We start from the raw sequence: 69306 nt of genomic DNA, 5'->3' as shown, positions 1-69306 counted from the left end.
GAGCAGTGTGGAATCTCAAGCTACATGCTATGGCTGTTGAGAGTCAACTGACGGTCCCCCAGACAGCCAGCACTCACCCAACAGCCACGCCAAGCAAGGTCTCCAATGACCTAGAGATGTGCAGAGGAGCGTCCTTTGATGGATCCTGCACTAAGTCAATCATTGCCTTCATGGAGGCTCGCGCTTGGAGGCTCACATGGCAGTGTGGAGGAGTGACCGTCTTTGTTGCAGGAACGTTGTTTGCAGCAAGCTTTGTTGCAAGAGTGGCCGTCTTAGTTACAAGAACGGTGTTTGTTGCATGGGCATTGTGAGATCCCTTGGCGTTGGCATCTAGAGTTGATAGAGCACGTTTGTTCTGTTGTTGCTTCAGGAGCTCTTGGACGTTTCGTTGAAGGAGATGACTCGGAGGGATAAGGCAGTAAGCTCTACCTTGCTTTAGATAAGGCAGCAAGCTCCATGAGTCACTGGTAGCAGCCATGTTGTAGGCTCTAAAGATCTCTCTCTTCTTCAAAGAAACTCTCTCTTGACAAGGAAATCTCTCTCAAATGGACGAAAATTCTATCACTCAATGGAAGTGAAAGAATGAACACAAGATCGCTCAATCTCTCAATCTCTTTCAAGAATCGCAATGCCTCAACAGGATGCAAGGGAGCTCGGATACCATGGAAAAATATGAAGAGGGGAGAGGAGAAGAGTGGAGATGAGGAGAGAGGGCACAGCTAGAGAGCACACCACAAATGACTAACTGTACACTAGATTTAGTTGAAAATGTAGAACATATGCAAACCCATTTAGGCTTAGGGTTAGGGCATCTAACCCTTTCCTTTATAGCACACTATATGTGTTAGTGCTATGCACATGTAATCACATGATGTTGAGCATGGTCTCTCAACAAGGACGCCGTGCCCACCAAAACGCACAGTTACTGCATGAATCCGCATGTGCCTAAGTAGGTCAAGACTAAACTAGAGCAGCTATTATAAGTGGGATTCATTGCATCGATCAAAGATCTGGAGTGGATTTCTCTAATTGTGATTGTGCCCAAGAAAAACAAGAATCTAGAGTTACAATGCATCCATTTCTAGCTCAAATTTGGATATTGAAATATTTCTTCTTGATGTTCGAATTTGAGCCAAGGAAAGGATACAATACAATGCTCGGTCCTCTAACCATTATGTAGAGGACTACGATGGGAAATCTTGAATCTATATTCGATATTATCACCTATCATGAGGGGATTAGGAGCATACTATTACTGATAGTATGATTAGAATAGTCGATAGCTATGGATTTAATATTCCTAGGAGCGAGACCATTAGAAGGTAATAGGGCTATAATCAATGGTGATTGACTATTACCATCAATAGTATTAAACTAGCAAGGGCAATATTAGCATTATTGATGTAATTGCTAAAGTGTTGGTGGTATTTTATCTTGGTTTCCTTGATGAACTTCTATTGATTTTCACATTTTCACATTATATTTGTGCTATTTTGGATGAAAGTTATGCTTGTTAATTGCATATTCATGCAAACATGAAAACATAATTCAAAACCCTGGTCAAGTCTCTTTATGTAACACATATGGATTTGGCTTATAACCTACAACTGCTCACCAACATCAGTTAGTTGCTTGGATTGTAAAGTAAACTAGGCTATATCCTTTTGGTTTGAGGGCTACACACTCCTAACTACCCCATGATTAAGGTCCTTAGATGATTTGGTTGGTAGTTTCTCTGTGTCATCATCCCATAGAGTATTCAAGGGGGCTAACAATAGGGGATCCATGGAGTGCTATATATAGGCTATAAGGCTAATAAGGGTTCGTGCCATAGCAACGTACAAATGGACAGTTTCGTTGTAGTCGTATACAAGGTGAATTTCATTCAATGGGTCTACCAAAAGGTTGGTGGAGGAATTTTCAAAGATGCATCACAAAAGATGCAAGGGTGGAGCTAGGAACTAGGAGAGAGAGAGAGAGAGAGAGAGAGAGAGAGAGAGTAGATAATAATACATTGAAATGAGGCGAAATACAGGGGACTAAAAATAGTAAGTTGAGCATCAACCAATAGAGGCAATTCCCTTTTAGGAGAAAAGCATCATTAAGCCCGTCCCCTCCTAGGGCAGGCCAAAAATCTCGCCCACCATTTGGCACATGTGCCAATCAAGGAACAAGTTGATGGTATAAGAAATCATGATATTATTTCCAAAACCCACTAGTTCAAAAAACATTTAGTCCTCCTACTTTAAGATGCAGCCACTATTTTTATCCTTCAATCGAATCGCTCAATTAGCAACTTTCCATAATCCTTCTTGGAGGTAACTAGGATCCATAAGGAGTTAGCTCATGCACCATGATATAATGATAGAGGGCCTCAAGGAACGTGAGGCTAGGAGTTACTGTCCCTTGGCTCTTCATAACCGTAGAATTAACAATGATCTTCATGGACAAAGCTCTTGTTGGAATCATCAAACAATAAAGACGGCCAATAAAGGCTCCTAGTAAAAAATGATTACATAATGTTTCTTTTGTAAAGATTCAACTCATGCATATTTTCCCTAAAGGGTTATTTCATCCTTGTTTAATAAATCTATCACAAAGAGAGCCTACAAAGTGAGAGTGCTCTCAATGGAAGTAGAACGGAAGAGGGAGAGAGAGAAGTAGAGAGCCACACAAGTTTTTGGTGGGTGCAGAACACCCTAATCTTCTTTTTCATTCATTTACATATGTGTTTGAGTATTGTACATAACCGGGGTAAAGGCATAGTGACCTTTAACCCCCACAACCTCCCACTTAAAGGACAATGTGCCTTTAAGGGAGAACAACCAGTGAGCATACTATCCAATGCCCATCAATACACGATAATACTCAAACCGCTGACTAGGTAGACTCTTCGTCAGCATATCTGCAGGGTTATCATCTATATGATGAACCTTGACAAGCTTTATGTGCTTGTCCTCAAGTACCTCTCTGATGAAATGGTACCTGACCTCAATGTGTTTGGTCTTTGCATGAAAGACCGGATTCCATGCTAGCTGAATAGCACTCATGGAATCACTATGCAATGTCGGCACACCTGTATGAATCCCCAAATCTCCCACTAGTCGATCAAGCCATATAGCCTCCTTGCAACCCTCTGTGGCTACAACATACTTAGCCTCTGTGGTAGACAAAGCAACACACTTCTGTGCGCGAGACATCCATGACACTGCACCACTTGCAAAGGTGAACACATAACCAGTAGTGGATCTCCTACTATCCACATGCCCTGCATAGTCCGAATTTGTGTACCCAAGTACACGCATGACTCCTCTACCAAAGCAAATGCACATCTCCTTGGTACCCTTCATGTACCTCATGATGCACTTAACTGCCTCCCAATGCCTCTTTCCTGGATTGGCCATATACCGACTAACAACTCCCACTGCAAATGCAATGTTTGGTCTAGTAGCTATCATAGCATACATAAGACTCCCAACTGCTAATGCATAACGAACCTTGGCCATCATGGCCCTCTCCTCATCTGATTTGGAACTATCTGTATGAGTCAGTTTCACATATGGAGGCAATGGAGTACTCACTGGCTTCCCCCCCTCCATATTGAAACGCTGCAATACTTTTGTAACATACTCCTTCTGTGAAAGCCAAAGGAGTTTCCTACTCCGATCACACGTGATGCGCATACCAAGAATATGACTTGCAAGTCCCAAATCCTTCATATCAAAGGCCTCATGCAACTTGGACTTTAATGCATCTAGCTCATAAGTATTCTTGCTAGCCAATAGCATATCATCCACATATAGTGCCAGGAGTATCAGGCTATTATCCTTAGCCCTTTTAGTGTAGAGGCAGTGATCAATTTCACTCCTTCTAAAACCCTGGGATCGAATGAAAGCATCAAACTTCTAATACCATTCTCTAGGCGCTCGCTTAAGACCATAGAGACTCTTCTTCAGCTTGCAAACTAAATGCTCTTTGCCCTTTACTTCAAAGCCTTCGGACTGCACCATGTAAATTTCCTCATGCAGATCCTCATGCAAGAAAGTTGTCTTGACATCCATCTGCATAAGCTCCATATCCTCTGCTGCCACTAGGCCAAGCATGCATCTAAGTGTGGTCATCTTCACAACTGGAGAGAATATCTCATCAAAGTCCACACCCTTCTCTTGCTTGAACCCTTTAGCGACCAAACGGGCCTTTTACCTAGGCACATCATCACCTGTGACCTTCATATTGTAGACCCATTTACATGGCAATGCTTTCTTTCCATGTGGCAAAGAAACCAAGTCCCAAGTCTTATTATTCATAAGTGAACTCATCTCTAATTGCATAGCATACTCCCACTTGCATTGATCCTTGCGCATCATAGCCTCTCTGTAGCAAGAAGGCTCCCCGCAATCAGTAAGCATCACATAGTCTACCCCTAGACTAAACCTATCAGGCGGTCTAGACACTCTAGATGATCTTCTCAAGGGCATTTCAGCTTGCTATCCCACCTGCATATCAGCCACATTTGGCTCATCATTTCCACTAATAGATGATCCGTCATCTACCCTTGATTGTATACCTGTGGGAGTACTTGGTGGTACCATTTCTTGCACATTTGGTGCATGGACAGCTTGCTGTCTATCAACATATGCAGGTGGATTCACATCCTGGAAAGTGATTCTCCTCATTTCCACATCCCTCATGGGTGCCTTATGCATCTTCTTCTCATTGAAGGCTACATCATGGCTGCATATGATCTTCTTTGCTTATGGATCCCAGAGACGATAGCCCATCTCTCCACTTTCACCATAACCTAAAAAGATGCATTTCCTAGACTTAGGATCTAGCTTCTTTCGAAGCTCTTTTGGCACATGTGCATATGCCTCACCCCCAAATATACACAAATGAGAGTAAGAGGGCTTCTTGCCACTCCATGCCTCTTCAGGAATACCACCATCCAAACTCTTACTACGTGATCTATTGATCACATGCACTGCAGTCTTCATTGCCTCAGTCCAAAAACCACTAGAAAGACTTGCATTGGAAAGCATGCATTGCAACCTTTCTTGAATGGTACAGTTCATCTTTTCTGCAACTGGATTTTGCTTTGGAGTACGAGGAGATTTGAGCTCCCTCTTAATCCCACATGTATCATAGAAATGTTGAAAGTCATGAAAGAGATACTCTCCACCATTGTCAGTCCATAGGCATTTAAGCATTCTACCTGACTAATTCTCAACCAAGGCTAGCCATTTTTGAAATACCTGGAACACATCACTCTTCCAAGCTATAGCATAAGCCCATACTTTCCTAGCTGCATGATCAATGAATGTCACATAGTATTCAGCCCCGCCTAATGACCGTGTAGGCATGGGACCACATACGTCTGAATGCACCAAATCAAGCTTTTCAAACTCTTTCTTTCCCCTTCTTTTATGGGCTGATTTAGTCTGCTTCCCATAGAGACAGTGCTCACAAAATTCAAAATCAGAGAATCTCAAATGCGGTACATAACCCAAATGGCATCTGAGTTTCATCCCATTTTGGCTCATATGGCCCAACCGGCAATGCCATAAAGAAGTGCTTGGCTGCTCGGTTATTGCAACAACATGATCAAACATCCCTGATACATGTAAGGGATACAAAGTCCCACACTTGGAACCCTTGGCCAAAAGCATAGAGTCCTTCTGAATTTTCCAACTCCTAGAACCAAAGATGGTCTGAAAACCAGCATCATCTAGTTGACCCGTTGAAATGAGACTCTTGGTCAACTTAGGCACATGTCTCACATTTTTCAAAATAAATGCAGACCCATTTGCAAAAGAAAACTTTATGTCACCTACTCCCACTATGTTACATGCATAGTCATTTCCAAGATGCACACGACCTGTCTTTCCACTTTCATAAGTGGAGAACCATTCCCTATGGGGAGTAACATGGAATGAAGCATCAAAATCCAAAATCCAATCCTGGGAATATGCATCATCTGAAGTGGTAAGCAACTCTACAGATAAACTAGACGTGAAGAGAATGTCATTGTCACTATCATGTGTGACTGCATTGATCTTCTCGATCTTGACTTTTCCTTTGTCCTCCCGTGGGCTCTCTTCCTTTTGATTTGCACCCCAATTTGCATTCTTTTTCTTATCCTTTTGCTCTCTTTTAAGCTTGTAGCAATCCTTTTTCATGTGGCCCTTCTTGCCACAATAGTGACACTCAATCTTCCGTGCCCTGAACTTGCTATGGGACTTCCCTCTTTCTTGAAGCTTCCCCCTAGACTGTGATCTGCCCCTTGCACATTTAAGGCTGCATCCTACTTGTCGCCTTCCATTAACTTCTGTCTAATCTCCTCAGCCAACAAGCTACTAACCACATCATCAAAGTTCAATACTCCACCAAGTGCAGAGTTACTGATAGCAATACGGAAAGTATCCCATGAGGATGTTAATGAGCATAAGAGAAATATTGCCCTCATTTTCACATCAAAATTCCGCTTTTGAGCTTGAAGTTGATTGAAAATGATATTAAATTCATTCAAGTGCAAAGCTATGGATACTCCCTCCTTCATGTGCAACTCAAACAATCTCTTCATGAGATAGACTTTGTTTGAGGCAATCTCTTTCTCATATGTAGCACACAGCTTTTTCCATAAAGCTTCCGTAGTCTTTTCAGTGACTACTGTGAAATAAACTGTCTCCCCAAGATGAAGTCTAATGGTAGACTTTGCCAATGCATCCAACTCATTCCATTCATCTGTGGACATAGCTGCATGCTTAGCTGCAATCCCTTACAAGGGTTTTATCTGCTTCTTTTGAATAAGCACATCCCTTATCTGTTCTTTCCACAAAGAAAAGTTTGTCCCATCAAACCTTTTAATGCTGAAAAACTCCTTTTCAGACATGGAAGAGGATGCCATGATGCAAATAAAGCAAAATCCCAAATGCTAGTGCTTGCAAGAGAGAATCACACCAAATACTAGGTGCACCCAAATGTGTATGCCACAATAGAGTGAAATATCACCAAAACTCAAAGCTCAAAGCATCAAAAGATATAGCTGACTCATGTGCATGTACTATGCATCCATATGAGCAAATATGGACCAAAACAAAATGCAAACTGCAATGGCAATCTGAAATGCCAATAAGTGCCAAATGGCTCAAGTATAAACATCGTCCATGGGCATATGCATCAACAACATCTCATCCAAGAGAGAATAACACTATCAGTGTATCACTTACAATGTGTCAAATGGCTGTCCCTCAGCATAAAATAGCATCCATGTGCAAAGCATCCATTAAAAAATAGCATCCCACAAGGCAATCTGGGCCTATCAGCGCATCCAATAAGGATCACAATGCATCCAAATGGCCTATAAATCATCCACTACAACCCAATGCACACCACGAATGAGCACACATGGCTCAAACTGCAACCAGAGTGATCTGCATGAGGTATGCTCAAGAAATCATGGTCCTACGGCAATAACCGCTACTGAAAATAGAACCTGAGATGCCTCAAAACATGGGCGCCAAATCGGACTCAGCAAGACAATCTGCAAATATCGCTCTTTTGCTGGAACTCCAAAATCCCAACCTATGAGTGAGAAATGGGAATCAACACTTATCCACTGCCATGTGGCATAAATCTAAGGTTTCAAAACCTTAGAATGAAAAATGCATAATAGAGAGACGAAATCAAATACACAGAGATCTATAACTCTGAAAATACTCCACCGAATCACGCAAGACCTGACAGACAGGGGTTTTTAGGGTCCGAAACGCAATGGGACAGACGGTTTTGGAAACCGTGGTCCCAATCACTGGGTCTAACACACAGACTAAAAAAGGTTTTTGGAAATTGAACCGTTTGTAAACTCCACTGGAGTGCAAATGATGAGCAACATAGAAGTTTTAGGACCTCCTAAGTCCACCGAAATTGACAAATCTGCAAATGGTTGCTCCAAACTTAAGTTCCAACACCCGGGCAGAAAAACGTTGAAACTGACACAATGAGTCAGAAATCCAACGAAATGATCCCAAATTCAAGAATGAAGGTGTTTTCAAGCTCCTGAAGTGAAATGGAAACCAAAAGCAGGCAATGGTTGCCTCTACAAGACAGTACGGAGTCTTTGTCGTCGAACGGAACAGGGAAAAGCTTTAAAAAATGATTAAAAAAAAAACACTTAACAGGCTCTCAAAACCACTTCGCAAAGCCAAAGTGACTTTTCCAAAGATTCCTTCAAGGTCTCTGCGCACTCGGGTGCAAGTAAAATCACCCACAAAGCTTCTCCTTCCTCCCACAGAGCTGCTGAGCTTCTAGGCATTCACGCACGCTCAGCTAGATCACCCGGGCTCTGATACCAGTTGATAGTGCTCTCAACGGAAGCAGAACGGAAGAAGGAGAGAGAGAAACAGAGAGCCACACACAAGTTTTTGGTGGGTGCAGAACACCCTAATCTTCTTTTTCATTCATTTATATATGTGTTTGAGTATTGTACATAGGTAGAGGTGATGTGTCTATGTGTGTGTGTGCATTTCATTTAGTTGAATGGGTGTTTTCTTATGTGGGGAAATAGCACTTGTTTGTCTTGTGTGTTTTGGATGGCACCATTTAGTTCTAAGAAAGGGATTGGTGAGGACAACATTGTCTTGGAGAGTGATGTGTGGGGAGGGGGGCACAACTGTTGTGAAAGGGGCAGAATTGTCCTTATATCACTTAAGATAGACTCTTGAACTACTGGAGTTAATGCACCTAATGCTATAATTGGCTAACAACCCACAAACTATTGGTGTTTCTATTGTATGGAAGAGAGTGGCATCTAATTCTAACAGAACTTGTTTCTCGTTTCTCTTGTGCAATTTGGATGCACCATTTAGTTGTAAGAGAGGGATTTGTGAGGACAACATCGTTTGGGAGAGTGATGTGTGGTGGTGGGGGGGTGGAATTGTTGTACTTAGAATAGAAAGGATGTACCGGGTGAACTTTTGTGGGTGGCAATCCCTCACGTAAAATGGGGGGCAACCGAAATAACTCTTTTTTGTGGGTCGCAATACGTCGTGCATAAAATAAGGGGCAATGGGGGGTAATCCACATTTGCAAAAGAAACACCAAATTTCAAAGCATTGCTTTTTCATAGAAAGAAAGCTTCTTCAAACCCTTAGATAGATTCAAGATCAAGGGTAATATAATGGAACAAGTGGTTGAAGGAGGGAGCCTAAAAGGAAAACTTCCCTCAAGAGTAAATATATAGTTTGCGTTGGGATGAGGGGGCATGGGCAATGTGAGAGTGGGGGAGGAATAATAATCATAATAAAAGGACTAAAAATAATAAGAATAATAAAAGAGCTTAAAATAATAAGAATAATAATAGTAATAAACAGGAAAAGAACATAAAGGCGACGTGCAGGGCGGTGAGAGGAGGGTGGGGCCCCGGTCTGGGCTGACGTGGACCGTGATTGCGATGGCCACAGGACAGTGCTAGGGTGGGACCCGCCTGCGCTCGCATGCGCCCCGCAAGCCGCCACGGCACACGGCTCTGCTGGCCCGTCCCTGCTGGCCCCTCCGACAATGATGGCTGGACGGATGACAGCCTCACGAGCTGGCCCCTGCAGCGCTCTGCAGCTTCGCCACGTGTGTTGACCCCGTGGGCCCGCCAGGAGCTGGCGTGGCAAGCCCCCCCGCCCCCTGACGTGGCAAGCCCCCCCGCCCCCTGACGTGGCGTGCCTCCAATTAAAATGAGAAGACCCTCTAATTTTGGCAGGCGTTTGCGGGGGCCCCCTAAACTTAGCGGGGACAAACGGTACTGAGCCCCACTTTGCACGACCTCCAATTTTCTCACTAGTTTACTGGGAGAATCCAAATCGTGGCAAAAAGGGCCAATTTGCGCTCTTGCAATCCGTCCAATCGTTTACGTCGATAGATTCGGTTTGAGGTTTTCCATCACCAAAATCAAACCCACCCACCTGCCCAGATTTGTTAAACTAGAGCCACCATGCACGATTTTCACACACTCTTTCAGGTACTCGGGGTTCCCCGTGAGGTTGAATTGAACCTAAGTATAAAATATCAATGCCATACTCTTTAACACTCGAATGTAAGCACGTACCGTTTGTTGACCTCATATATGAACGTCCCTTCAACTTTACAGCTAGCTGCTAGCAGTACCCATACGTTGCAGTTATGCAGAATGAGCTTATGGGTGGGTATGAAATGTTTATGTAAAGTATCCATAACCTACCCACCCAGAAGTACCCATAAACTAACCACCCATAAGTACCCATGACCTACCCATACGTTCAAGCCTTATACAACAGTAAATAAGTAATTACCCATACACTACCCATAAGTTCAAGCCTTATACAACGTAAACAAGGAAAAGTACCCATACACTACCCATTAGTTCAAGCCTTATACAACAGTAAACAAGGAAAAGTACCCATACACTACCCATAAGCTCATACAACAGTAAATAAGTACCCATAAGCTCATACAACTACCCATAAGCTCATACAACTACCCCATGAACAAAATACCCATAAGCAAACAAGGAAAGCAGGAAATAAGTACTCATCCATAAAATACCCATAAGCAAACAAGGAAAGCAGGAAATAAGTACCCATCCTTAAACGACCCATAACGTCATACAACAGTAAAACAAGAGAAAACAGGACCAGAGAAAAGGAAGCCGCTGAGCACTTCTAAAGTTCTTCTCTGTGTGGCCGAGAGCGCACACAAAGAAATGAGTTTCCACATCCGTACATGAAGTGAAATGAGAAGAATGTTTTGGGCTTGTTGCATCGATCATTCTGTCTCATTTTTTGTGGGCAAGGATTAAAAGTATCTCATAAGGTACGTTTGAGCGGCTACGAGTGTGGTACATGATGACGGTAATGGATTACAGACCGTGCGGTTAATCGAGTGGATTTCAGGAGCGAACATATAATCATACCGGACTTTAAACTTCTACAGATCTTCTTCTGCATTTGAGCTGGGCAATGGGGCATCTCAAATTTCAATTCTCCATTGATGTATCTGCTAACAGTTTTCTGACGTTCTTGAGGCACCTCCATTGATGAATTTACTAACTATCAGTTTTATCTCCATCGATGAATCTACTAATAACAGTTTTGGGATGTCGCAGAGTCATGGATGATGATGGCACAGTGTTCCTTTGATTATTGGAAGGACCGGCACTCGTCCAGCATCCTCTTTAATATTATCAAGACCCACCCATGACCACATGACAAATTCGATGACACCCATCTCGTCTATTATTTCTATTTTTATGCTACCCCCGCACAAGCCGGAATGTAGCCGTTAATCCAGCTCAACTGCACAGTTCTGGTATGCTCACGCCAATGTCCAAATTGAAGCTCAACTACATAATTCCAGCCTCCCCAAAATCGAATTTCTTGGAAGCTTAAACAATTTCTCACGTTAGAACCACTCGAAGATGCTGCTGAAACCTGTGGAATATTGATTGTGAAGAGAGCGAGAGAGATATTGGATGCAGGTCTCGAGTACCAACACGGATGATGCACGAGCCCCGATGTCTTCTCTTTTCCAGCCTTCCGGCAGTGTTTGACAATAGTTGCTGTGTAGAACATACTGTCAATCTAGACATTAGATCCAGTAAAACACTAGCCAAAAGTGATGATGATGATGCTTGACAAGCTCCTTCATACAGGATTGTAGTGGTGGGTTGCATCAGAGATTGTCCTCTTGCTGCTGCTGACCGCTATCAACTTTTCCTCCATCCCATCATCTCCTTTGCTTTCCACTGTTTCGAGGTCTGTCTCCACTGCCGACACTCCCCAACATCCCTTCTCTCTTCATTTTCATCGCGCCGACGTCTCACTGGATACCTCGCCTTAGCTTTGTGGTGTCACAGCACAATCTCCGGCCCCTGACCGAGCTGCAGCTTCCAAGTCCCCTCTACCGCATTGTATTGTACACGAAGATTTTGGATCCTCTCCACTCGTAACACGATTGACCTTGTTCCACATTGCCACCTTGAGATAGAACAATCTTTCCAATATTGTTGATGATCGTGTAGCTGTTTGTCTCAAGAATTCTTATTGGCAAATTGAAGCTTATTGTCCACTTGCCAAATTCGAACGCTCTCGAAAGTTTTCAGGACACTGCTTCTGCAATCCCTCAAAGTTCGGAGTTTCATGTAAATATCTCAAGCATTCTGCGGTTGTCTCATGGTGGCGAAAGCTCCAAAGATAATGCGTTTCCGAAATTGCCAACAACAAACCCGAATTTCTTAGTGCCGGGATGCTTAGATGCAATTCCATCCACAGCCGCACTTGGGCGTTCTTAAGCCATGCGAACTCTAATGAGTGCCTTCAGCTCTGGTGCGAGTTTGATACGTTGACAAATTCAAGCATAAATGATCCGCTGCTTTTATCCAATTTCGAGAAGAATGCTGACAGCTCAACGCTTTCTCGTATTCGTTGGCGTCTTGGTTGGTTGTTACAATGTATATGGACAAGGTATAAATCTTTAATTTGATACGGTGGCAATTCCAAACCTTGTCGCGGATTCTCTTCGGAACGCAAGATTTCAGGAAGAAATAGTATGACTGTTGTGCGCTCTGATAGCAAACAGTTTCTTTGTCGTTGCAGGGACCGCCATTGATCAGCAACCTCAAGCTTGGACGTGTATATGCGAGCCAGGTGGTTTGGCTGGGACTCAGGTTTACACTGGTAACGAAACGCAAGGTTTTACGGAATGCAGTTGCTCATCAGGTAGGACGATTGCTCAGTATGTCTTGGGCGATCTCTCTGCTGTATATATAGTTGTACTTGGTAGGCGACAATGAAAACAAATTCAAAGTCGACTCCCTAGGCTCTCAAGTAGGACCCCGTCTTCAAGCTACCTCTGACTTCTCGGCAATGTCTATCAGAACAAGGCAGAGTAGCGGGATTCATATAAATACATGAGTGTTTGACCAGTAGTTTAGTGCGGATGTACTGAAAACAGCTGTGTAATTATCTTTTAAATTGACTTCAAAGTTTCTTGTTTTTCGGCTGTAAGTGTGCCGCATTGTTTTGTCTGAATCCATAGGATCAACAAATTTGTTAGCCTGAAGTCTTTCTGACAGCTAGGAGCGACCACGAATTAGCTGGTTAGAAGTACAGTTGATACTCCACGTAGAAAGCCCTTTTCGTCTGATGAACGACTCCTTGTGAAATCATCTTTCACGGTGGTTGAAGAGAGGGTGTTTCTAGCACAACAGGTCTCGTCAGTCAGAAGCACAGCTCGGCTAGGGTGGGCTCTTGTTAAAGGTTCATATTCTTATCAAAGAATAGCAACAAGAGCAATATTAGATACTTCAAAAGAAGCCCCGAATCCTTTTGGGCTGCCTAAGTCCCCCGCAAGCTTCTGTTCTAGCACAAACAGTGGGGAAGTTCTCCTGTAGGTGAACCTTCCTGGTCGAACATGATGTGAAAATTGACAGCTTAGTGCTATAAAGATGGGCTGCCCCCATCATTATATCTACAAACAAGAGACTCCAAGATTGAGGGTTTTCTGAGGGCGTAGGTTCTACATACGTTTTGGTCTCTAGCACAAACAATGGGGAGTTCCCCTGTAAATGAATCTTCCTGATCGAACATCGTGTGAAGGAATCAATATTAGTGTTATAACGATGGGCTGCCCAGATCATGCATGCACTCAAACAAGAGCTCTTTGGATTTTAAGATAGGGTTGTCTCAACTCCAGGGAGGGCATGGAATTCACTTGGCAGTCTACTGGCATTCCATGGTTGCAAGCGCGGGTCATGGTTTATGTCCTATTAGGGTCAAACATTCATATGCATGTACAAATGGGGCGTTAGCAGTACAGAAAGAGTTTTCAGTACAGAAAGAGTTTTCTTTGACTTTTTTAGTGACATACTTGGCATTATGTGTTTTTCTAAAAATTAAGAGGAGCTGATTTTTTGACAATTCCCGTATAAATACACTTCAACTCTTGAGATATATAAATAAGATAGTATGCATAAGATCATGAGTTTTCTCTCTAATTTCAAAGCTTCCTCTTCACCTCCACTTGGATTTGAATTGCAACATTCAAGGCCACGTTATGATCTCCTGCCACTGGAGACAATCCTCAATGGTTTGGGAAATAACTTACTCTTGGGACACTGTCATGAACATGTTTAAATACCAAGCACATGCATGATCCTCTTAGATGGGTGACAGTAAGTTATCTCAAGTTGAGGCTATGAAGTACAAGAGATGGGTTTTTCTTATGGCATTGAGCATCGTTGGCATGCACTGAGATCAAGTCTAGACCCTGTATTCCAATTATGCTGGTTTAACAAGTGGTTGTATAGATGTCCCATTGCAAGCGATGCTTATACAACTAATTAGGTAATTGCATGTGAAAAGGTGACGTCTTCTTCATTGATCTGATACATGAAATTGGCTGGTCGTCTTGTACAGATTGCCCTCTTTGCCCAGCTGGCCAAGCTTTGGACCCCTCAAGCAAATATAACAACTGTGCCTGTCTAAGCCCACTGTTTGTGGTTATTAGATTTCTTCAGCTAAGAATTTCAACATACACTCTGAAGATGGAGAAAATATTCATTAATAATCTAGCTTCATCTCTGCAAGTTTCTCCATCGCAGGTATTTTGATGAATATGTATTTTTGTGATGCTATTTTAGTTAACATATGGCCAAGTTTCACAACAGAAGTTTTTAAAGGCAACAAACTTCAGGTGATTCCTGTAGCGAGGCGAAATGGAAGTGTGATTTTGGATATCTATGTCTTCTCCCCAAGCCAATCCCAAGAAGATACTGTAAGAAAACTGCTGCTGCTGAACAACAGCACCCCAAATGGTGGTCTGAGAGACTCTACACTTGGGCCTTGGAACTTGCTTTATGTTCAAAATTTATCAATTAATGCAGGTGACTCCACAAGCTTTTTTTTTTGGTTAGGTCTAACGTACATGCCAATAGTTGAACAGATTTGTTGTATTCCATCAGTGTAATCTTTAATAGGCCAATAATGAACACGAGTAAGAAACATGCGTCCCATCTCTAGTCTTCTTACATGCCTCCACTTCTTGTACTGGTATTTTTGAATGCTCGTTTGACAAAAATGGCCAACTTCAAATCCATCACATGAAGACGATAGATAACGCATACATGCTGTATAACAGTGAGGGAAGAGACTAACATTATTGTTTTATGTACAGGCCGATCTTACACTGTTATACATGCTGTATAACAGTGAGGGAAGAGACGAACATTATTGTTTTATTGGATGCTCGTTTGGGAGAGACTAAAATGATTCGTTTAGACTTCACAAGCAGTTGTAGCTTGAATGAAGAGATTTTGGACTACTTTTTGATTAGCCTTCTCCTTTAGTGCTAGCCTTTGTCATGGCTGAGTGCCCTTCACCTCCGGGAAACTCAGTACAGAGACTTTGTATAAATCGATGCAAAAGTATGTGTGGGTGTGTGGATTTGTATGTGTGAGAGCATATTTTTATACTATGGTCTACACCCACTGTTGGGAGCTGATGACGTCAGTGGGGATGTCATAGTAGCTAGTCCCTGCTGTGCGTGATGGAGTTTATGATTTTCAATCTTTTGAGTGACTATCGTGAGATTGAAACTGCACTATGTAGTGTTTTTAGAGGATGAGTTTGGGAATGTTCCTGGATTCATCTAGGTATATAACATTATTGTTTTATGTACAGGCCAATCTTACACTGAAAACGCTTCAGCAAGGGAATTTGATGGAAAGCTACTATTGCTAGTCGTAATTCTCTGTGCCACAATTGCAGCAGCCTTACTGTTGGCGCCCCTTGTTTATTTTCTTTATAATAAGAGAAAGAGCTTAAGGCACTCTTCTCTCTTCTGGTTTGAACGGGATGATAGCCCCACTGGTCTCAGATCTTTGATAAGTAACCGCTTTCCACCAACTGAGAAATTTCAAGTCTACGACAACACATGTTTTAATGCAAGCACAGGTATGGGATGACATGAGTTTCCTAGTCTCATGTCTATGTTGTACAGAGTGGAGAACATAGTCTAAATTGATGTGTTCTGTTACTTCACATTTGAGATTAGTCAGCTGGTGCGTGCTTTGACCTCTGTTTGATTTGTTTGTATGTTTTATGTTCCAGGTTGTATAGGTAGGCGATCCTTTAAAATTAGCTCCAGAAAGGGGCCTCTTTTGGGTACTATAACAAGGCAGTTCTGTTATGCTGACTTGCAAGAGGCCACGCAGGGATTTTGCAAAACAAATGTCATAGGTGTTGGGGGAAGTAGTAGCGTATATCGAGGCTGCCTTAAAGATGGGAGGGAGGTTGCTATCAAAAGGTTGACTGCGCAATGTGGACCTGGTTTAGATCAGGAATTTCTCTTAGAGGTATGGGTTGTAATCATAGCAACACCTACCTGCTCTTCTTCAGATCTATTTGATTTGTTCTCCTTTGGGTTATTTCCTCAAATGACCGTAGCTTCCCACTGGTCTGGTGACCCCTTCCTTCATCGCTACTCTCTCTTTGGTCCTGTGCTCCATGGGAATGACGTTTTAATTTGGTTGTCGGTTCTTCTGAATTGGTTATCATAAAAATTGATTGTTTTTCATTCACAACAATTGAAATAACATTCGTGACCTTTCAGTAGACGTGATTTCCACCTTTCTACATTTCCAGCCTCTTACATGTCTTGTATAATGCCACTTCTATGGCTAGAAGGTCGTTTTTTGTCGGTTCGGATCTGCTTTTCATCTCCATCATCAAGGAACTTCAACCTTTTGCATCATCTCAATATTCGAGCTCAACTTCATTCGAACCTTAAATACAGAAACATTCACCATGTGCAGTGAGAAACCATGATGCATATTTTTTCTGTAGAGCTTTAATCCCTGACTCTTTATCCATGTAATGCATTTGAACCTTAAATCCTTACAAATACAGAACCTAATCACCATGTACAGTCAGAGACCACCATGGATACTTTTTTTGTCGACTTTTAATGCCTGACTGTTTATCATATAATGAGTGTCCGTATGTAGCATCTTAACCGTAGGTGTAATGTGAAACATAGAGCTTAAGGGAATAAATACCAAGTATGCATATTCACTCTAGATTGTCAGAATACCCTTTCTGGTGCAACAAAGTTACTAGTGCCCTTTCTGGTTCCCTTACCTGTAGTGATTATATCTGCTTGTAATGCCAATCAACTTTTGACATTGATGCATCCGAGCTTCCTTTTTTTAAAGCTCTTGCAGAATCAAGAATGAGAGAGAGAGAGAGAGAGAGAGAGAGAGAGAGTCCATTAAAACTTCAGGGTGCATCTTGCATATCACCTAATGTCATGAATATGGACCCATGTACCTCCTAATCTGTATGCAAAATTGATGGACGATTAATCCCTCGTGTTTCTCGTATTCAATTCTCACATATACTTTTCATGGCACAAAGATTTTAGTAAAACTAACTTGCCATTCCCAAATATAACTAGTAGTTGTATCTAGACCTCCCTTCACTCTCTCATGTGTAGTCAATGGAAAACAAATATGAACCTTGCAGTTTCATATTCAAGAGAGAGAAACCGTTTGTAGATCTGCTTGCCTCATAGACACCGTATGCATTTTTAATGTCCTTGTTGCATGTACATCTCTACATGCTGTTTCCTTTTGTGAGCCCCACCGGTGGGTAGGAGAACCTTACAATCAATGTTTATTTTGCAGAAGTGTCTCTTGCCTAATGTGGCATTTAACATGGCTTTGCCCTAATATATTAGATAAGGGAGTAAATTTGAAAAATCTTAGCTCCAAACAACACAATATGAACTTGAAGTTATGTTTGCAAGACCAAGAGAAGTGCATGTAGAGATCACCACCTCTCTCTCTCTCTCTCTCTCTCTCTCTCTCTCTCAATTTCCTGATTCTACAAGAGCTTTAAAAAAAGGAAGCTAGGATGCATCAGTGTCAAAGTTGATTGACATTCCAAGCCATCTCTCTCTCTCTCTCTCTCTCTCTCTCTCTCTCTCTCTCTCTCTCTCTCTCTCAAATTTCCCAAACTGAACGTCTTCCCCCATGAAATATTATTATTTCCTTCTCATGTTAAAATTTTCCCAATTTGCCAATTGAATGCCTTTCTCCATGAAATATTACGACCTATCTATTGATTTTTGCAATCATGAGTGCATGAATGTGTAGAAGGGAGAGGGCTAATCCATGAATGACAAGTGGCAAATCTGTCAAGGGCATAATCCCATATACGGAATGGGATGCCTAATTCCAAGGTATATTGATAGGGACCTCCAATACTTCAGATCTATCTTTTGGGAAGAGGGAGATGACGTTTATTGTAGCTATGTATTTGCACATTGCACTAACACATGTAATTGACTCTGATTCATTTTCTGCAACCACAACTAAATGGCGTTGTGCCGTTGCCTCCGCTTAGTAGATGTAGCATCTTTTTGCTTGGTGGCCGTAATGCGGGGTCGGTACCGAGACATAGACATCTGGGGTGAAACGGAAACAGATGAAGAGAGGGACGAAAGACATGCCGGATGGTTGGGCTTGTATTGAATCCCGTTTAAAACTCCCCTTTATCCATACTATATTTTCTTCTCTGTGAGAAGAATCATGTTGTGAAATGCCTTCCCATACGTATATATCTGTTGATAGATGTGATGGCTTGTATGCAACTGGGAAATTTACTGAAACGTGTCATCTTTCCAAGCATTTAGCCCAACACAAAGAAGCTAGAATTCTCACCCTCCTCTATCATACATTTGCTAGCTATCACCTTGTACGGGCATCTTCATCGTTCTATAATTAGGTAAATGAGCTTCTTGTATGGCGGAAAATCCATTAGCAATGTCGTCATATGTATCTTAAGGGGGCAGATTCACCATATCTTTCAATCTGGTACTTCGCTTGGCCCACCGTTCACCCTTGTATTGTAGATTGCACATGTATCCCTTTCCTCACGTACTTCCTATGATCTTATGCGCATACTATCCTTTATATTGTTGCACTTTTCTCCCGAGTTAGAATCCATTTACTCCTTGTATTAATTAATAACAAATCCTCACTATTATTTGAGGAGACTCCACAACATAGATGATGAGTGCTTCGTTATCACGTAGAAAATTGATGCATGCTCAGCCATGAATTGACGGGCAAAGTGGTGGAAACTAAGAAGCTCTAATGCCATTTATAGGAAGGTGGTAAGATTACCCCAGAAGGGAGTATACGCAAAGATCATGAACCACCGCCGCCCCCCCCCTCCTCCAGGCTTTTGTCTTAATGCCTTTGTTTGTTAAGGGATAAAAACAAGCAGGCTGGAATCTCTTTTTGAGATACCCATTGAGGATGATTGAGCGATGAGGCATCCTTGAGTTTTAATGCTGGCTCATGTTTTTCTCATTTGCATCATTAATCAGTTTATCTGGGAATAAATCATACGTTGTGTGGAATGCAAGGCCTTTTGGAAATCTCGTTCGTGTTCTTCAAACCTCAGAAACACTTGCTTTCCCGAATTCAGACTCTGACAGCGGATAGTTTCTAGTGGCTTAGGGTTCACTCATGGTGGTCTATATTTGTATTATGCTGATATAGGCATCAAAGTTAAAGTAAATGCTATGCAGGCGTTTGTATAGTTTCTTGTTTGTGGTTCAACTTGTTTATAATGGTAAAGGTTTATCTGGCAGGTGGAGCTTCTTTCCAGACTTCATCATTTCCACTTGGTTCCTCTGGTCGGATACTGTATAGAAACCCATGGAAAAACTATAGAGAGGTTGCTGGTATATGAATATATGCCGAATGGTAACTTACGGGAACATTTAAATCAAACTTTTGGAAAGGAGACTTTGACCTGGATAGCCCGCTTGAGGATCGCATTGGGGGCAGCAAGAGGGCTTGAATATCTTCATGAAGCAGCTGACCCAAGGGTTCTTCATCGAGACTTCAAGTCAAGCAATATACTGCTTGATGCAAAATGGAGGGCAAAGGTCTTTCCTCGAGCATTTTTCTAATTTGTTAAAAAGTTGCTGAATTTGAAATGTTGAGTTTGGGTTAAGCTGGTTTTACTCTACTCCCGCCTATAATGAATATGTTCACAGTGTGATTGTGTGAGAGAAACGTTGGAAAAGAGAGGTTTCAATTTCAAATGTGGGCAGGTGATTGTGGATGTAAAAGCTCAGGAAATTACTGAAATAACAAAAAGAAAGGAGAGCATCTACATAGAAGAAAGGAGAGCATCGATGAGGTACATAGAAGAAATACCAAATAAGATAATAATCTTCACTCATTTCTTTGGTTTGTAGATTTGTTGGCAATACTGTGCTGAAGGCACATGACAGTAAAAGGATTCCCCAAGAAGGTTCCTGCAAAGAATTCAGATTGCCTTACTGATGCATACAATTCTACTGAGAGGAGGCTAGGGTATCAAGTGTTTCACAGTATAGTTGTCTAAACAATACATTATCAATGCAATTATGCAATCCCTCAGTATATTCCTTTCTCTTTCCTTCACTAGCGCTCCTTGCCAATAAAACAATCGTTACTTTCTACAGCCAGCATGCTTACCCAATACACCTCTCACCAATACACCTCTCAGCCCTCTCTCAGCCCCCGACCCTCTCCTAGCCCTCTCTCATCCCCTCAGTCCTTTTTCAGCCCCTTGCCACCTATCAGCCAACTCTCAGCCCCTCACCCACACCCTCTTTGGATGATGGAGCATGGAGATATTTTGTTATTCTGTTTGCCCTTCCTTAACGTTTGTATTGGCTGGTTTTTTCGTTGTCCCTAGACCTGTTTGTCTCCCGTGGACATCAATAGACTTCCTTTCTTTTTCTCCCCCTCCACCTCAATATCAGATCCCTCGTCCTGTAGTAGCCGAGCTTCTCTTCTTGCCCACCCTTCCCTCACCTTTAGTTCGACAAGTTCACTACGTGGGGGATGCCTCTTATGCCTTGCGTTGGGCTCTCTTAGGGTTTTGGCACCTTGGACTTTAGGACTCATCCATCCATGCTTCAAGTCCCTGTGGATAGGTGTTTCAGCCCTTGGTATGGCTTTGTAGGCTAGTGTGTGCTAGTGTGCACATTATGCATTATTAGTTCATTGGCATAAAGTCAACCTTATAACTTAAACATGTGCCCATGGGCTAGGGCTTTAGGGTTAGAGCTCAAAGTGATGTACCATCGCTTCACTAGTACTTCTTACACATTTGAGTGCTGCTGCAATAACCCAACTCGTTTTTCAGCTTCTAAGCTCAATTTCTCAGGTTCATTGCTTCCCAGCAACCTAACAGTGGTGCTTTGCTCCCTTGCCCTTGGGAGCAACTTTTGTCGCAAAGAACCACCTACGAAGCAGCTTGTTCTGGTCAGCCGCCTCCTGCAGGAGGTTGTATCACCAGTCCCCATTGCTTCTTGAGCACAAGTGCTAGGTGACCTGTTCAAGAGCCACACCGTTTCATTTGGAGCTGCCTCGAGTTGCTGTTCCGCTGCTGGACCTGTCCTAGAGCTGAGTGCGTGTCTGCAGCCGGAGCAATCGGGAGGTGTTATCTTGCATTGCGATAGTACCTGCATCTGTTTGGATGCCACACAATTGTATCTGCAGCTGTTTGGAGCAAGGGGATCTGACATTAAGCTGTCTGGAGCTGTGTAGCTGTCTTGGAATTGCACGATTTCATCAGAACTGTTGTCCTGTTACACAAGCTGTTTTGGAGCATGCTGAAGCACCTATTTGCTTCACAATTCCTCTTGGAGCTGACCTGAACAGTCTTCTTGCTGTTTGACTGGGTTTTTGAGCTTGCAGTCTTTTCTTGGTGAAATCTACTCAGGGCAGCTGCTGCTGTTTCAGGAGTCATCATGACCAGCTGATTTGGGTTGATTTTAGTAAGTACCTCATTTGGACAGCTCAGTTTTAGCATTCCCGACAGTGTTTCATGCATAGTTACACTGAAACGCGTTTCAGGGGCTACTTTCCCCTAAAACATTTCAGCAGAAACGTTTTTGGATAGAAATGCCGTTTCTATCCAAATATGTTTCCCCCCTCAGAAATGGCATCTGAAACATTTCTAGGGGGCGTGAAACGTTGCAAATAGTTCAGACTGCCCTATATCCTCAAGCATCGTGATTTGTCGCTGGCATCTCTATCCTCAAGCATCGTAAGTACCTCATTTGGACAGCTCAGTTTTAGCATTCCCAACAGTGTTTCATGCATAGTTACACTGAAATGCGTTTCAGGGGCTATTTTCCCCTAAAACATTTCAGCAGAAATGTTTTTGGATAGAAATGCCGTTTCTATCCAAATATGTTTCCCCCCTCAGAAATGGCATCTGAAACATTTCTAGGGGGCGTGAAACATTTCAAATAGTTCAGACTGCCCTATATCCTCAAGCATCGTGATTTGTCACTGGCATTTCTTTTTGCCGATTTCCACTTTTGGAGGACCTTTGGAGCTTGCCTAGCTGTCCTTGTACTCCCTCCACTCCTTCAGCTTACACACCTTCAAGCTCTCCAGCCCTCCTTCAGCCCATCCACTCCTTCCACCTACAGCCCTCCTTCAGCAACTCTCCTTCAGCCCTCCTTCAAACTTCAGCCTCACTCCTTCAGACTCCTTCAGCCCTCTCTTTCCAGCCCCATCTTCGAGACCTTTGTTTCAGCCCTCTCTTCCACTCTTTCATCCCTCTTTTAGCCCTCTCTTTCAAGTCTCAGCCTCAGCCCTTTAGCCTTCTTTGAAGTTTCAGCCCTCTCAGCAAAGACTTGAGGTTTTCATGTGGCTACTGCAAAACAAACTCTTCTTTCCTCTGTTGCTACTACAATTTCTTGTTCTTGTAGTGCAATGTTCTTGGAGCTATAGGTCCCGGTGCATCTCATTCACCTCTCCCACTTGCACGAAGGCAAAGCATCCTTTACATAGCATGGCACCTACAGAGGAAGGCACACATAGGTGCATCTATGGTCCGTTTTTAAAACTCAAATGGGATTAGTTTCAATGTTGCACGATTTGCTTATTTCAAGGATGTGAAATTACAGCATTTGGATCCACATATACCCCTCCCAATTTTGATGCATTGATGGGAAAGCTTCTAGATGATGAGGTGAAGGCAGTTAATAAATCCATTTAACCTGTGAAGGAGAAATGGCAAAAGTATGGGTGACTTTGGTTGCAGATGCTTGGAAGGATCTGTCGCAGGTCACTCGCTTGAGGACATTTTGGCATATATTGGTGGATCTACCCTCTACACATACTCGCGGAATGTGGAGGACAACAAAGAATAGCCAATGTTTGGTGCAAATGTGGGCAGGTGTAGTGGAATATGTGGGTCCATCCAATGTTGTGCAACTTGTTTCAGATGGTGAAAATACTAACAAGGCTATAGGGGCATTATTGGAGCAAAGGTATTCTCATATTCAATGGAGCTCTTGCATTACACATGGTTTAAATAGTTTGTTGAAGCACATTGAAAATTGCTTTGGGTAAATAATATTATTGACAATGGAAGAGAGGCAATTGGGTTTATCACATGCCATCATTTCTCTCTTTCTTTGTACCGCAAGTTTGCAAGGAAGGAGCTTTTGAAGTATCCAGAGACAAGGTTTGCATACAATTTTTTGATGCTGTGAAGACTCCTTCAAATGAAAACTGCACTTCAATAGGTTGTAGCAAGTCCAGAGTGGGATGCATGGCCCACTTCTAAGCAGGACCTTGGGATGTTGTGCTATGACTTGTGTATAGGCAGCGATAATTTTTGGGCTGATGCATGACACCTCATTCATTTGTGTAAGCCAATTATCAAGGTACTGAAAAAGGTTGATGGAGATATGCCTGCATTGGCAAGGTATATGAGGGGATGGATTGCATGATTGGAAATATGAGGGGATGGGTCACATGATTGAAAATATCAGAGTTGGAGAAAAAATCCCTAAGGTCGTAAGAGTTGGAAGAGTTGCTTGTGAGTGGATCCTTCTACGTGAAGTGTCGGCCACTTCACCTCTCGTAAAAGTAGTATGTTCTGCCGGATCATGCATAGATGTGACTCGAGTGGTTGTCTACTCTCACAAAAGGCTTTAAGTTGTGCATCTTAACTTTTCTTGAGATCCCCAAGCCATTCCCCTTTGGGTCCAAGTGCACTCGAAACAAGGGCTCTTCAAAGCCCCATTTGGATCTGCACTATCACACTTTTTAAAATTATATTGGAATTGAAGAATGCAAGGGGCATGAGATAGGTTTGGATTCACTCTCTTCATGGGTTGTATAGAAATAGGGTTTGTGCTTTGTGTGGCCCTCTAAGACGTGGCCCAAGTCTCATATATAGGGTAGAAATAGCCTAGAACCTTATAGGCTAGGCCGAAGCCTAGTTGTGGGACTTAACCCTTGTGTCAGTCTTACAAAAGCTTGTAGGGATGCAACTAGTACTATTAACTACTCCACATACCAATGGACCGAAAAAGGAAGGGCAAAGTAGAAGTGGTCCTCAATTAGTTACTATATACCTATAATTGCCACACAATTGGTAAGTTTTCATTTTTGCATTAGTTATAATGGTTTTCAACTAGTCTATACCTACATGCATCTGTGTGTGTGCGCATGCACGCATGCCTTCATGTGGCTTTACATATACACACCCACATGTATGTGTATGTGCAAAACATATGTATATATAGACAACATATAAATCATACACATACACACTCTCTCTCATACTACATGCACAAACATCCACATTTATATGTATGCATGTGGGTGCATGTATATATGAATGTACATGCAAGGGCCTCTATGTGTGTGTATGTGTGTGTGTGTGTGTAGAGAGACAGCCTTTTCTTCAACTCTTGCCACATTGTGGTCAACGCTTAAGCATCTACATTACCTTCAGCTCTCAAACGCACCTCCTTGACATTGGTTTTTTTTTTTTTTTTGGCCGAAAAAACAGTGCTGATTATATTACTTCGAAAAAACAAGATACATGAGGTCAGTTTTGCAGCTGACGGGGCTGCGTTCACAAATCGGACGCAGCCCTAAATGGAAACAAAAGGCTCTCTCTCACGGAGGGATCAGGCGGGTGTGAATAAACAGCCAGAGAGGTGGTGAATAGCGCCACTGAAGGCCCTGAGAAGTATGCTCGAAGAAGAGGCCCTGCGTATCCCAATCTCGGAGGAAACGTCTCCGCTTCTCCCGGCCAGCCCGGGAATCTCCCTGTATCTGGTCCCACTGGCCTCTGAGTGTGTGTATAATCTCACTCCAGATGTCGGCCATGACTTGGGCAGTCGAAAGAGAGGTACCACCGAGGATCTGCGCGCAGCGCGAGGTCCAAATGTGCCATCCAACGATGCTGCTAATAATCTCCCAGACTGGTTGCCTCTCCTGAGATCCTGTGTCCGCCTCTGCCAAGTGCGGCGGGATGCCCTCAAGCGGCCCCCAAGTCCCCTGTGTGATAAGGAACATGGGGTCCTGCGGGCCTACCTCGAACAATTGATGATAGCCAGGTGTGGTGCTGCACCAGCAGAACGCGCCCCAGGTGATCAAACCTAGCTCCGGTGCTGCACGAGTAAGGATCCCGAAGGTCCACCTCCACACTTCCTGGGCGCGAGTGCAGCTCCACAGGCAGTGTTTTGGTGACTCCTCGTCCTCATGACAAATCTGACAAAGTCCATCCTGACTAATCTGCCGCAACCAGCTCCCCACTGGAAGACCCTTGTGGGCGAGTAGCCAAAGGAAGTAGGAAATCTTCTGCGGCCGCCAGCTCTCCCACAAGGCCTTCCAGAAGGCCTGCAAAAATAGCCTGGAGATACCCTGAGCATACCACCTGGGCCACTGGGTGGGCGGGCGGCTCCGCATCCTCCCGAGAACTCTCTTGCCCAATGTCGTGCTGTAAGCGAAGAAAGGGGTCGGCCCCTGGCCTGCCACAACCTCGTGCCATCTCCACTCACCTGGGTCCCAATCAAGCTCTGACAGGGCCCGCCCCTCCCAAAGCCAGAGTCGCCATAACTGCAGCTGATCCTGCTCTATACTAGGATCGATCCGCCAAACCTTTCCCACGAGGCCTACGACCCGAACCCTCTGCCACGAGAGAAGGGGGTCGATGAGCACACCCTCTCTCCTGAGTCGGCCGTCCCCCAGAACCGCGAAGAAGAAAACAGAGGTGTCGTCCATCCGGCCTGCAACCACCAGTGGGATGCCACGGGGGGTGAACTGTCCAAGCCAACGGTCATCACCAGGCACGAGGATCTGAATCTCGGGTGGAACCAACCAACCGGCAGGAATCGCTCCGTCTATCTCTGTGCGTCTCGCCTGCTCCACGGACACCTCCGGCTGCGGCTGCTAGAGCAACGGTCTCCAAGTGTCTGTAAGTGTCCCTCCAAACTCGAAGGGACCGGGCTGGCCCCCGCATCCAACCGTCCCACAGGATATGTGACCTCTCCCCCAGCTGAAGGCCCAAGGTATCTCTGACCTGATCGTTCCCGATGAGCGGCTGGCGGTCGATCTCCTCCTGACTGCTAGGAGGGGACTGGAGGAGACTGAGATGGAGTCGCCTCCAAACCGTGAGAAGGCTACGAATGAGCGGGGAGCGGGGGTGAGTAAGCGGTGCAGAGGTGAAGATCCACCAGAGGGACGGTAGCCACTCTCCACCTTGGCGTGAGACGCAAGAACTGATCCCCTGCTGAAGTAACATCTTCCACGTTTGCCCCCCCGGGGTCAAACCGCGGATAACTAACTTGCCCAGCAGGGCCTGACTCTAAAGCTCAGGATCAATGACCCCCAAGCCACCCTCAGCCTGCGGAAGAATGACTGTCTGCCAGGCTACCTTGGCTCTGGTATCTCTGAGACCATCCCCCCCAGACCACAGGAAATTCCGGACCATCCTCCTGAGCTGTGCCACGCTGGATCTCGAGAAGCACCAACAAGAGGCCACATACCAGGCCGTGGCCAGGAGAACCTGGTTGACTACAAGAGCACGACCTGCAAGAGAGAGCTTAGCAGTGCTCCAGAAAGCCAGCTTCCGTCGAATGGAATCTAGCACCGGGAGAAACTGCTGAGCTGGCGTGATGTCCAGGCCGACCTGAAAGCCGAGATATCTAGCTGTCTGCCCCCGCGGGATCCATCTGAAGCCCAAAAATCTCCCCCACTATGAGCAAGCCCCAGGGTTTGTGAGAAAACCAACTGATTTGTTCCAGTTGATTTTCGCACCGGCTGCCGAGCAGAAGACCTCTAAGGCCAGCCTCACCCTCTCCAGCATCATCTCATCATCCTGTACGTACAGCGCTGTGTCATCTGCATACTCCGAGTCCAGGAGCTCCGTGTCCTCCCTGATGGGAAGGCGAACACCTCGGATCCCGGTCGACCTCGCCTGAAGGTAGTATGTCATCGCCTCGGCGAAGAAGAGAAACAGGTAAGGAGCGAGGGGGCAACCCTAACGCACTGATCTCTCCAATCGAAATCGCTCTCCCATCCTGCCGCCGATGATGACCTTGCTGGAAGCTGTCCTGTATAACGCTGAGATACTCTGAATCCATCCTACTGGGAATCCCAGTCTCTCCAAAGTACCCTCCAGGAAGGACCAGTCCTCTTGATCGTAGGCCTTCTCAAAGTCGAGAAGTAGGATGGCTAAGTGCGACCCGCTGTGCTGAGCCGACTCCGTCGCCTCTGAGAAGGTGCAGACATTATCCAGGATACTGCGATCCTGGACAAAGCCTGTCTGAGTGTCATGAATGAGGTCAGGAAGTAGTGGTCGAACTCTGACGCTGATCATCTTGGCAAGGATTTTGTAGGCAGTGGTGAGGAGAGTGATCGGGCGCCACTGATGGATCTCCTGTCGGTCTCCTCCCTTCGGGATGAGGCAAATCAATCCCGAAGAGAGGCTCTCTGGCATATGTCCGCTGCTGAAAATCCTCTGGAGGGCTGCTAGGAGGGGCTGATGGATCTGATCCCAGAAAGAGGTGAAGAAAGCGCGAGAGAGCCCATCCTCGCCAGGGCATTTCTGCCCATCGATGGCCATCAAGGCCTCCTACATCTCGACAGTAGTAAACGGTGCCATCAACGTCGTCTGCATGCTGGGCTTAACAAGGGCTGGCCATCAAGGCTCCCCTGTGCACCGATCGAGGGCTCCCAATAAGTGTGAGAACGTCCAGGGAGGATCTTCCCGCAGCTACGGGAATGAGCCACTGAAAGCTTATGCTCCTGGAGCAGGAGTATATCCAAGCGACCAATCACTGCTGGCTGAAGTTCCTGTCTCAAGATGAGCTTCCTAGGACCACGGGTGCCAGAAGAATGAAACCCGTTCACGTTCCAGGAGACAAGGTGTAAGCTCATGATGAGGACTGGTAGGTTGCGAACAACTGTCTGCTCGCAGCTGAGGTCGATGAAGAGGCTGAAATTTCGGAATGAAGGCGCTGACGCTTTTGTGAGGGTTTGGAGGGGGAGGCGGGGTCATCTTGCCCATTCTTCAAAACTTTTAGCAAAGGCGTGAGGCCTTTGGTGCCATGGACAAACGCTTTCTCGAGCCAACTCGAGATCTCTGAGGTAGTCATCCCGTAGAAGGCGCGAAGTTTCTGAGGAGTCCAGGCTCTGACATCCTGGGGGAGGGGCCACGACAGAGGGGGCCTGAGGATCACAATCAATCTGAAACGCTTGGCGGCGCAACGCCACCGCAGGCGCACGTCACCCTCGGACCACTGAGTCTCGAGAAGCTGTCCACCCGACGGGCCTATCCAGGAGCAAATCTGAGCGTGCGTCTGCTCTCTGAGAGCCTCCCAGACCGAGTCGTCTGTCCAAGTCTCGGTGCCGTCGCTGAGAAAGGTGAAAGCAAAGCTGGGGCCATCCCTCGGGGCCAAGGCTGCGATCTTCCCATCCGCCCCTTTACGGAGCAGGAAGATACTGATGTCGAGGCAGGCTGGGAAGGTCCCGAGGTCGGCCACATCCAAGTAATCCCAGGGACCAGATCTGTAGAAGTCGCGAGGAAGCTCTCTCTCCTGGAGCTGAGGCCCGCCAGAGTCTGCAACTGAGGGGGTCGGGCTAGCAGACAAGGAAGACTGCTTCAGGGGTGGTGCAGTCTCGGGATGCCCTGCCTAGGGTGGGGAAGGGGAAGGAGGCTGAGGGGTAGGCAACTCAAACTCCATGGAAGCGACTAGCGGGGGGGGCGGAGGAGGGGGAGTGGGGGCTGCCCGCGGCTGAGGAACCATCGGTGCAGCTGACACTGCGGAAGAGCTGAGAGGGGCGGGGGAGGAGGGATGGGGCTGGGGCTGGGACTGGGGCTGAAGAGGAAGAGGAGGGGGCTGAAGAGGAAGAGGCGGAGGCTGATGCTGCGGGTCGGGAAGAGGGGGCTGCGGCTGGGGTAGGGGCTGGGGCTGAGTGGAAGGGAGCTGGGGATCCGGAAGAGAGGGGGACCTGAGGCTGCGGAGGGCAGGCTACAGACGAAGAAAAAGCTCTCCCAGGACCCTGGGGCGGCTGCCTGTCAGGTCTCTGAGGCGTTGCTACAGGTTGGGTAACCTCTGCCTCCTTGCCTCTGTCAGAAGTCTTCTTATTCTTTCCTCTTTTCCTTCTGACCTCGGTCCAGCCGCCAGCCACCTCTGGACCAGACTCCGGCTGCCTCTGCTCTTCCTGACGTGGTTGCCCGGAGGGAGGGGGAGGGGGCTGAGGGGGGGGGGCGGGGGGGGCCGAGAGGAGCTGGAGAAGCGTGGACAAGCAGCAGCCAGGTGCCCAAAGCTGTGACACCTCAGGCACTGGCCTGGCTGTCCTGTGACTACCATGCTCTGAGTAATGCTGCCAGCATCTGTCACGATCTCAATCACTGCAGGGAGGGACGCAGGGTCTGCCACAGCCACACGGACTCTGGGAGCTCTTGCCGCAGCAACCGCGTCGACGAAAGTGTCATGCATCACCCAGCCAAAGTGAGAACCCAGGTCCCTGACTATCGGCCGCAACTCAGCAACAAGGCCTGGAAAAACTAGCGTCACTGGGTGGCGAGGTATGTGGAAACGAGCATCAAAGTCCGCTGCGCTGAATCCTCGGTACCAAGGGACTATCATGATGATCTTTCCATCTACAGATGTGGGGGAACCAGCAATCAGGTTGCTCGCAGCTTTCGCAGTGGAGAGTTTAAGCCAGAAGATGCCCCTTCCCATAAGGGCCACCTCCTCGATGTGGCTGTCCTCTAGCATAAGAGTGGATTGGAGCCAGTCCCTGATGGCTGGTCTGGAGGGAGAGTGTCCAATGACTCTGCCATAGACGGAAGTGAGGGCAAAGTCATTGGCAACCTGTTGTACCCGAGACGACTGTTGCTCTGTCAAGATCACGCGGTAGGCATCTGGAGAGGGAGGGTCCGGCTGGGCCTCTGGTTCCGGGTAGGGAGCCGCCATACCGCCAAGACAAACTGCGAGACCTCCGATGAAGAAGAGGCTGCCACCAAAAAAGGGGGGGGGGAGATAGACGAGGGATGGAGCCTGGGTGTGACGGAGGAGGATAAGGCGAGGCGAAGCGAGGTGGGGTGGAGGAAGAGGAGGCGATGGTGGGGGCGGAGGGCGGAGGCGAGAGCGGAGGGCGGAAGTCGAAGGCGAGGGAGAAGGGCGGCGGCGGAGGCGAGGGCGAGGGTGGAGGGCGGAGGGGCGAGGGCGGAGGGGCGAGGGCGGAGGGGCGAGGGGGGAGGGCGGAGGGCGAGAGGCGAGGGCGAAGGGCTGAGGGGCGGGGTGTGGTGGCGAGGGGCAAGGGTCGAGGGGCGAGGCGAGGGTGTGGTGGCGGGGCAAGGCGAGGGGCGAGGGATGTGAGGCGAGGGCGAGGGGCATAAGGCGAGGGCGAGGGGGGGCGAGGGCGAGGAGGTGAGGCGGAGGGGGGTAGGGAGGTAGAGGCTATGGAAGGAGGGAGGAGGGCTCGCAAGAGCTCTGATCTTCAAGGCAGAGATCATTACTCACCTCCTTGACATTGGTTAGGAAGATTAAGTGGTGGTGGTGCAAGTTGAGTAATCCTCAATAATAAGGAATGAATGTGTGTGACGGTTTATTTGTACTTTTGTATTGGCTTTTGGAAGCTAGTAGGCTTGCATATTGCCTACTCAAGTTGTATTTTTCCTTGATGAATGTCCCCTTGTGAATGTGCATGTTCAGTAGGTTGGTTTCTAATTCGCTGTAGAGATTGGAACTGTTATGTTGAAGTAAAGAGTTGCAATTGCTTCATCGTTTTTCCCTACTCTTGAAATGTTCTCTATACTTGGCATCTATATAAAACTATTGTTTGTACCCCAAACGCATACATACTTTCTTGTTTATCGTTTCTTAGCTGCATAGGGGTGGCTTTCAACAATTCTTCTAGAAGCTAAAGAGGGTTTTCAGGCCATCTAAGTATAGCTACTTATGATTGGGCACTGATGACGACATAAGTGCTTGCAAAGTATGTCTTCCTTTTGTTTTTCATAAAAGTTTTTGTTTACCTCTTTTTTCTTCTCTTTCATTTTCTCTTTTAGTTTTTGTGTAGATTTTTGGTCTTTAGAACAAAAAAAAATCTAAATTTGTATGATTGGACTTATTCTAGTCTTACAAGGTTATATATTTTTAGGCCATCTAACTTTCCTTTTTCAAATTGCATTCCATTCTCAATTGTCTTACAACGATCATAATCTTTGTCTTAGCAATCTCTAGTTGTTCTCTGTGTGTGTGTGTGTGTGTGTGTGTGTGTGTGGCGCGCATGCACATGTGCGTGTGTGTGTTTGTCTGTATGTAGGAGTCCACAAGACATGTATAAAGCCACTAATTTTTCATAGCTGAAATTGTGATGCTTTGTAGGTTGCAGACTTTGGAATGGCTACAACTATAAAAGAGCTAGATTGTAATGCATGTCCAAGCTCCCCAGCACAAATGCTAGGAACTTTTGGTTACTTTGCTCCTGAATATGCACTGACGGGAAAAGCTACGACTAAGTCCGATGTTTTCAGTTTTGGTGTTGTCCTTTTGGAGCTTATTACTGGACGCCAACCTGTGGATGAGAGTCTTCCACTTGGACAAGAAAGCTTGGTGGTGTGGGTAAGTATTTTCGTTTAATACTAAAACTAACACTTCCTTGTTTAGTATAATCCTGATTGAAGGTTAAACATGTAATTATTAAAGATTTGCTCTTATGTCAATTTTTGCTACTATTTTTCTAGGTGAGGTGCTTTCATGTCTTTGTCTAGGAAAGAAAGCGTAGTTGTATGATTAAATATCTTTCTCAGTTGTCGAAAAGGGCATGAGGGTAGTGTCGAGTATGGACAACAATATGAACATCATATTTATTTGACAATACTAGGGTCATTCTTCTGGTCACAAAGAAAGTAATTTTAATATTTATATCTATAAGAAGGCATTTGTTAAGCTAGACATGACACATCAGCCATTACAAACACCCATACTACAATAAGTTATCAATTAACGATTGAATAAAGCTAAATCGAAACAAAGGAGATTTAGTGCATGTCTGTACGAACAAGGAGATCCAAGGGATCATTAAAATAAGGAAATGAGAGAAAGTCAGAAAGCTATGAGAATAGAAAAGAAAACTCAATACAACATGAGATTACACTCCCTCATGGGGGAAATGCGGGTGTTTAGCACACCTTCTAGGAACTCCTGGTGATGATATGAGATGTAAACTAGGATACTATCAACATGAACTGGATTGAGCTGTTAGAGGAGCTCCTGTCATGTGGTATTGGGCATGAGTAGTCGAAGCTCTGTGTGGGATTGACTAGGGTCCCATTGGGAGTCTTGTTGTATACGAAATACGTCTAAGATCTATCTTTGGCATCCTCGAGTCGTCTTTGTGGGATGTATTTGTTGGAGATGCGAGACAACTTGCAGTCGCGATGCTGCAATGATGGTGTCACAGATGGGACGTCTGTTTGCACGACTTGGATCTAGCTTCCTACTGACCTAGCATGCTTGAATGTCTCACTCTCAACATCTCGGAGTCATATAAGATATGTTATATTCAAGTTTAGAGTGAACAAAGAGAAATACAAGTCAAGACACCTTAAAAGGAAATTCAAAACACAAACACATTCTTCAAATCTATTTAAATTCGAGCTTTTAATATCCTTTCTCAAGTTCGTACAGGTTTCGAAATGATATTGAATATATACAAGGATAGGGCAAATAAGATATAATATATTCAAGTTTAGATTGAACAAAGACACCTAAAAAGGAAATTCAAAACATAAGCACATTCTTCAAGTTTATTCAAATTCAAGCTTTCAATCTCCTTTCTCAAGTTTCAACTTTAGAGCATTTAATATTTATGGAGTCAAAAATTAAAAGCATATGGAGTCAATAAAAAATGGGGCAAAAACATGTATTTTCATGTGGATGAAACAGAAGTTTCGTTGAGAGCGTTTCATCCTATTTGGAAACATTTCGTTTGTTTCGTTGTTTCAAGGTTTCGATAGGACAAAATGGGTTTTCATGTGACCATGCTCTGATCCAAATCCCAATTGTTGATTCTACATCCTATATTGAAATCTCGCAAGTAAGCCATTGGATTCTCCCCCTCATTGCCATGAACACCAGACCCGAGGACGGAATAACACATGTTTCCCTGTTAGAAACAAAGTAAGAAAAAGGTGTGTCAACAAGCTCTTGTGGTGCTAGGAATGAAAGGACTCAACAGAGGAGAGACTAAAAATCATGGCATCAATCGTTATCAACTCCAAAGAATTTTCCATTGTGTTTGCTCTCCTAATATTGCTTTGGGTTCTAGCTTGATTTCCTAATTCTGCCTTCTTAGCCTTGCGAACCGCAATGTTGGTAGAAGCTCAGCTTCACTCTATTCCAACTTCTTTGAAGTTGCAAGCCGTCATGTATTTAAGTCACATCTTTCAAGACATAAACACAAGGCACCTCTTGGAGCTTCAAAAATATATATAGAGTGACATTATGCAACCTAAGCTTCATGGCATCAATAGTGTCTCAACTCGAAAAAAATCTTTTGCTACACTTATCATGTCTAGTTGTAGACTAGCACATCTTTGGAGGAGATCGAACTCCACAAAGCCAAGTGAGCCTTTCCCTAAAACACCCGCTCAGTACCTACAGACGTCCGTCCCCTTGGATCTACATCAGTTCTCACATTCATCCATCTGATACCACCTCAGCACTTTTGGCATTGGGTAGTTCGTCATGTCAAGTAGTTCTTCGCGTCAGCGATTCACTTGCGGAGTGATTTCAGGACAATTGCACATTATTGACTTTTTTTGGCATTGGTTCTTGCACATAGATCAGCCTTGTAAAGCCTTCTGGCTATTTCTCACACATTGTTGTCAGTACCTTTGCAGAGATTTTAATATTCTACACTAAATGGTTCCATCATGATATTGCTGAGAACACTCATATTATGCAGGTTGGATTATGCTTTGTTTGTTTTGAGAGGAGTATTACAGATTGAGAAGGTTGAGCATAAGCCCAACAGAGGCATTTCAGATTTCTTACATCAGGTGTATGAATGCCTTGTTTAACATGTTTTTGGATGTACCACGATCTAGATTTCAATTGTCTCCCTTGTCCATCATGGACTGTGCAAAACAGTGCTCAATGACTAGGACTATCTCTTTAGTAGTAACATTGGCACCCTATCACGTAGGTTCTTCGTCTCTTCTAATAGTAGTCCTTTCCAGCGGTGCCAGGTTTGTTGCAGTACAATCATTTCTTCTTCTTCTTCTTTTTCTCTCCTCCGGCTTTAGGCTTCTCTCACCCTTTGATCCTAGTCACCTTTGCTCTTACATTTTCCTGGTTTACCCTTCCCCTTGTGTCCCATCTCAAACATGAGTGGCTTGGTGCAGAACAAACCCTCCCTAAAGCTCTTCACTTCAAAGGCATGTTACGTGGAAGCATGGGCATCACGCGAGTGTCCACTGTGTCACCAGCCCCCACTTGTCTCTGATCCTTTTTTTAAAAGCAGAAGTTGCTGATATATATTTTATTGAAGAAGAATTACATTGCTGATCCAGACAAAATCAACCGCTGCTGAGGTGTACAAAGAATCCATGCGTTGTGTTTCATGATTTCAAAAGAAATAACAACAAAAACAAGTCCCATCTTATTTAAAGAAAGAGAGACAGAATCTATTGCTGCATCAAACTGGTTCTTCTTTGACTAGGAGCTGGGATGATTCTTCTGCTGGTCTGTGTTGGCAGGGAATTTTTGGAACTCGACTTCGTGGGCCTCCAACTCATCATGTGCTTCTTTGTAATTTAGTACTTCTTGAGCCAATCTGCATTGTTCCTGTTAAACCAGTTCATGAAAGCAGATTCAGCATGTAATCCATTGGTTGAGCTGTAAACTATTTCTAGAAATCCATATACACCACAGGGCTTGAGCTCTAACATGTATCCATTGGGACAATCAATAAAAAGATGAAAATATTTCTCTGTAACTTGAGTAATGTTGACATTTTCCATCTCCCTTTCCAATACTTTCCCCTCTAGCATTTGTCCAAACTGCCTTGTGTAGTATTAACTTACCTCAATATTTTTCAAAACTGGGCAGCCAACAGGTTCTGATGTCCGTTGTCTGCTAAATACCATCTGGAGTTCAGCATTCTCAATATTTTCTCAGTATCATTTGAAGAGTTAGGAATGGGGAAAAAAATGGGGAGATCCCACCCAACTAAACTCTTCCCTGAAAACTAAGGACAAGCCCCCTTTCCATTTAATTTTTCCAAGCCAAAGATCTATTCTGCCCATGGCTATTTCTGCCCCTTGATTGGTAAGGCTGAATTCTCTCCTTATTTCCAGCCACTTTCCACCTTAACTGTTCTCTATGCCACAATTGCCTCCAGTTTTGTAGTCCCTTTTTGAATAGAAGGATGGCTGTGACAAAGTCCCTGTCACCAAGGGGGATATTTCTGTGTATGGGTAACTCATAAAAGCACCCTTTCTTGAGAAAATGATCTGACTCTTAACTGCTTCAAAGGCAGTCCACAGTGACCGCTAAATTTTGAGCTGCCTTTAGTGCAGCAGGGTTCAGGATTGCAAATGGCTGATAGAATAGGGTAGTTTTCCACTTATGGGCCCCCTAACAGGTCGGACCTGGGAAATATTCCTTAACGATAATGAAGCCCAGTCAAGCTCTAGACCACACCTTGCTAGACGTCAATCACACCTGTTTGGGCCTTGTGCAAAAGGTCCAATTGAGTTTGGAAATTATTTTGTTACCTCCCTACAAAAAGGATCTATACTCGCTAATGAACTTGTCAAGGCTGTACACAATTTCCTCAAGTAAGTTTCTTCCTTTGATGAAGCCTTTCCTAGTCCTGGAGAATCTAGGTTCCGTCCTTTTCGGGATTCTCAGAGCAAGGCAAGGGCTTTGGCATAAATCTTATAACTACACTTCAGCATAGGAGGCTTTTAAGATCTTCCCTTCCTCCGTCTTTTGGAATGAGTTAATTTCTCCATTAATCTGGCTATGGAGTTGCTGTTGATGTAAGCTTTCCTGCCATACTAAAAAAAGACAAGGTCCAACTATATCTGACTTTTTTTTTGTAAAACTCGATTGGCAAACTGTTCTCCCCAAGGGTTTTTGCCATCGGCCATGACCTCAACAGCCTCCTTGGATTCCTTAAGTGTTAGTGGAGTTGTCTCCTCGACTTCTTGACATTTCCTTCTTGCTTCTCTAATCTCATCTTCATAATCTTAGAGAGGAGAGCTTGAAACTTGTTAGTGCTAGAAGATATCCTGTAAAATTTTGCCCTGATGTGATCTTCTGACAATTATCACTCTTGATTAGAAGGGAATTTCCTCATTGACTCTTTTTCTTCAGATAAGTGTGAAGATTCCTTGGCAGGCATGTCTATTCTTCCTACCCACCATGTCTCCGAAGTAAATTTTAGAGTCATTTATCTTGATTTGTTGTTGCTCTAGTTTTAGCCTTGTTTTTCCTGGCATTTTATAGTGAAACTTGAGTGCTTTCTACTGCAAATTGCCAAGCAATAGAAGCAGGTCCAGGAGCTGCAAAAATTGCTTTCCACATCTCAGAAATCTGCTTTTGAACACTCTTTAATTGGTCCAGACCAGGGTCTGCAGTGAACCAAGAGGGTGCTCTCTTTCCTAGGCCAAAGTCACAGACCAAGTAGAGAGGTTTATGGTCTGACAAGTGAGGGAAGAAAGGATTTGAGAAGTGAGACTACTAGATCGACTTAGTAGATCTTGAAAGGGGTAAGCCTTGTCCAGTCTTGCCTCCCTTCTGTGATCTCTTATGTGCCTATTGGTCCAAGTGAAAGTACCAGGTTTGCTAGAACCTACTAGCTGAAGGGTGCCCTTAAGATTTTTCCAGGCATGTAGTTCAATCCCTCTGAAACTTTACCTTTGCCTAGCCATTTGTCCTTTTTATCCTCAATCTTGTTAAATGTCCTAGCACAAATGCATTTCCATTTATCACTATCATGGAATCCCAAGTGATTATAGTGCTTTACATATTAGCAGGGACATACGTTGGCAGAAGTATGGATGGCCTCCTTTCATAGTGCACTGTAGAGGAAACCCACCTTTTGATTATACCCTCCTAAAAGTGTGAAAGCATGCCAATGGCGGTGCCTCCCTTGCCCTCTTCATGCTTAGTATAGTATCAGACTCTCCTTCTGTCTATGGACTTAATCTAGCTTCGATAGTTTGGTTTGTGACATTGTCTTCTTGGAGTGCTAGAAAAGTTGATGAGAGTGAGTCAGCTCGCAGCCTTGAAAGTTCCTCCCCTCTTCATGCTTACTATATAGTATCAAACGCTCCCTGGACTTCTTGGAGTGCTAGAAAAGTTGGTGAGAGCGAGTCTAATCGCAGCCAACTTGAAAGTTCCTCTCCTCTGGAGGGGTATACAATACCACACGTATTGAGTGTGATAAGAGAATTTTGTTACTTAGCTTTCTTCTTTTGTCCGTTATTGGCCTTGGGGGTTCGGGCTTCTCACTTTGGAGGCTGTCTCTTTACCTGGAAAAGCCTCCTCTTATTTTGCATGATAGCTAAAGCCTTACCTTGAACTGCAAAGTCTCTCTCTCTCGCCATTGAATTTCCTCATATTCAACCTCCTCATTTCCCTCATGACCACACTGTTTATTTCCTCTTCGAAGACATTGGACCACCCAAGTTTGACCTCTATATCATCAAATTGCTTTTGATGTTCTTGATTTCATAATCTATCTCTTGGTTTGCTAAAGCTTCATAAGAATTCTTGGAGATGAAACAAATATCCTCTTTCTCTTTGCTAGTGCTATCAACCAAGATAGCCTCTGCTTTGTTTCCCTTTTCATTTTGATCAGGGTTAGAAGCAAGCTGGGATTGGTTAACTTTTCAGGACCACTTGTATCTTGGAACCAAGGGAGGAGAGGGACAACCAATGTGGGGCTTGAATTTTGTGTTTTATTGGGGGTAGGTTTTGACTATGTGGTTAGATAATCCACACAAAAAACATGAATTAGGGAGGCTCTTATAAATCAATTGTTGTTCCTTTAAGAAATCCCCCCTCCTTGTGAGAATAACTAACATGCTAGGTAAATCCTCAACCAAATCTAGTTGAACACAAACCTAGGATTTCACCTCGGGTATATAATTGCTCCTTCTCAACTCCTACCTCGCCTAGCCCACTACAAAGAGTAGCTCTTTGATTACAAAGAGGGGAGCAGTATGGGAACCCTCTGCCTAGCTACAAGGACTAATTGTCCACAGACCCTCTCGAAGCCATGTCTATTCTCTCAAAAAGGAAAACATAATATCCCCTCTAGGAATAGAACATTTGTCATAAGGAGACCCGTTCTAACTGAACCATTCCTTGCCCGTGCTTCAAGGAGAACCTCCGGAGGACATGCACTGGAGAGAAAACCAACTAATGCATGGGAATGAAGCCATTCAATAGACTCACTGTGTAAGTTCTTCGACTATGGATCAAGAGTCGTCGTCTTTGTTGGAGGTTAGTTGCTCTCTTTAGATGCGCAGGATCGACACTCTGAGGCATCTGAATTGTCCTGTGAACCATTCTTTTTTTTGGCTTTTCAAACTTCCTTCATGTGCCGTTGTTGGGCTTTGAGGAAAGGAGCTGAGAAGAACCCTCCTTTAGAAGTGTGATTCGCCCCCGCATAAGAGGGCCGGGCAGGAGCTATGGGTTTATCTGAGGCAGGAGTTTGTCCTCTTGCAGATGCCGGGACCTTGGGTAGTCCACCTTGAGGTTGTGAGGCGTCGTCATGTCCACTTGGGGGACCAAAGAACTATCCACTGAGAGCTTTTTAGAGGGCTGGTGGGGGAGTCCTTGTGAGAAGATGAGAGAGTTGTGAGGGAGAGGAGGGAAAGCGGAACAGTCTCCTAACTCCTCTTCTCAGTGGACTGGAGGTCTCAAAAAATTGATGAGAAGTCATATCACCTTGCCACTTCCATGCATCTGGTAGTCTGCAAATCTATCTCCAAGGTCCTGAGAATGTTTGCCAAGTAGGTGAACGGGAGGGAGAAGATGGGATGTCCCATCTCCAACCTCAACCTCCTCCGTTTGCTTGTTTGCGACTATTTTGAGATGATCATGTACTGACTCCTTCATCGTCACGGTGAACAATAAATGTTGGTCTCATACACATCCTTCAGGTTTGTGACTAGTCGAGGCCTCAAAGGTTGTCTCTGCAAGCTGAATGTCCAGGATCATTATGTGCCGGTTGATCATTCATAGCGCTTCAGTGTCTTTGGCCTCCCACTCCTCCAGGCTGTTTGGATCTACTATGTTAACTACCTTGCCCATAGCATCAAATGTAGCTTTCAGCTTTAGCTCTATTTCCATAGCAATTTTCCACATGCAGCAGATCTGCAGAAGACAGCTGTTCACAATCGTTCTTCTGAATGGATTGGCAGTCATGACACTGGTGGGTGTTGGAGGTTTCTGTCCACTTGCGTGGGCTTCATAAGGATAGTAGGACATTTGTGGACTTGAGGTAGGAGATGGGAACACATGCCCTGTGTATAGGACTATGTATGGCTGCCAAAAGAGCAGCATTTTGGTGGATGGCACTGGTCCATTAGACTAGGTAATGGCCTTGAGTTGGGGCAGATCTGGGGTCTGTCGACCCTGGATCTTGGCTGACCAGTCGACCAGCGTGGCTAGCTGAGTTGGCCCTTACACAGTTGAGGGCTATAGCCTGCCTCTCTTCACTTATAAAAAGAGCCTCTTGACTCGCTGTACTTTTCTCCTGGGTGCTTATACGAAGCTTTGGTAGGGTTTCAGACCTTCTGTTTTCTTTGAGATAGATAACCTTTTGCTTTCTCCAAGATGGATAACCTTTCCTTGGCCGGATTTTTGAAGCACATCTCTGACATGTGAATGAAGGAGCCACTTGCGAAGAAGGAAGGAGACTCTGTTTTCAGTTAAGTGCTCTTGTGGTGCAGTACAATTCAATTCAGTTATGAATTCAATTATTTCTTACTTGATGTGGTTTCACATTTACTTATCCCAATTTATGGTGATGGGCATAAGTTAGATAAGACCAACCATCCTCTATAGAAAGCCAAGATCTGGAGCTATCTTGTCATAAGGGGATAAAAATGGTGTTCAAAATCATGGAGAGAGAGAGAGAGAGAGAGAGAGAGAGAGAGGCGTTCCATTTCTATTTATCTGAACAGTGGTGCCAAAAGTCATTCTGAAATGCATATATTCAAATGGATGCACATGCAGGCCTTACCCTTGCTACGTGACAAATTGAGGCTCCCTAGTGAGTTGGTGGATCCAATATTGCAGCAGGGCTTTCAAATGGAAGATGTACAAAAGATGGCACATTTGGCATGGCTCTGCTTACAAAGTGATCCTGAATCCAGACCCACTATGACCTTAGTGGTGCAAGTCCTTGCCACCTTGATTCCCGAGAACATTATAAGGATGAACTACTTTGGGCCTCTAATGGAAGCTAGAAACCAGGTATTATAAATTTCTATCCTTTGGGGAAAAAAAGCTGGTCCTTTCTATGTACATTGACGTAATATCTACTCTCTCTCTCTCTCTCTCTCCCCCCCCGCGTGCGTGTGTGCGCGCGTGCACGCATATCTTTGTACAAACAACTGAATTTCACCCAAAAAAAGCATGTGCATGTACGTACATAGCTATTTTATTATACATGGGCATATGTGTATGTATGAATCAAAAGGGTAATGCATGCATTAGTGTCCATGTTTACTAGTAACATGCGGATGTCTCTTGTAGGCTCCCCAGCTACTCTCTTGGACTCACGACTACAGCTTTAGTAGAGATGATACTTCTCATTTAAATGTTCCTCCAGACATGTGGAGTATCATCTCTTCCACAAATGTGGATGACCAATGCAGAATGACTTCAGAAATAAGGTGTGGCAGAGAGGATGTCCTTGTAGACTGTGAGCAAGGAGGAACCTTTACAAAAGAGGAACCCATCAAACAATCGAGCTTTCGATCAACTTCTTTGTCAGCTGCAGAATATCTGCAAAAATTTACTGCTATGACGGCTAATGACACTCTCAAAAAGTCTACGGAAGAAATCCTTGATCTTGTGAAACCTCGCCTTGAGTATTTCTGGCAAAACAATGGGCTACTGGTATGATCGAATTTGCCTTTGCCTGTGCACTTAATTGAACGGGAATGCATGAATTACTGTAGTATTTGTTGAAAGTCTCTCTCTTGAGTTTGGTTATAGTACGCTTCCTGTCCTTGAGTTTTCTTGCATCCTGTCGTGCACTGTAGGCAGTGTGGATTTGATCACCTTTTACTTTGGTATTGTAAGATATTCCCATTCAAGCACTTGAGGCGTGATTCCACTCAAGATGCAAGATAGGTAAAGCTCTAGGAAATATTAGATTTGTTCAATATCCGTTCAAGATGCAATTTAAGTAGACTCAAGTGGTCGAGAGGTAGCTAATATACTAAATGTTGGAAAAAGAGATGAACGATGGAGTTATCCTTAAGGTAATTTATGGGTTAGGATTAATTAAAAAGTCAAAAAGAGTGGTAAGTAGACCTTAGGAACTAGGTTGTGACATCCACGATGTTATGTCATGGACAAGGGTTAGAGATTTTTAACATACATCCATCATGGATGAATGGGATGGTTGCCACATGGCACCATTCCCCTTGCCATGTGTCACACAATAGTCACTCACCATCTCGCTCATTCTAGAGCAGCCTATCAAATGCAAGTACTGCATCTAGTGCATGTGTTTGATGCATTCTGATCGGGCACAATGTGTCAATGTGCCACATAGGTTGGGGCTGAATCCTCACCTCCACTCCTCCTCATTTAGGGTTTGCTATTTCTAGGTTTCATTGTGTATTTGCAATTCAGTTGCATTTCAGTTGTATGGTTTCATTCTAGCCAGGATTGGCATTTCAGTTTAAGCAATTCATGTACGTGTGCGTGCATCAATTCGCATTTGCGTGTGAAGGGCGTTGCAGTCTAGCAGGTCTCTCGTTCCTGTTTTCTTTGATGGTATCAAAGAGACCTGCGCATACCCCTAGACGGTAGTCCTCTTCCCACACTAGAGTTTCTTTAAGACTCCTCAGAAAAGGAGAACCAGAAGACGACCCAAGAAGGTGTGTTGTACCAGACAGAAGAAGAAAGAAGCTTGTGTAAAGTGACGCAGGACAAGAAAACATGTGATGTACAGGTCGCAGATCGTGATCTTCACCAACCTGCAAAAGCAAAGAAAAGTGTGAAGGAAGAGGTTAGAGAAATTTGAGTTGTCGATCTGGTGACAGTGCTAGTATCTACGTTAACTAGCACAAAGGGACAAATAGCGAATCAGAGGCAGCACCGAGGGCAAACTAATGGCAGTGACAATTTGTACCTGCACATGAAACAAAGTGAAGCGGGAGATATAAAACAGACCAAACAGGATTTAAAAAAAGCCTTTGATATAAAAGACCTTGGCTACTCTGCATTACTGTTTGGGGATTGAGGTCTGGAGAGACCAAACCAAGTATGTGAATAAAATCCTGAAACGGTTTAGAATGGAGGATTGCAAGATGATCAATCTACCAATGAATTGAGGTGAGAAATTGCTGAAAGATCAACAAGTGCATGGCACCTTATATAGGCTACTTGTAGTTAGCCTGATATATTTGACCACCTCCAGTCCGGACATAGCCTGTCCAATAAGTGCAGTATCCCAATATATGGCTGATCTGAAAGAAATCCATTGAAAGGTAGCCAAAGAGAATACTTTGGGATGTCTAGGGAACCCTGACTCATAGGATTGAGTATAAAAGAAGCAATAATTTAAAACTATTAGGGTTTTAGTTAGTGATTGGGCAACATGCTCGGATGACCGCATGTCTACTTTTGGATATTTCTTCAACATTGGATCTGGCCTGATTTCGTGGAGCAGTAAGAAACAAAGTACTATTGCTTTATCCTTCATGGAAGCCAAATATAGAGCATCACTAACCCAACCTATGAGGCTGACTAGTTGAGGAGGATCTTAAATGACATTAGACTTATTCAAAAAGGTCCAACTGCATTGTTAACCAATAATCAAAGATCTATTAAATTGGCCAAGGATCTTGTATTTCATGCTCGAACAAAGCACATTGAGGTGTATGGGTTAGGATTATTAAAAGATCAAAAGTAGTGGTAGGTAGACCTTAGGTCCCAATCACACTAGGAAGTAAAAGGAAAACTTGAAACTTGAGGTATTTAGTTACTAAAACGCTTTATTGGACCACATAAAATATTTATGGTGGAAACTCTTATCATTGGCCATTACTGTGCCTACATCTTTAAATAAGAAAACCTCTATTGCACATACTGATTTTTTCAATGATTAATCTCCACTTTCATATGACATATCCTTCCACTTAATGAGCTTGTCTCTTCCTTCTTTCACATGCATTAAGGATCATTTCTAGTTTGTGGACTTTAAAATGGCCATACAAACTACAACAGAATTGACAAGAATTTTACTGATCTTGGATACATCAAATCCAATGCATACCATATTCTCTACTACAAAGGTCAAGGGGAGCATTGCACTTTTTGTATTGTGACAGGAAGAAAGGAAAGCTTCATCATCGAACTGTAACAAGACTTATCTATAGAGTTTAATATGAAAGATCTTGCACTCATGCTTTTGGTTTGTTAAACAACACCTTTATGAGCTAGCAGAAATACGAAGTTTCATATATCATGTTGCAAGATTGCAACCACTCCCATGGAGTACAAACTTTCTACAATCGATGACAAAGTAGTACGGTAGCTCATTAGATCTCTTGTATATCTAACTATCACAAGGCTAGACGTTTGTTATGCAGTAAGTTCACAACATTGTGACAACAAATAGAATGTTGCATATATTTAAAACGCTTGGGAAAGACTTCTCAGACATTCCCATTTCCCATAATCATCGTCTATAGGGAAGGCCTACTCTAAGATGATCTTGAGATAACATTCATATTGTGCACGCCACTAACACAAATCTTTATTATCTTGTTCTTTATAGATTTTATATATTTAATTTTTTTGGGGGGGATGAACACAGAAGCTATAATTAAAACTCATAGACTACGTATTGATGAATCGTCCATTTATAGAGCATGATTATCAAGTTGTGTTCCTTTCAGAGTTACCCTTTGTGCTTGCTCCACAATGATGTTAACTTCGGCAATTAGCTACGCTGGGAGGCAAGCTGAATGTCTGCCCTTGTATATGTTTTGGTCATATTGTCAAGACATGGAAATGCTGCGACTGTTTTCAGACTTTTGCATGCACTTTCTTTATTGAACTTTAGTTATCAATCACACGTAAAAAAGTGCATTAGCTACAAACCAACCAAATTGTTTGAATACGTTATATCATCACAAGGAAAGCCTCACAAACTATTAGAAGTTGTATTACTTTTGTTGATCTATGTAGGAAGTAACATTTTGGCAAAAAAATAGATATTTTTTAAAAGTAGGATGATGTTCATCTAAAGAATTGTCTTGTTATCCTCCACGCTGATTCAGGTAGTGCTTACATTGTGTAACTTTCTTTTTTGTTTCAGGTCCAAGTAGAGAGTCCAGCACGATAGCCAATTAGACTTCAAGATGCTCTTCCTAAAGGTGTACCAATGGAAACCTTTCTCTAAATCTTGATTCTTGTAACATAAATTAGTTTTCTCAAAATGTCAATTATCCTAAGCACATAATGTGAAGCCATTATTTATATGTTCTATATAGAATTGACTTTTTAGCATCAGCTATTTCCACTTTGTCATGTGGATAATGGAACAATCAATTGGTGTCCTGCAAATAGCTCATTAAGAATGGTGGTAACTAAACCTTTATTTTTCATGTAAAAACGATTGTCTCACTCATAGAAATACCCTTATTTGGAAATGATTCACTGAGAAGCTGCCGCTAAAGATTTATTAACTGAATACGCTGTTTGAGATTTCATGCATGTCTTTCTAAATAACAACCATTGAGAGACATATATCAGAGCCATATTACTGGCAGAATGGAAATTGATAACTAATTTATTGCACAGCCTCTTCAGTTTAGCAAATTGGCCACAGTTCACTTCAAACTCCACAAAGACCCTTTATATAAACAAGTATTGTGTGGCATACTTGCAGTACATATAGGACGACCAATATGTTTCACAGGCTCTCCATTTTTGCAAAGAGTTAACAGTGTACTTAACAGTGCATATCTTGCTGCATTGGTACCCTGTGAATGAAATTATGGAATCCATGGTATGTGCAGAGCTTAAGAACTAAAATTTTTGCATTGCATGGTCAAGGTGAGTTTAACCAGGTTAAGATTCCAAATGGTAGAATATCGTAACCTGGTTAAGTCACCTTGACCATGCAAAATTGAAGCTCTAGGTACCAAAAAGTTCCCACTATCACAATGTAGCTTATTCAATTGATTTGGGGGGGGGGGGGGGGGGGGGTAAATTCAAGGAAAGTGTGTGCTAGGAAAATGTCTCAGGTTGTTGCTGCAGCACTCGGAGCTCATGTGATGCCCTGTAGACGGGAAATAAATTCAAGGAAAGTGTGTGCTAGGAAAATGTCTCAGGTTGTTGCTGCAGAACTCAGAACTTTTCTGCAGCACTCGGTCATGTGATGCCCTGTAGACGGGAAACTACTATACATCTACAGTGAAACTCATGGACAACTTTCTGTAACATGATGTTATTGTTACACTTAGCTTTCTTTAGAACCACCCGTCTTTGCAAAGCGTGTACTAAGGAAGAATGTACTCGGAGATTTTTGGCTAGCTGCCAGATCCTATGGCTGACAGCCATGCTGCAAATGGCTTTCAGAGATTCTCTTAGCACGTACCCCCCTAAGCCTTGTGCATGGATGAATTGGAATGCTTATGTTCATAATTGTGCGATGGCACAAGTCTCTTTGGAAAGATTGCAGTCAGCCAAAGCTGTAGTCGACTGGCCTTATATTTTAAATATTCTGTCCTGCAACCACCGCAATGGCTACGATGTTTGGGGATGCACAACAAATTCAAGGAGAGAGCAAAGACATCCACGACTTAGCTCCTCTTGCTTTACCTACCTATTGGGTGGAGATTCATAATTTGGCTCTCTGCGGATTGCCTAGGAGCTTCCACTTTCTCCTCCTTGATAGTTTTAGGAGGTAGGCACAAGTGATCTATCCACGGGTTAGGCAATGGAATCTTACACAATCGACATCTTGATGTAGCCTTCATGAAGACTCACGAAGAAATAGAAGTGCATAGGGTGAGAACACACCCGCCATCGAATTGGGAAGCTATCTATGATGTGGCCATCGCATATCGTGCATTGTCCACCCTGTTGCATCTAAAGAGGATAACCTTGGGATCTTATATATGCTGTTGTTAGGATCATTATCTGCATTGCCTCATTGGCAAGTTTTTTTAAAATTGGTTTCTCTCGGCTTGAGGGTGTAGATATTGTCCTTCACCTTCTCCACTCTCTCCTTGCTTTCGGCAAGGGCTCCATCTAAATCTTGCAGTTGTTTCCAAACCGTTTCAAATTTGTCAAGTTGTTCTGAGTAGACATTTTGCAAGAGAGTCGTTGTACCTCCAATTTAAAGTATTGCTCTCTGAATTTTCCATAGCCTTAGCAAGCTCCTATATATTGGCATGGTATTCCAGTTCTAGGGCATAGTACAAGTGCTGCCAATATGTGGATATTCCATCCTGCCTGAAGCTTCTCTTTGCCCGATTTGAATCTTGGCCACTTTGTTTGTTTGAAGATTTCCTGCAGCCCCTTAATACCGCTTTGGTTTTCTCACTTTCCTTCATAGCTGCTCTATCATGCCGTCTATTTTGACGCTCAATGAGTTTTGCATATGGCAAAGTTGTTTGAGAAGGCCTTCCTTTTCCATCTTCTGAATCTTAGAAGTTCCTGCCATGGACTTGAGCTCACTCTCTGCCATGGACTCTCACTCTTGGCGCTCTCCGCCTCCATTTCGGTGGACTTTAACTGTTGCTTTAGGCACTCCATGCATTCCTTTGCTTCTTGTATTCTTTGTCTCTCCTCCGTAGCCAACTTTTCAGCTTTCTTTGCCTTCTCCTCGGCTTCAATGGTTTACAACAATGCTTACGATTCCCTTGTGTGCTTCCCTGCCTCAGATGGTGTCCACTTTGCCTTGGCTTGAACATCCTCTTTGAGATGTCTTTTGAATACTATAGTTGATTTGGTTTCCTTAGCTTTTCTTACCATTTGCTGCCACTTATTAAAAAAACTAGGACCCCACAAGTGAATTGCAACATTCATTGATTGAGGTGATAATTGTGACCTCCCCTCCCAAATTCTTCATGTTATTTAGCATGGTTTTGGAGATCACTTGCGAGGAGACTTAACATCCACGGATGCTCTACTGCTGCTTGAACTTGCCAAATCTTCATGGTTCTCGTGAGTATATCCAAAAATTATGCCTTATCTTCTTTAAAACTTCATGAACTTCTATTGGCAAGCTTGAAGCCTTGACTCCACCATTTTTATTAACCTTTGCATGGGCGAGTTCCAGAAGAGGTTTCTTCCTTGGATGCTCTAATAGCAGCTTGTGAACTACTTCCAGGGACATGAAGCACGTTCTCAATCATGTTTTGGGCGATGTAGATCTTACTACTCCCATAGACAATGTGTCTCTCCTTCACGTCAACTTCTTTCATATCATTCCTTAAGTTAATTGGGTGTCGTGATTTCAAGATTCGTGAAGGTGCTGGTTGGAGGATTTTGTACTTCTGAGTGTTGAAGAGACATCAATGATACAAGGAGCACAAGTAAAAGACGACTTGTAGGGACGAAGAAAGTAAAAGACGACTTGTAGGGACGAAGAAGGCTTGCAAGCCCAAGATTGCATGCATGGATGTTATTGGTTGAAAGGAAAATATTTCATTCAATACCAGAATCAATTCATATTTCTTTGCAATTCAATACATGCATTGGAGAAGCAATTCTTTGCAAAGGAGAATCCCCACCGTGGGCTAACTTCAAAGCTCAATTGGCTCTAAGAATGTGGACTGGCGAATATCGGCTTACCTTCGAAGAATATTGACAATTAAGGCCACAAGCAACTCTACGAATGTGGACTATCAAAGCTCAATTGGCCTAACGTCTTGGGCAACTCTAAGAATGTGGCCTATCGAAGTTCACTTGGCCTAGCTTCTTGGGCAACTCTAAGAATGTGGACTGTTGAAGCCCAATTGGCTTAACTTTCAAGAATAAAGCTCAATTGGCTTAACTTCGAAGAATATAGACAATTGAAGCCATAAGCTTGTAGGATGGGCATTGAGCTGGCATGCATGAATTTGTTACCTCTAATACCGGGCTTGCAATTCACAAGCTCAAATTACCCATTGCCACTGTGGATGTTATGTACCATCGTGGTAGTTGAAATCTAAATCTGGCGTCTATTCTTGGATAGGTGTTAGAATGTGGATTGTCGAAGCTCAATTGGGTTAATTTCTAAAGTTGCCAAAGAATAGACATCAATCAATAGTTCTAGGCAGCATGGAAGCCCATAACCTCCACAATGATGGGTAATCTGAGTGTGTCAATTGCAAGCCCAGTGTTAAAGGTAATAAAGTCACACATGCCAGCCTGATGGCCATCATGCAAGCCCATGGCTTTAATTGTCCATATTCTTTAGAATGTGGACTATTGAAGTTCAACTTGCTTCATTTTAAAGAATTTTTTCAATTAAAGCCACGGGCTTGCATGATGGCACTAGACTCGTATGCATGACTTTATTAGGTCTTACACTAAGCTTGCTATTTGCATACTCAAATTACCCACCATGGTGGAGGTTATGGCCCACCATGTTGGCTAGATTATGTGACTGATGTCTTTTTTTTTTGGGAGAAATAAAATAGATTTAATATTGAAAAAAAGGATGGAAGAATGCAACTACAGCTTCATAATTTGTTTGGTGCTCCATGAACAATTTTTGAATCCTCGTATTGTGGCTAGAATCTTTGCCTAAGTTTTTTTATGAAAGTTAACTAAAATCCTAGTGTGTGAAAGACAAGGTTGTTTCAAATCCTCCAAATTTGTTATAGAGCCCCTACACAAACCAAGATCCACAGTCATATTGAGTGTCATTAAGGTGCCCTTTGTCTCTGAGAATTGCTTGCTTTAAGTTATCTTGAATGAGATCTGTGCTCTAAATAGCCATCTCTGGATATTGTTCCAAAATTATTCTACAATATCATAGCTCCACATTAAGTGGAAATTATTTTTATGATCAAGATTGTAGTACAAGTAAATTGAGGAGAGATTCTTGGAATTTGGAATGTGGATTGTCGAAGTTCTATTGGCTTATTTTAAATAACATGGATAATTAAAGCCATTGAGATTGTGTGATGGCCATTGGGTTGGCATCCATGCCTCTAACATCGGGCTAGCAAGCGTAAATTAGCATTGAGCCAACCAATAGAAAACCAGACTATTCGAATTTTAGAAATTTTAGTTATAATGCCATTCAAAATCCATCCAACAGGTCACAAGAAAGTAGACTATTGCGGGCCAATCAAATTAGACTAATGGATTTAATAATTTTCAGTTATAATACAATTCAAAATCTGGTTACAATTTTGAACTTGCTAGTTGGATTGCCATAGTGATCAAAGTTTCAGACCATCTAACTCATAGGCTTAGATTAGCATTGAGGCAGCTTTGTGGGCCAATAGGAAATCAGACTATTAGATTCAAGCTTTTTAGTTATGATGCAATTGAAAATGTGGTCAAATTTTTCAATTTGCTAGTTTGATTTCCATAGAACAGGAAAGGGGATATGTACCTCCATGTTCTTTGGTGGCAGTCGAACCCTGTCCACCAAGCCATGAGTGTTCGGATTCAAAGGTTATAAACTTCCTTCAACTTACAAAATATAAAGGATATGCGTAAAATACAATGAGCCCAAAAACATCTAATGAACCAAGAAAGACTCAATATCAGTAAATTGTTAGAAAATGAAGAGGGAATGAATCACTCAATCCTCCACACCCAAGATCTCTCCAACTCTTACACACTCAACTTAGATAGATGATCACAAATGCAAATAAAAACACACTCAGATACAACAACAATTATAGATGGAGAGAGAGTATATTCATCCATCGGATGGTGGGCAAAAAATGGCTCCAAGGGAGCAATACAAATCTCAGCAGGGTGTTAGAGAAAATTGATGAACTCTCTCAAAAACTATCCCAGATCTAAGTGCTAAACACAGCCTTGAAGAAGGGCTTTCTGTACTGCACTGAATGCTGGGCTGAATGTAGGAGTGGGCCTTTTATAGGCTCTGCCTAGGCTCCTTCAGATGACCGACTAGCAGGGTCGGTTACCCTGTCTGGTGGCCGATCATAGGGCCCTATAAATCGACTAGGGTTGGCCCTGGTCGGTGGCCTTGGTTGGGCCGACTTGGCCAGCCACAGGCCCCTATATAAGGGTGCCCTAGGTGGCCAGTCTGCGCTACTGCAGGTGCCTCCATGTGAGGCCTAGAGCCCCCTCATACCTGCTGTTGCATGCTGTGACCAGCCCGTGTGCTGGTCGCCTATCTTTGCCATGCGCTCCTCCCTCTAATGCCGGCCTGGGTCTCTCCCTAGCCCTCCTACCTCTCACTGCCCCTTGTCCCCTCAAATCGGGGGCTCACAGGTGGGCATAGTGAGATTCTAACACCCCCCCCTCAATGTCACAACTGTGGGCCAATCCCCATACGTCTGATGAGGTGCTCCATCTGTTCTCAAGGGAGTGCCTTTGTGAAGAGGTCGGGCAGTACATGAGCTCGATCACGTCGTCGATGATGAGCTCTCGAACAAAGTGGTAATGAACTTCGATGTGCTTGGTCTGCGCATGGAACACTGGATTCTTGGCAATGGCTATGCAACCCTGATTGTCACACATCAGCACTGTTGCATCCTCCTGACTTACGTCCATGTCCTCCAGAATCCACCTCAACCACAGTGTCACACAAGCTGTTGTACATGCGGCTCTGTACTCTGCCTCAGTAGATGAAAGGGCCACTGTGGGTTGCTTCTTACTCAGCCAAGAGATGGCACCAAATGTAAGTAAGAAGCAATACCCTGTTGTTGATCTTTTGGTGTCAGCATCACCCGTCCAATCATTGTCACAGCACCCGCCTAGTTCGATGCCTTTGGTGTAGGTGATCTCGTAAGTGTAAGTACCCTTTAGATACCTCAGCACCCGTAAACGTGCATCCCAATGACTCTTCCTGGCCTGCCTGCATGGCAGCCTACCATTCTGGATTGTCATTCACCTCCTCGAAGGACCTTGGCTCTTCAAGCTGAGCCACCAATGCAAAATTCACGGATGGGGTCTGCTTAAGACGTTGGGACCGATGCAATCTGGAACTGCTACTCTCAGGTATATTGGTGACCCGAGAGTCTTCCAATGTTTTTAGGTACCATTGGGGCAACTTCTTCTGCTTCTCAGTGGGAGGAGGAACTAGAATTGCTTTTGGAAAACTAGAATTGCTTCTGGAACATCCTGCTCTTCCTCAGTACCTTGTGGAACATCAGCTTCTGATTTCTTCACCTCTTGGATGGTCAACCTAGGGCGGGGTGGGTTCTGGGATTGAACAATCTCCTCCTCAATCTGAGGCTCCTCCTGGGGTTAAGATTCCTTTTCCTCAAAGAATCTGCTTCTTTATTGGGTCGAAGGGTTGATAGGCCTTGGATTCTTCGCTATACCCAACAAAGATACATTTTCAGCTTCGGGAATCAAGCTTGTTCCTAATGCTAGCGCAGAGAATTCATGCATAGGTGACAAGTGGCACAAGCATAAAAAGTTCCAATGAACCTTGATGCTAAATGACCCCACCTATGAAGCTCACCCCAAAACACAGAAAAATGCCAATAGTGAGAGTCTTTTTAGAGGAGTTTGCTCGCAATGTCCTTTGACTAAGAATGGTGATGTCTTTTTGGAGGAGTTTGCTCTCCCTTTGCAAGATTAAAATGGTGATGAAGCTTGGTGATGTGTAAGGCCTGCCCAAGGCTCATGACATTATTGATTTCAATTAGAAGAAAGGCTATTGCTATTGGAGCTACATAATCATTGTCACACCAATTTTCCATTTATACCTTACTTTTCTAAAGCCTTATGATGTCAAGTCCTTAGCTAAAGTCCAAATCTTCTTTTCTACAAAACTTTCTAAATTTGCATGTGCAAAATATATATTAAATGTTAACCTTGATATCAAAGATGGAAAATAGGGAAAAGGATTGCACTCGTTATTTCTTGGAAAGGCATTATTTGTTTCTCTTTCTCATTTTCTTTTAGAAGTATATACTTCTCTATCTTCTCTATTGACGCTTTCCCATATAAATTGTTTATTTTACGTGGGTTTATAGTTTGATCAATTTTTAATATTTTGAGTTCTAATTGTTGGTACCCTAACTTCATGGATGGGATGGGTATTTAGTTTGAAATATGAGAAACGAATATTCTAAGGGTTGTTTCAGCTAAAAGGGCTATTCTAAAAGTCTTTTCCAAATTTAAATAGGCCTAGTAAGAACATAAGAAGCTGTCGTGGCCACACAAGCTCTCTATTCAGTAGTAAAGAAAGTGGTTTTTATTATTCCATTCCAAGCATTTTTAAGTCTCCGAGTCCAAACTTCTTCCAATATTTAATTTTCTTTCTTTATTAATATAAAATCCATCCTTTTCCTCGCAAAAAAGAAAGGAAAAAGGTTTGTATGGACAAACTATTCCCCAATTTGCTTTTTTTTTTTGACATAGTCTCTATTACAACCTGGAACTTCCTTCTCTTTGACTTGTTGAAGACGCAACGGGAACACCTCTACTTTCTTCCATCTTTTTTGAATCCTATTCGGCTGCATGGCCATGGGAATGTGCACTTATTCTTCTCATTTACTCACATCCTTGTCTTTGTCGAGGTTTCTCGAGAGAGTCTCTATTGTGCTAAAAAGTGGAAGAAAGTGCTAACAAGTGCTAAAATAGTACTCGGTGATTGGCATGATCCACTAGGAATCATGTTCCTTCTAGTAGAGTGGTACTAACAAGTGCCAAAAAAAAAAAAAAACGATTCAAGATTTAATGAAATTTAGGGGCAATGGTTAATGTCTTGTAGTGCAAGGGTAGAAGAAATGTGTTAGTAACATCATCCCAAAATTTTGTTGAGTCAATGACAAAAATCCCACTTGGATCCTTCATGACTATAGCTTGAGCACCTCTAGAGATGCATTTCACATCAAATATAAATATTTTGAATTCAATTGTAAAAAAATGTCTTGTATGGTTTCAACATAACCCATTTTTCTTGCAATGAGATTTGTATCCTTTGCACTAACTCCATCCAAACACTACAAACTACATACGTCCTCGTTCATCATATTCATAGAAGCTCCCCCATCGATGTAGGCATTCTTCACCAATTGCCAATTCAAAAAGGTGTTGAGGATTGGAGCCTCATCACAACACCTCCTTTTTTCCTTCTTGTGTCTTGGATTCATTGTGCTCACCAATTTGGTCCAATCACACTATAGCCCTAGTGCCTTGGAGAGGAGTTGGGCAAAGGTAATATCAGCCTTGCATGTGAAACTGTCTTCAAGGAGGTTGTATGGCTTTCATCGCTCTCCCATAAGGATATTCATATGGTTTCTTAGGACAACTTTAGATCTTTGGTCTTACATAAAACCTTTTGATCTCCTTTGAGCCTAATAAGTTGGCCTTTTTCTTCTTCTTTGTGGGCCTTCCCTCCTCATGTGCCTTGTCTCCATGTTCTTGTTTGCATCTTCCTTATCTTGTACCACCTTTTCTTCCCCTTTCCTTGTTCTAACTTCTCTTGCTTGCATTGACCTATTGCAATTTGGTGTGTGCAAGAATGGCTTGAGATCCCCTGGAACATAAGATATCACTTAGGCATACCAGCTATTGAATTTTGATGTAGGGATTGATTTGAAGTCCTAGGTCCAACCACTGATTTGCATCAAGTATAGATTGTATATGATAGCCATGAGTGCATGCTAAAACACTGATGTTCCCTAGGGAAAACTATGGCTAAACTTGATGATGTCCACTCCACTGGGGTAGGATTATACTGATGCATAAATATCCTCATGCTGAGGAATGATCTACTGATCAAAAGTGGTGATAACTAGGTATCCAAGCATGATGCAATGCAGCTTGACTAAGATGACGATGAAATGGCTAACGTGCTGATCTGAAATGGGCATTGAAACTGTGTCCAAGGATGTACATATGGTCCATGTAAAAGTTGAAAGCATCAGTGATGGATGTTGGAATGGAATCACCTAAAGAGTTGAATGCGATGTGGCATGTATCTACGCATTCTCATATTGAGGACTTACCTGTTGAAAAACCACATGATCATAACTAAACCTACCGTGCATTTGCATCATCTAATGTGATAGTAAATGGACTCGGATCCATGCATGAATGTGATGGATGTACATCACGGGAGTTAGACTCTGCTGATGTAGATGGGACTACCTCGTATTGAGGGCTTACCACCAATTGTGCCTCATGATGAGGGCTTACTGAGAAATGTCCATGATAAAAAACTGTGGCCTAATCCATGCTATCATATGGAACATCTGCACCTGATCCCTCAAGGGGGGGGTCGCAATGGAAAACAACAAGGGTGTGCTACGACTGCAACAATGTGGGCCATATTAAGCTACAATGTCTCGCCAAGAAGCAAAAGGTGGGACGAATGTGACCATTCTTGTATTCAAGGCTTCTAGGACTTTACAATGTCACCTCCACCTTGAGCCTATGATGGATGCTACATCCCATGACAATGGATGTTTATCCATATTGCACATATCAGACAACCTTCAGTGCATGATAGTTGAGCATGAAACTTTGACAAGTTGCCATCTGTTACCATTTTTATGGGCCTCTTCATCTGTGGGGGTTAAAGGTCACTGTGCCTTTACCCCGGTTATGTACAATACTCAAACACATATATAAATGAATGAAAAAGAAGATTAGGGTGGTTCTGCACCCACTAAAACTTGTGTGGCTCTCTATCTCTCTCTCTCTCTCCCTCTTCTGTTCTTGCTTTCATTGAGAGCACTCTCAATTGGTATCAGAGCCCGGGTGATCTTGTTGATCGTGCGTGAATGCTTGAAGCTCAGCAGCTGCGTGGGAGGAAGGAGAAGCTCTGTGGGAAGCTTTGTGGGTGACTTTACTTGCATTCGAGTGTGTAGAGACCTTGGAGGAACCTTTGGAAAAGTCACTTTGGTTTTGCAAAGTGGTTTTGAGAGCCTATTAAGTGTTTTCAAAGAAAAATTCGTTTTTTGAGCTTTTTCCTGTTCCGTTCGATTATAGAGACTCCGTATTGACTTGTAGAGGCAACTATTGCTTGCTTTTGGTGTCCACTTCACTTTAGGAGCTTGGAAACACCTTCATTCTTGAATCTAGGATCATTTCATTGGATTTTTGACTCACTATGTCAGTTTCTGCGTTTTTCTGCCCAGGTGTTAGAACTCAAGTTTGGAGCAACCATTTGCAGATCTGTCAGTTTCGGTGGACTCAGGAGGTCCTAAAACTTCTATGTTGCTCATCATTCGCACTCCGGTGGAGTTTACAAATAGCTGTATTTCCAAAAACGTTTTTCAGTCCGTGTGTTGGACCCAGTGATTGAGACCACGGTTTCCAAAACCGTCTGTCCCATTGCGTTCGGATGCCCAAAACCCCTACCTGTCAGTTCTTACACGATTCGGTGGAGGATTTTCAGAGTTATAGATCTCTGTGTATTCGATTTCGTCTCTCTATTATGCATTTTTCATTCTAAGGTTTTGAAACCTTAGATTTATGCCACATGGCAGTGGATAAGTGTTGACTCCCATTTCTCACTCATCGGTTGGGATTTTGGAGTTCTAGCAGAAGAGAGATAATTGCAGATTTTCTGGTGCCCATGTTTTGAGGCATCTCAGGTTCTATTTTCAGTAGCGGTCATTACTATGGGACTATGATTTCTTGAGCATACCTTATGCAGATCACTCTGGTTGCAGTTTGAGCAGTGTGTGCTCATTCGTGGTGTGCATTGGGTTGCAATGGATGATTTATAGGCCATTTAGATGCATTGCGGTCCTTATTAGATGTGCTGATAGGCCCAAATTGCCTTGTGGGATGCTACTTTTATGGATGCTTTGCACATGGATGCTATTTTATGCTAAGAGACAGCTTTGACACATTGCACGTGATGCACTGATAGTGCTATGCTCTCTTGGATGAGATATTATTAATGCATATGCCAGTGGACGGTGTTCATGCTTGAGTCATTCGGCACTTATTGGCATTTTGGATTGCCATTGCAGTTGGCATTTTCTTTTGGGCCAAATTCGCTCATATGGATGCATAGTATATGCACATGAGTTAGATGCTTTGAGCTTTGAGTTTTGGTAATATTTCAGTCTATTATGGCATACACATTTGGGTGCACATGGTATTTGGTGTGATTCTCTCTTATAGGCACTAGCATTTGGGATTTTGCTTCATTTGCATCATGGCATCCTCTTCCATGTCTGAAAAGGAGTTTTTCAGCATTAAAAAGTTTGATGGGACAAACTTTTCTTTGTGGAAAGAACAAATAAGGGATGTGCTTATTCAAAAGAAGCAGATTAAACCCTTGGCAGGGATTGAAGCTAAGCCTACAAATATGTCTGAGGATGATTGGAATGAGTTAGATGCATTAGCAAAGTCTACTATTAGACTTCATCTTGCAAAGTCAGTTTATTTCACAGTAGTAAATGAGCAAACTATGAAAGATTTGTGGAAGAAACTGTGTGCCACTTATGAAAAGGAAACTGCCTCTAATAAAGTTTACCTCAAGAAGAGGTTGTTTGAGCTACAGATAAAGGAAGGGGTCTCCATTGCTTCTCACTTGAATGAATTATTATTTTTAGCTAGCTTCAGGCTCAGAAGATGAATTTTGATGCAGAGACTAAGGCAATATTTCTCTTATGTTCATTGCCATCCTCATGGGATACCTTCCGTACAGCTGTCAATAACTCTGCACCTAGTGGAGTACTGAAATTTGATGATGTTGTGGGTAGCTTGTTGGTCGAGGAGATTAGACAGAAATCTATGGATGGCAACAAGCAGGATGCAGCCTTAAATGTGCAAAGGGGTAGATCACAGTTTAGGGGGAAGTCCCAAGAAAGAGGGAAGTCTCTGTGAAGATTGTGGGAGAGAGGGAAGGAGTCTCACTTGAGGCTTTCTCACATGCACAATGGGGGAATACACACGAAGGTGGAGGCTGAAAAACAGTTTTCCTCTTCTTAGTTGTGTAAGCCAAAAGAACTCTAGTACAAAGAAAATAGAAGAACCCTATATGTGGGTCTCAAACCAAACTCAACTAACTAAGGTGGCATACTAACTGAGCCACGAACTAGTGTAGATAAGGATAGCTATCATCCAGCTATTATTCGTGGGCGGTGTACCAACCGCATCTCCAGCTAACAAGTCGGTGACATAAATACACAACGGTCACCCTGGCATATCGCGAGTGGAGCTCGATATCTCAACACTCCCCCTCAAGCTCAATCCCAATTCCTGCACACCAAGCAGGTCTCTGAACTTGCGCAGCTTCTCTGCGCCCAATGCTTTCGTGAATATGTCAGCTACCTGATCCTCTGTGCTAACATAAACTAGATCAATAAGACCTAGTAAAACCTTCTCCCACACATAGTGATAATGCACCTCAATGTGCTTTGTTCTAGCATGAAAGACTGGGTTCTTTGCCAAGTGTATGCTGCTCATGTTGTTACAATAAATGACCTTGGGCCCATCTGTAGACTGATGCATATCATAGAGTAGCTTATGCAACCATGCTACCTCACATGCAGCCATTGCTGCACCCCTATACTCAGCCTCTGTGCTCGACAAGGCAACTGTAGGCTGTTTCTTGCTGCTCCAAGTGACTGCAGCACTCCCAAAAGAGAACACATATCCACTGGTAGATCGTCTATCAGAAATACTACCAGCCCAATCAGCATCAGTGTATCCATGCAACTGTATCTGAACCCCAGCCTCATAAAATAGTCCATACTGCAATGTGGACTTCACATACCTAAGTATGCGTCTAGCCGCATCCAAATGCGGTTTCCTTGGAGCCTGCATAAACTGACTTACCAACCCAACAGCATAGCTCAAATCTGGCCTGGTAATAGTCATGTAAATCAAACTTCCTACTATGCGTCTGTACATAGTAGGGTCTTCTAGAAGCTCACCTGCATCTACGCTCAACTTCACATTCTGCTCCAAAGGAACTGAAATAGGCTTACAGCCTGTCATCCCATATTTGGACAGCATGTCCAATCCATATTGCCTTTGCAAGAGCTGTATCCCACTTGGTGATCTAATCACCTCAATGCCCAAGAAATAACGCAGCTCTCCCAAATCCTTCATCTCAAACTTCTGCTTCAATAGCATTTTCACATGAAGGATATCTTCATCACTATCACCTGTGATGATCAAATCATCAACATAAATGACAAGGAGCATAATCCCTTTCTCTATTTTTCTCACATAGAGTGAGAAATCTGCCTTGGAAATCTGAAAGCCAATAGTGACAAGATACTGTCCTATCTTGTCAGACCATGCTCTAGGTGCTTGCTTCAAGCCATACAAGGCTTTCTTCAACCTGCAAACAAACTCAGGATGAATAGCATGAACATAACCTACTGGCTACTCCATAAAGACCTCTTCTTGCAAATCACCATGCAAGAAGGCATTCTTTACATCCATCTGATGTAAAGACCATCCCTTTGATGCAGCCATAGCAATGACTGCTCTTACGGTTGCCATCCTTGCAACCGGGCTGAAAGTTTCTTCATAATCAATGCCATATGTCTGTGCATACCCCTTGACAACTAATCTTGCCTTGTATCTATTCACAGAACCATCTGCATTGTGCTTGATCTTATAAACCCACTTACAAAACCAATTGCATTCTTGCCTTTAGGCAAAGGCACCAATTCCCATGTAGCATTAGCATCCAAGGCATCCATTTCTTCATCCATGGCTTTCTCCCATTTTTCATTTCCCATGGCTTGCTCAAAAGAAGTAGGTTCTGGTTCCTGTATCACTTTGACCATATAGGCATAGTGAATGGCTGTAAATCCATCATATTTCAGCCTATCCACAGGATACCTAACCCTGGTAGACCTGTGCAAAATAGGCTCACTTCCCCAAGTGCTCTCAAAACATCCCTGGTCTTCCTTACTCCAGGTGTAACAACAGAAGGAATACCCAACTCATCATCAATGCTCTGCTCTGAGCCACTGGATTCACCATCCACATAAGAGTGACCTGCATTCACATCAAACATGGGCTGATCTACCTTCTCTTTTCCTTTTCGTGATACCTGCGTACCACTCTCTGCATTGCTTTGAGGGGATTCTCCTGATCTCAATCTGCCTGTCCATGGCGAAGTATGTGAACCACTAGTAGAGGACACTCCAGGTCCACTGATATTTTGCGATTGCTGCTGTGCATTCTGTGCAGCATTACCATTTTGTGCATCTACATCAATCATCACATTTACTGGTTTATACCAGCTGCTCATCTCATCAAAAACAACATCTCTGCTCACTGTGAACTTGCATGTAGAAGGGTTATAGCATCTATACCCTTTCTGCTGCAGAGAATAACCAATAAAGACGCACTTCTCAGCTTTTGGATCCAACTTGGACCTCAACTCATCTGGCACATGGACATAGGCAATGCAACCAAAAATCTTCAAATGAGAAATATCTGGTTTCCTACCAGTATACATCTCCTCTGGCGTGATGCCATGTATTGCTGCAGTGGGAGTCCTGTTCATTATATAGACTGCTGTAGCAACTGCTTCAGCCCAATAATAATCTGGTAGATCTTTTTCATTTAGCATAGCCCGAGATACCTCTCCAATATGCCTGTTTTTCCTTTCTACAATTCCATTTTGCTGTGGGGTATGACTGCATGAATATTGCTGCTTTATACCATGCTCCTGCAAGAACCTTGCAAACTCATTTGAGAGGTACTCTCCCCCTCCATCTGACCTTAGGCATTTTATTTGCAGGCCTGTTTCTTTTTCAACCATAGCTTTGAAAGCTTTGAAGTGCCCAAACACTTCACTTTTCTTTTTCATAAAATACACCCACATTTTTCTGCTGAAGTCATCTATAAATGTGACAAAATAGTGACAGCCTCCAATAGATGCAGCTTTTGTAGTCCACACATCAGAGTGGATTAATTCCAATGGCTTTTTACTCTCTTGAACATGCCTAGGAAAAGGTTTCCTTGCCTGTTTCCCAAATTGATAGGCTTCACAAATCTTGTGCATTTCTGTAACCTTGAATTTTGGCAATCCTGCAACAATATTTTGGGCTTGCATTGATTTAAGTCGCTGTATATTAACATGACCAATGCGTTTGTGCTAGATATCAATATCTGCAACTACACCGATCCCATGTGCAAACATTGCTGCACTCAATTCAGGCATGTCTGCATCCAATGTAAACATCCTGCCCTTCTTCTTTCCTTTTGCTATCAAGCGACCATTATTTTTCATATCCTCAACAAAGCATCCAAGAGGATTAAATCTGACCTGCAAGCCCTGCTCAACCATCTGACCAACAGAAACCAGGTTCTTGGTGATGTTCGGGACATGAAATACATCAGACAAGTATTTCTTTTTCCCATCCTACATAGACAAAGGAATTTTGCCAATCTGCACAATAGGATGTGCAGTATCATCACCAGTCTCCACAAATCCTGGCTTTTCCATCTTCCTTGCATCTTGCATCCATTCTGCATGACCTGTCATGTGGTTTGACGCACCCGAGTCAACATACCACACATCATTGCTTTCTTCTGCACTTGTTACAGAATTTGTCATATGCTGCACCATAAACAAATGCTCATTTCTGTCATCGCCGTGTCTACTAGAGGATGCATAATTGCCTTGCTGCAATTTTCCACTCATAATGTCATTCTGCTTTTTGTAGCAGTCTTTAGCCATATGACCCATTTTGCCACAATAGTAGCATTCAACATTGCTGTTTGCATTTTGGCTTCTCTGCCATCCACCACGGCCTCTTTGGCTCCCCCTGCCTCTAGAGTTACCACGTCCTCCTGCATAGGACTGGTTTTCTTGCATTTGCTGCATATTCTGATTTCTACCACGGCCTGCAGATCGGCCTCCTCTACCTCTGCCTCTACCTCTGCCAGCATTTGAGTAGAAGACAGTTTCTTTTGAAGTTCCTGCTGAAGAAGATGCACACCCATTTCTCTGCTCTTCAGAAATTAGAAGAGCAATCAGCTCCTCAAAATCAGGAAATTTCTCACAGACGGCAATGGATGTCCGGAACTGTGCATAATCCTTTCCTAGACCATTCAAGGTCACAGAAACCAAATCATCATCATCGACCCAATGGAAGCAAGTGCATCTGCAATTTTCTTCACTTTCATGTGGTAGTCATTTATGGTCAAATTTTCTCTCTGCACATTGTGCAACTCCTGTTTGAGTTGCATTTTCCTGGCTTGCGTATTTGTGCTATACATTTTTGCCAAAGTATCCCATGCCTCCTTTGGCGTATTTGCATCCTGAATATGCACAATCATGGAGTCCGAAATACTGATAGATAGCCAGTACATAACTTTCCTGGCTCTCTCATGCCATCCTTTGAATGCCTGCATTTCCTGTTGACTGGGAACATTAGGAAGAACAGGTTCTTCTTCATTTCCTGTAATGAATTCCCAATAGCCTTTTCCCATCAAGAAATTCGTCATTCTAAACTTCCATGCCTGGAAGTTGTTCTTGTCAAGCTTTTCAATGACAATCTGTGAAAGAGAATCAGATGCCATTATAGAACACTGCAAAATATTCTGTCACTGCAAAAAACACAGCTTTTGCCTCACACGGGCAGATCTGCAAAACCGACGAGAGTGGTATTTCACCACACAGTCACTTGCTAGTGACGATTTTGCATCAACAGGCAACAGGCATGAATCTGTAACTCCCAATATCTCTGCACACAGGCATACGATGCAATTTCTGCGGCACCTTTCCACCAACTAGCCGCGCAGTGGTCGCACAGCCAAAAACAGGGCCTTTTTCTGAGTGCCTGCGAAGAACTTCCGCCTTCAAAACGGGCCCCGAAACGGCCTCAAATCAAAAAAATAAAGTCACTAAGGGCTTCGCCCTTGCCCGCAGCATATACTGCGCTCTCGCCACACCGCGAAGGGCGTCTCAATCTGAAACAGTGCACTCCTGCACTTCTGGCTGTGCTACCTGTAGAGATTTGCTCCCAAACTCGAAATAGGAAAGCAACACTGGTCCTCTTACCAGGACACCACGAACTTGGCTTGCTTTCTTGAGCTCCTTACCACGAACAAGGCTTTGATACCATGTGAAGATTGTGGGAGAGAGGGAAGGAGTCTCACTTGAGGCTTTCTCACATGCACAATGGGGGAATACACACGAAGGTGGAGGCTGAAAAACAGTTTTCCTCTTCTTAGTTGTGTAAGCCAAAAGAACTCTAGTACAACGAAAATAGAAGAACCCTATATGTGGGTCTCAAACCAAACTCAACTAACTAAGGTGGCATACTAACTGAGCCACGAACTAGTGTAGATAAGGATAGCTGTCATCCAGCTATTATTCATGGGCGGTGTACCAACCGCATCTCCAGCTAACAAGTCGGTGACATAAATACACAACGGTCACCCTGGCATATCGCGAGTGGAGCTCGATATCTCAACAGTCTCATAGCAAATCCAGGGCACGGAACATTGAGTGTTACCACTGTGGCAAGAAGGGCCATATGAAAAAGGGTTGCTACAACTAAAAAGAGAGCAAAAGGATAAGAAAAAGAATGCAAATTGGGGTGCAAATCAAAAGGAAGAGAGTCCAAGGGAGGACAAAGGAAAAGTGAAGATCGAGGAGATCAATGCAGTCACACATGATAGTGACAATGACGTTCTCTTCATGTCTAATTTATCTGCAGAGTTGCTTACCACTTCAGATGATGCATATTCCCAGGATTGGATTTTGGATTCTGGTGCTTCATTCCATGTTACTCCCCATAGGGAATGGTTCTCCACTTATGACAGTGGAAAGACAGGTTGTGTGCATCTTGGAAATGACTATGCATGTGACATAGTGGGAGTAGGTGACATAAAGTTTTCTTTTGCAAATGGGTCTGCATTTATTTTGAAACATGTGAGACATGTGCCTAAGTTTACCAAGAGTCTTATTTCAGTGGGTCAACTAGATGATGCTGGTTTTCACACCACTTTTGGCTTTCAGAGTTGGAAAATTCAGAAGGGCTCTATGCATTTGGCCAGGGGTGCCAAGTGTGGACTTTGTATCCCTTACATGTATCAGGGGTATTTGATCATGTTGTTGCAATAACCGAGCAGCCAAGCACCTCTTTGTGGCATTGCAGGTTGGGGCACATGAGCTAGAATGGAATGAAACTCTTATGCCATTTGGGTTATGTACCGCATTTGAGTTTCTCTGATTTTGAATTTTGTGAGCACTGTCTCTATGAGAAGTAGACTAAATCAGCCCATAAAAGAAGGGGAAAGAAAGAGTTTGAAAAGCTTCATTTGGTGCATTCAGACGTATGTGGTCCCATGCCTACACGGTCATTAGGCGGGGCTAAATACTATGTGACATTCATTGATGATGCAACTAGGAAAGTGTGGGCTTATGCTATAGCTCGGACGAGTGATGTGTTCCAAGTATTTCAGAAATGGCTGGCCTTGGTTGAGAATTAGTCAAGTAGAATGCTTAAATGCCTACGGAATGACAATGGTGGAGAGTATCTCTCTCATGACTTTCAGCATTTCTGTGATACACGTGGGATTAAGAGGGAGCTCACATCCCCTCGTACTCTAGAGCAAAATCCAGTTGCAAAAAAGATGAACCGTACCATTCAAGAAAGGTTGCAATGCATGCTTTCCAATGCAAGTCTTTCTGGTGGTTTTTGGGTTGGGGCAATGAAGACTGCAGTGCATGTGATCAATAGATCACCTAGTAAGAGTTTGGATGATGGTATTCGTGAAGAGGCATGGAGTGGCAAGAAGCCCTCTTACTCTCATTTGCGTATATTTGGGTGTGAGGCATATGTACATGTGCCAAAAGAGCTTCGAAAGAAGCTAGATCCTAAGTCTAGGAAATGCATCTTTCTGGGTTATGGTGAAAGTGGAGAGATGGGCTATCGTCTCTGGGATCCAGAAGCAAAGAAGATCATACGTAGCCATGATGTAGTCTTCAATGAGAAGAAGATGCATAAGGCACCCATGAGGGATGTGGAAATGAGGAGAATCACTTTCCAGGATGTGAATCATATGTTGATAGACAGCAAGCTATCCATGCACCAAATGTGCAAGAAATGGTACCACCAAGTACTCCCACAGGTATACAATCAAGGGTAGATGATGGATCATCTATTGGTGGAAATAATGAGCCAAATGTGGCTGATATATAGGTGGTACAGTAAGCTGAAATGCCCTTGAGAAGATCATCTAGAGTGTCTAGACCACCTGATAGGTTTGTTCTAGGGGTGGACTATGTGATGCTTACTAATTGCCGAGAGCCTTCTTGCTACAGAGAGGCTATGATGCATGAGGATCAAAGCAAGTGGGAGTATGCTATGCAATCAAAGATTCACTTATGAAGAATAAGACTTGGGACTTGGTTTCTTTGCCACATGGAAAGAAAGCATTGCCATGTAAATGGGTCTACAAGATGAAGGTCACAGGTGATGATGTGCTTAGGTACAAAGCCCATTTGGTCGCTAAAGGGTTCAAGCAAGAGAAGGGTGTGGACTTTGATGAGATATTCTCTCCACTTGTGAAGATGATCACACTTAGATGCATGCTTGGACTAGTGGCATCAGAGGATATGGAGCTTATGCAGATGTATGTCAAGACACCTTTCTTGCATGGGGATTTGCATGAGGAAATTTACATGGTGCAGCCGGAAGGCTTTGAAGAAAAGGGCAAAGAGCATTTAGTTTGCAAGCTGAAGAAGAGTCTCTATGGTCTTAAGCAAGTGCCTAGAGAATGGTATCAAAAGTTTGATGCTTTCATTCGGTCCAAGGGTTTTAGAAGGAGTGAAATTGATCACTGCCTCTACACTAAAAGGGCTAAGGATAATAGCCTGATACTCCTGACACTATATGTGGATGATATGCTATTGGCTAGCAAGAATACTTATGAGCTAGATGCATTAAAGGCCAAGTTGCATGAGGCCTTTGATATGAAGGATTTGGGACTTGCAGGTCATATTCTTGGTATGCGCATCACGCATGATCGGAGTAGGAAACTCCTTTGGCTTTCACAGAAGGAGTATGTTTCAAAAGTATTGCAACGTTTCAATATGGAGGGGGAGAAGGCAGTAAGTACTCCATTGCCTCCATATGTGAAACTGAGTCATACAGATAGTCCCAAATCAGACGAGGAAAGGGCCATGATGGCCAAGGTTCCTTATGCATTAGCAGTTGGGAGTCTTATGTATGCTATGATAGCTACTAGACCAGACATTGCATTTGTAGTGGGAGTTGTTAGCCGGTATATGACTAATCCAGGAAAGAGGCATTGGGAGGCAGTTAAGTGCATCATGAGGTACATGAAGGGTATGAAGGAGATGTGCATGTGCTTTGGTAGAGAATACATGCATGTACTTGGGTACACAGATTCAGACTATGCAAGGCATGTGGATAGTAGGAGATCCACTTTTGGTTATGTGTTCACCTTTGCAAGTGGTGTAGTGTCGTGGATGTCTCGCCCACAGAAGTGCGTTGCTTTGTCTACCACAGAGGCTGAGTATGTTGCAGCCATAGAGGGTTGCAAGGAGGTTATATGGCTTGATCGGCTAGTGGGAGATTTGGGGATTCATACAAGTGTACCGACATTGCATAGTGATTCCATGAGTGCTATTCAGCTAGCACGGAATCCGCGGTCTTTCATGCAAAGACCAAACACATTGAGGTCAGGTACCATTTCATCAGGGAGGTACTTGAGGACAAGCGCATAGAGCTTGTTAAGGATCATATAGATTATAACCCTGCAGATATGTTGACGAAGAGTCTACCTAGTCAGCGGTTTGAGTATTGTCGAATATTGATGGGCATTGGATAGTATGCTCACTAGTTGTTCTCCCTTAAAGGCACATTGTCCTTTAAGTGGGAGGTTGTGGGGGTTAAAGGTCACTGTGCCTTTACCCCGGTTATGTACAATACTTAAACACATATATAAATGAAGGAAAAAGAAGATTAGGGTGGTTCTGCACCCACCAAAACTTGTGTGGCTCTCTGTCTCTCTCTCTCTCCCTCTTCCATTCTGGCTTCCATTGAGAGCACTCTCATCATCATCAATAGAGCATTATATTACACCTACACCTTTGGTCCCACATTTATAGATCTTGGACCACTCTATCCACACTGACTATGCAGTCTTCTTTGATCCTACATCTTTTGATAGAGATTATAGTTCTGGAGCAGCATACCTCCTCCATTGCTACCAATTATTTTGGTTTAGTGGCACTCTTTATGTCATATCCTATCAGATCACATCTCCATAGTAGCTACATCAACTAGCTTCACATCTAGATGTCTCTTCTATAGAGCAACTACACAGTCCATGGTGACTTATGACATATTCAGCATGTAGCCATACATGCAATCATGTGTGCAATCATCTTTCGATCAACAAGTCTTTGATCTAGGTGGACTTCTTTTTGCATATTTCCTTCCTCTTCCCTTTAGGCTATCTTTTGGGTTTTAATCCCAAAAGTGAAGAATGACCGACAACTTAAGAGGTGGAAATGCACATTTATGTGAAGGATCATAATTTGTACTCATTATACATGCTTTTGCTACATAGTCATTGTTCTCACACATCAACATATTGCTACTTTGATTTCTTTTCAATTTTGGATGCTATCATATGCACCAAACAAAATCCACAAAAAGGTCTTGTACATACACCCTCTACTTACCCTCTACAATTTAAGATAGGGGTTTAAGGATGGTTTAAATTACACCATACCTTAAAGGCATTAGAGGAAAGCCCTAACCCTAACCCTAAGGGGTACTCATGTAAATGTTGATGGTTATGTCCAATACAACATAGTGTATAGGTTTCTATATCATGTGCAATCCTCTCTCTCTCTCTCTCTCTCTCTCTCTCTCTCTCTCTCTCTCTTCACTTTGAAGCTAGAGAAAAAGGTAAAATTTATACTCCCAAAAGCATTGAGGAGCAAGAGAAAGCAAAGAATCTATTGGAACATATATTTCTACTTCATTTGATAGTATTTGCCTCCAAATTTCTGTCAATGAAGCTTTGGAATATGTGAGAAAATCACAAAAGTTCAATAATAGGTTGATCAATAATTTAAAGAGGTTCATGATTGACTTGAAAATGTCAATGTTGAGCTCAAATAGGTGATATGATGTGCATCCAAATTGTGCAAGAAGAAGTCACACAAGAAACACATAGCACCAAGTCATTCATTGATTCAAAGGTGAATCTAGCTTCAATGATTTGTAAATTTTAGTGAACCCTCTATTTCTTTTTTTATTTTCCACAAACTTACATCTAAGGAAATCTTAGCTGATACAATCCCTTTCAAGTAGTAACCATGTGATAGCCCTTTATATCATTGATATACTCATTGGAAAATATATGACTAAGATCACATAATTAGTTAAAATGGATCCTTTTTTCTTACATATACTAAGGATATTTGGTCCCTTTATATTTCCAATTGTTCAATAAAATTTCTCCATGACATCATTCTTTAGTGGATTAGAGTGCCCAATAGGTCTTGCAATATTTTGGTCTTATGGTTTTCATTGCAGATTCTATAATGAATATTGGTGGGTGTGTAATTCACCCAAACATCATCATCTTGAGAAAGTTGTATTTCTAGAAAACCCTATACACTTGGTATTGCATGTGTATTGATGTATGATGTCTAGCTACAAACCAATAGGCATTATTCTTATTGTCATTAGATTACTATAAGATCTTATATATGGCATTGGATTGGGTTGGTAGGAAAATGGGAAGATCTAACAACAAGAATAATTCCACTTCATGTTAGCATGCTTGGAACTAGAGTAGACGATTAACATCGATTGAAGCATCAAAGTAGTGTTGTAGCAAAGCTAAGCTACTCACTTGGGCACTCCTCTTGTGCAAGGTAGTTCTATAGTAGACTTGGAATCTATGTCATAAGGCACATAACAGAAGTAGTCAAGAAGAGTAGCTACTGTTTCTCCCTCTTACATTGTAACCTATTCATCATGCATCTCCTTGTCAAATTTTTAACTCACCGTTCACTAGGAAAACTGCTTGTGTAGAACGAGGTGCCATTCTCCATGAGAGATTGTCACTTTTCACTTTTCACACATGAGAGCTATTTTATAGAAAACTTGGAAAATCATAACACATGAAATTTTAGAAGGAATTTGATACAGATACCATCATCTGATACAAATTCACTTTATACATTGCTAGTGTGGATGTTGTATTTGATAGCTTCTTCCATGACCATAGTTAGTTTAATGTCTCTGCCTATTATGATATTGGAAAATTATGAAGAACTACGTGACCCACTAGAACCATCCTATATGTGGATATTTAATGCCAATGATGATTAACAAGAGAATGAGTACATGATTCTTTCTAGTTTGTTTATGTGTGTTTCAAGGGTCATTGACCTTTCAAGATTATATTTTATTCTATTTAAGATTCTCAGTGATGCATGCGGTGTGTTGAAGACAAGGGAATTCTTGCCTAGAAAATGAGTCTTGTCCCTCTAGTATTCTTGCCTCAATCCTACCATCTCCATCATGTGACTTACTATCTCTATCCCCAACCATATTACTCTAATAAAAG

The 69306-nt window shown here is 43.2% G+C and overlaps 1 protein-coding gene across 1 annotated transcript; it reads left to right on the top strand.

The window, feature by feature from the left end:
- The first annotated feature begins 11587 nt into the window (after positions 1 to 11587).
- On the top strand, positions 11588 to 45266 carry LOC147901746 (receptor-like serine/threonine-protein kinase NCRK). Its single transcript, XM_087374959.1, has 11 exons — positions 11588 to 12485; positions 12618 to 12740; positions 14439 to 14623; positions 14716 to 14905; positions 15702 to 15974; positions 16131 to 16375; positions 19681 to 19980; positions 31750 to 31986; positions 40627 to 40866; positions 41149 to 41514; positions 44954 to 45266. The coding sequence occupies exons 1-11, from the start codon at positions 12383 to 12385 to the stop codon at positions 44978 to 44980; spliced, it is 2289 nt and encodes a 762-aa protein (XP_087231085.1). The 5' UTR covers positions 11588 to 12382; the 3' UTR covers positions 44981 to 45266.
- The last annotated feature ends 24040 nt before the right edge of the window (positions 45267 to 69306 follow it).

Source organism: Dipteris shenzhenensis, chromosome 5 (genome assembly GCF_047967505.1).
Source record: "Dipteris shenzhenensis isolate YYH24624 ecotype China chromosome 5, Dip_SZ_1.0, whole genome shotgun sequence".
NCBI lineage: Eukaryota > Viridiplantae > Streptophyta > Polypodiopsida > Gleicheniales > Dipteridaceae > Dipteris > Dipteris shenzhenensis.
This window is presented reverse-complemented; position numbering and strand designations above follow the sequence as displayed.

Coding starts and splice junctions, on each gene's coding strand:
- LOC147901746 (XM_087374959.1), top strand. CDS start 12,383: ATGATCCGCTGCTTTTATCCAATTTCGAGAAGAATGCTGACAGCTCAA. Junction 16,376..19,680: donor ATCAGGAATTTCTCTTAGAG/GTATGGGTTGTA, acceptor TTTATCTGGCAG/GTGGAGCTTCTTTCCAGACT. Junction 19,981..31,749: donor ATGCAAAATGGAGGGCAAAG/GTCTTTCCTCGA, acceptor GATGCTTTGTAG/GTTGCAGACTTTGGAATGGC.